Below are 72,089 nucleotides of genomic sequence, written 5' to 3'. Positions count from 1 at the left end.
TTTTGTTTGTTTAAAGATGCCCTCCAGACATTAGTATTAAGATGCATACAAATTTGCTTGGAACAATAATTTCTGCCTTGTTTTTTATTTCATTTTTTTTTAATTCAGAAAAAGTATACTTTTCACATGTAAAACCTTTTAAAGGGCAATTTACTCCTACCTCATTAGAATTTCCAAAATCTATGAATTTGCACATTTATAAAGTCTTCCTGCTGGATGCAAGATGTCCAGAGGTGCAGTAACATGCACATGTTATTGCATCTGTTACATGCATGCAGTACTGCACACCCATGTTCAGTGTATGTGCACTTTACAGCTTCAAGTTTCTACATCACATTAATATTAATTGAATACTGGATCAGACTTGAATTCCAAATTAGTTGCGATATCACAAATCATGCCAGTAGGCCTGCCCCTTTAAAACTGGATTTTCACTGAGCTTGGAGAAAATTTCCATTTTTGGCAGATGAATGTGAAAACAGACTTTTGTGTCTCAAACTCGAAGTAGAATAGATGACACTTCAGTGATCCACACAAGGGAAGTTCACATTATCGCAGCTATGTTTCGTGAGCTGTGGTAATATGTGAATGTCCCTTGTAGGGATCAATAAAGTTCATTCTATTTTACATCACAAAAACATTTTTGAGTGGAGGGGCTCTTTAGTAAAAGATGTTCAAATCTTAATTTATTTCAATAAAAAAGCGTCAATCAGGTTTGTCTCGTGAATGTTAATGGGGGATCAAATTAATTAAATTTATATATTTAATAATTTCCTTTCCAATAATTATATACATTTTGAGTTGGACAAATGTAAATCAATTTCATTTAGCTAATGTAATTATTTCATTTCAGCTGAATTTGATAAAAATTCATTAAGCTAACTCAATGACATACTGTTGTATCTATTTGATAAAAATAATGTAGGCTCACTCATTTATATTCTGTTGTATCTATTTGATCTAAATGAGTTAGGCTAACTGATTTACATTCTGTTAAATGGATCTACTTAGTTTGAGTTGGGGCTACATATATTTATTGGATGGAAATCCTGCCCACAATTTAATTGAGTTCATCCAATGAGTTATTTTTTTGAGTGTATATTGAAAAGGCAGAGCCATTTCCTGAAAATGTTTAGTAAACATACCTCAAACAGAAGAAAGTAGTGCATTTATTAGGGGTTTTCAGCAGCAGATTATTACACATTTGAACATGTCGACCCCTCTCTCTTGCTTCTATTGGAAATGTACGTAAGCGGCCAATAACAAACAGATGGAGTAAATGACCCATGCAAAGACCTTCTGCTTTAATCCCATTGGTTTGGTTTTTATACAGACAATGATATTAGCAGATGTTTTTGTCCTGTACAGTACGGGTCTATCGGCTCTATTTGTACACCTTTGTGAAGCCAGCTTATATACACATGCAAGCAAATTTTTTTACATTATGTCATTAAGTGCATCATCAAATACACATTATGTAAATTCTCCATTAATATAGGCTTTTATATGCATTCAGATGTGAATTTAATGCTTCAGAGACACAAGCCTCTCCGGCAAAAACAAACCCATGTAAAGACAGCAGGACGGAGTAAAGAGCCGCAAGTGAGTTGGCTCACTGACAACTAAATGTAGTCAATGGTATGGTTTACATTTTGAACTACCTTGTAATCTGCAAGTCCCTTTATCATTTCAAGTGTTAATCGTAACAAACATTTTGTTAGAAATGACAATTTCATTTTGAAGCAGCAGTGCGTCAGTTTGTAAGGAACTGGATTGCCACTTTGGGTAGCTCTGATACAGCATAGCACTTATTCAAGCTTGGAGGAGCATATCATATGTCCACTTGATCAGGAAGTGCCTTCACTGAAACCTTAACATTCACAGTATCCCATTCTTTCTGGTTTCTCTTCAACATGCGCCCTCCATCCCCGAGACTCTCTCACTATGTAGAGAACAATTGCCCCTTTGTGTGGAGAAGACAGGCGTTTTTTAGGTGAACACAGCCAGTCAACCTTCAGACCATTATAAAATCAGCATGCTGTCTGCTTTATGCTTTAGCAACCGGAAATCCACATAAACAATGCAAGGCCTACCTCACCCTGATGGCCCGTTATGTACAACTGACAAAATATATTACCTACAATGAATACTGATAACTTCTGCTAACGGGAGATATTCGAATATATATATATATATATATATATATATATATATATATATATATATATATATATATACGTGCCGTCAAACAATACAGGACCTTCACCCAGGAGTCCAGGGTTAGTGTCCTATTCTTGTAGCGTGTGCCACAGAAGCCTACATTTTATAACCCCACCCATAATTTTTTTTTGACCCAGAGTATCAACAGTGAAGTCAAGAGTCCCGAAGCAAAAGGAGACTTTTAGCGTGAATAACAAACGCCAAAGGACGCCAAGATACCCGAAGCTAAAGGAGACTTTCAGCGTGAATAACGAACGCTAACACACACATGACCTACCGTCCGTATTTTACGCGATGGGAGAGTGATAATGTGTTGGACTGACATACTACATAGGGCAGAGAACAATAATAGTACCAGTACTACAATACTGCAACGTAGCACTCTAAATAAAAAACCTTGATAGGGATGATGATGATGCACACAGGAGCTCGTCAGAGACTGCAGGGCCAGACCAGTAGGAAAACCTGACTCTCCAGTTCAACTTTTTAATGACAATAAATGGACAGATGGCTCGTCCAATAGGCTTCCTGGCAGCGCTGAGGTGAGAGGTCGTTTCCCTCCATGCAGTGAGGGGGATAATCAGAGCTAATGCCGAGCGGCCTCACCGCCTGCACATATATCACAGTGACACGCTAAAGCTGAGCTGCAGAGCACCGGAGGGCACGGCCCACGCTGGGAGGAGGCATCACAGCTCTGAGCGTGTCAGCACCATAACCTGGACTCTGGAGGCTGCAGATGGATCAGTATTCCCCCCCCCCCCTTCCTTTGACTCATGTGCTCCTTTTTCCCAGGCTTCTTTTTCAGAGTCGTCTTTCTCGCGCCTTCTCCGTTTCAGTCTGCATTTTCTTTTTGCTTCTCTGTGCGCCACAGAGGCCAAATGGAAGTTTAAAAAAAAGACGGATCCCAATCATTCCTCATGTTCCGCGTTTAGTTTCTCACAAATACGCCTGGACAGTATTGTATGTCAGGAAATAGACTAAATATCCAGATTATTAGCATTCCCCCGTGTCACCGTTACCCACACACATAAACAAGTGCTTTTCCGTTAAACCCTCGAACTGCAAAATGCATTTACACAGAACATAAAGAAAATACACAGCGTTCGCCGAGCCCACTGTTTGCCAAACAATCCCCTGGTAATCTCCCGGAGAAGGCAGCAAACATGTCTGTTCCTCCAGGGGTGACTTAGGACTTTCAGCCCCGGCGAAACTCTGGTGGTCTCAGGTGTCAGAGTCAGAGAGGTGATTACTGCGGGATGACCGAGAAATGGATGCTGGATGTATTTCTTTTTATTACATTTTTATGAATTTATTTGCACACTAACACTAAAAATGTCATTTCTGATTTTGGATGTCTACAAGTACTTTGGTTGTGGATTTTATATAAGCCGTTATACAGGTTTCTACCACACACTCGCATGTATTTTTGTATTTTTTCAATGTAATTAGATTTTTATGTTCTGTGAAACAATTAAACTAAACTAAACTAAAGTCGGCATGAGGCTCAAACATGTATGGCTGAATGCCTCCGCTGTTTCTAGCCATCAGCCATCAGCCTAGCACAATTAGCAGTGGTGGGTGGGGCGCGAGTCCAGATCCACAATTTCTCAATGAGGGAGAAAGAGTAGATGTGCTTCCAGCCCCTTTTCAGAATTAAAAAAAAAATATGTTTATGTGAGGAAAAACAAAATAGAAATGATAGCAGAGTATATTTACATAATCTAAAATGTGTCTGGAGGGGGCATTTAAGTTTATTTTCATGTATAGTTTGAGTTCAGTTGTTTCACTATTTGCCTGTCAATGCAAGTGCCGAATCTGTGTGTGTGTGTGTGTGTGTGTGTGTGTGTGTGTGTGTGCGTGTGTGTGTGTGTGTGTGTGTGTGTGTGTGTGTGTGGAGTCAGGACAGGCCATCTGACACCTCTCTGGGACACACACATTATCCATCAATCATATCTGGGAAATGAAATGTCTCTCTTTGCCGCTGTGGTTTAATTTGACACAGTAAGCAACACACACACACACAAACAAACACACACACACACACACTCACACACACACACACAAACACACATTTGACCTCAGTTTCATCATGCTACAATGCCATCTCCTCTCTCACCCTGCCTGCATTCTGTATCCCATGATTATTCCCTCCATTTTCTCTCTCCCTTGCGCATTATACTCACTGACATCATTCTCTCCATCCTGATCTCTCTTCATTCATCTTTTTTACTCCTCTTTCTCCCTCCCTTCCAAATCTCTCTCTCTCTCTCTCTCTCTCTCTCTCTCTCTCTGTCTTTCTCTTCTCAGGCACCAAAGTACCTTAATTTTCCTCCTTTTACCCTTCTTTCTTAACTTCCCTTTCACTCTATCTTTTTCTTTTTCTCCGGGCACTCCTCCCTCACTTCTTATTTACCTCTCATTCACTCATTCATCCCTTCTCTTCTTTCCTCTTCTCTTTTTTCTCTCCTTTCCTCATCCTTCCTCTCCTCTCTCTTCCTGTCATCTATTTTTTCTCTTCATTCCTCCTCTCCTCTCATCTGCGGTTCAGTGAAACAAGCTGTCAATGCCAAAGATGACTGACGAGTCAAGGTGGACCGGACTATTCCCCCCTCTTTGTCACTCAGACAGTGTGTTTGTGTCTCTGTTTGTGTGGGTGTGTGTGGGTGTGTGCGTATGTGCATGCGTGTGCTTGTGTGTGTGTGTGTGTGTGTGCATGTGTATGTGTGTGTGTGTGTGTGTCAGCAGGGCGATGGGTAATAACACTGACACAGCAGTCTCAGTATGAGAGGCGAGTATCGCCTCGGCGACAGCTGATGATTAGATTGCCTAGACTCAATCAAAAAGCGGATGTTGTCTTCAGCGGTCGACGAAATGATTCTGCCTCTTGTGTATCTCCAAAAGAAAACTCTTTTGGAACGAGCATATAAAAGAGCGCCAATAATTAATTGAGGAAATAGAGATAGAGTGGTAGTGGCGGGAAGGAAAGGGGGGGATTACAACCAAATGTCACTGACAATTAATTTTCCATCGCACAAAGGCAGAAAATGAAGAGAGGCGTAATCTGTTGAAGTCAATCAGATCCTAAATCCCCGTGACAAGCGCTATCTGTGATTAAGTGGCTGCTTCCATGCCAAGGTACCTTAATTAATCTATTTTACCTTGTCATCAGTTTTGCTTCCTGCGAGTCGTTAGGAAGGTACCTTTAATGGAATAACGAGCTGCCGTTTAGGAGATCCGAGCCTTCCATCACCATAAACGTCAGTCAGAGGGAAACCGAGGGGGAAACCAAGGAGAAGAAGTGGCCTCGGCCCAATCTATCTGCTGGAGCTGGAGAAACATACAGTAACTCATCTTTCACTTAACACCACATCACTTTGTCACGGTGCGTCATCTTGACTTTCTTTTAGAGATGTTCCGGGGGAAAGGCCTGCGATTCTGCCTAAAATGTTGGTATCGGTATCGGAAATGACTTATGCACTCCGATACCACCCAATTTAGCCCCGAAGAAAATCTACTTTAAAGTAGTTTATTTATGGGGGTTTTCCGTTATAAATAAAAGAAAGCGTTCATTGTGTTTGTTCATGTTTCACAAATAGTTTAACCTGAGCCAGACTGAACAACAAAGAGAGCAATCATATCACATCCATACAGGGATAGTAGTATACAGCTGTTAAAACATAAGAAAATATATGACACACTGGTACCGGATCGGTACCCGGTATGGGCCAAAGTTCAGTTATCGGAATCAGTATTGGAAAGCCAAAAATTGTATTGCACCATCTATACTTTTTTCATAAAAGATGTGTCTTTAGTCTCTCGGGAGTGTCATTTTCCTAAAAACTATCACTCACTGGTAAGTTATGCGGTACTTGTTGCAAGGTGTTTGCCCCAGATAAGTCATCACACCCATCGCTCCCCCAGAAAACTCCCAGCCAACGCGGTGATGAATCGTCCATTGTGATTGTGCGTCATCAGTCTTATACATGACATGCAAACTACAGGGGCTCACAAGCTGGGATGCATTAAAGAAGCCGATTGACCCACCACTGGTTTTACACACACACACACACACACACACACACACACACACACACACACACACACACACACACACATTCAACACGTTCTATGTCTAAACACACACTAATGGGTCTTTTTTGTCTCACAGAACATGAGAAAGGGATTCAACGGTGCTTCTTTAACTCCCATCTGGAGGCATTTAAACAATAAAACGGTTTAGCAGCAATGAGAGGAAACCTGTTCCAGTCCGAGTTCAGCTTTATTTACCCTGCTTATCTCTCCTCTAGAATCAACACAGCCAGGCCCCGAGCTGCACTGTTTATTCAAATGGAGCGAAGAATAATACAGCTCCAGCCATCAACTCCAGAAGCCTGAAGTCATTTGTGTGTGTTGGGTGTTTTCTAATGGCTTTATATTCCAAACCCTTGACTTTTGTCCAACCTCTCACCTGCCAAAGTGATATCGTACGAAAACGTATGCACGTCAATTCGTATGACATCGTAAGTTTAGCTGATTCGATAAAGTTTAGCCAACAAAAGTTGACTGTCATGCAGCTGCGACAGTTCATTTTAGACCTCAAATTGACTAGTTACCAAGACTAGAAAAAATGATTGTGGTTTGGGTTAAAACAGTGCTCCCCTTTAAGAAGTACTCCTGGGACACAAACACTAATTTCCTGAGTGAAAAAACTTCTTCCAGGAAATAAAACTCTGAAAGCCCTGTGTTTTAGGATCCAACCATCCACCCCGATTTTTGCAGTCCCATAAAGTGGCAGTTAATGTGGTTCATACAGTTTGGGTTCAACTGGGGGGGTTGAGATCTCCAACTATCTAGGGAGGCCCTGGGACATGTCTGCATATATTGAAAAAAAGCGGCAAAAAAAACATTAAATTCTTTTGAAGAAACGTCGAAAAAGGCGTCCATTCGCTCTCTCTTATACATTCCTTTTTGTGAAGTGCTAATTATCTTTCTAAATGTACAAATAAGGATGCCTTAACACAATTATATAGATATAGATCTGTTTATAGCTGACAATAATCATTTAACCCAAACATTTTCCTCTCTGCTGCTTTTGTCTATAAAAAGTATCTAATTTTAAAAGCAGTTAGAACACTGTAGCCTGTACTCCTATGTTAACATTAACATTGGTTGCTTTGATAAATTAGCTTGGTGGCTAGTTAGCTAGCTAATGATGCAAATTGCTCATTAAGTGTAATGAGTCTTGTTGTGGAGTGAAGACTAGGATCAAGGAAGGCATTTGTCACAGTGAAACAAATCACCTCAGAATAACAACCATGTGTAGCACATTTGAGATGCCTCTGAATGAACTCATTCTTGGCACTCATATGAGTATTATGTTATGTGCCAGCAGAATCATGACTAACATGAAAAATCTGCTTAGAGGATATATTTGGCTTTCAATAGGTTTTATAATTAGGGCTCATTGCTAAAATAACATCCTCCAATATTGTTGTTATAATATATTTAATTTTGAGTAAAAACAATTAAATACAAGGCATGTATGGGGTCCCAATAATCAGAAAATATTTGAGAATATTTTCAGACAGTTACCTTCCTCTTTCTTTGTGTTGGCGTTTTAAACTCTGGTGGATTTGTGAGGACTATGGTTAACTGCTCCTCAGGTTTCTGCAGGGGAAATCCAGACAGCTAGCTAGACTATCTGTCCAATCAGAGTTTTCTGTTGCACGACTAAAACTACTTTTGAACGTACATATGTTCCACCAAAACAAGTTCCTTCCTGAGGCTATTTTGCAGCGGCAGCAGGAATTCGTCTGGCGCTTAGCACTGCCCATGACAATTGTGATTGGTTTAAGGAAATGCCAATAAACCAGAGCATGTTTTTCTCCTATCCCGGAATGCTGTGTGGACTAGCCAGACCTTCCTCCACAGCGCTGTGGAGGAAGTTCTGGCAAAACGAGACTGCTTGCTTCCTAATAACCGAGACATGGCCTGGGACCTGAGTTGGGTTTGGTCCAAATCCCATTGTCTAATGGGTTGTTGCAGATCTTGGATCTGTGTGTGAATATATAATCCCCAAAGTGGATCCAAGTAGACTCTTTATCAAGAAGACTCTCTGTGGAGTGTCATATTCACTACAGGAGACAGACATGATCTGTTTTGCATGTTCTCTATTGGCTTTCTCTATTGGCTTACCTGACAAGGTTCCACCTTGGCAACCTGAGACAGGTATTTGTACTCACAAATAAAATGTAATTCTTTTTCTGACTGGGCAATCAGAAAAATAATTACATTTTATTTATAGTGTCAGATCATAACATAAGTTATCACAGGACACTTTACAGATAGAGTATGTCTAGACCACACTCACAATTTACAGATACCCAACAATTCCTACAAGCATTTGATGCGACAGCGGCGAGGAAAAACTTCTTTCAGACAGAAACCTCGGACAGACCCTGGCTCTTGGTTGGCGGCCATCTGCCTTGCCCGGTTGGGAGAGAGATACATAATAATAGTTATAATAATAAAAGTTTATGTATTTTTTCCATTCATCGAATTACCTGGATTGATACAAAAGCACCAGTAATGTATTTTTCTGTCACCCAGCCACAAAGCTTCTCAGGCTACACTAAACTACACATGTCTCATACAGACCTCCCTGGAGCTTCACATACTTTGGCGACAACTGTAGTATTTTTTTTTCAGGATCTTGGTCGTGGGTCTGCTCCAGTGTTGTGGTTCTAACTGATAAGGCTGGCTGAGGAAGTCCCATCCCAGCATCAGAGGGCCAGAGAGGAAACAGGGGGTCAGCCCGTGGAGTCAGATAAACGATGTCCATAACTCCAGCCTCAAAACTCTGCCTGCCAAAATGCAAGCACTCCCTCCTTGTCAGGTCCAATCATAACATAAAGTCAGAGAGAGGAGGGGAGGGGGGGCATTTGAGTTGCATTTGCAAAAATCTGTAGCAATATTGCTGACAGCAGTCAGACTAGAAAAACAGGACCATTATAAAAACCATTGACATCAGATGAGAGCTCTCTCTGTCTCCCACCCTAAATTAATCATTCATAGTTTCAGTCTAATATTCTCTTGCGATGTGTAGAATCTTGGAGTCTTGGGAGTGCTGGCCGATACAGTGCAATATGTTAGGAAGGAGACGCATCACTTTGATAAAACACTGAATTCACGCAGAGAGAGCAGACATCAGTTAGCCATGGCGTTCCACAAGGCTATTCTATTCACCTTATTTATGCTTCCTCTAGGCAATATTATTAGGAAACTCAATTAACTTTCACTGTTATGCGGATGACACCCAATTATACATATCAATCAAGCCAGACAAAACCAGTCAGTCAGCTAAACTTCAAGCATTCATTAAATATATAAAATCATGGATGACCTACAATTTTCTGATGTTAAACTTAGACAAAACCGAGGTTATTGTGCTGGGTCCTAAACACCTTCGAACCTCATTATCTAAAGATAAAGCTACTCTGGATGGCATTGCCCTTGCTTCCAGCACTACTGTCAGAAACCTAGGAGTTATTTTTGATCAGGATATATCCTTTAACGCCCACTTAAAACAAACCTCAAAAACAGCCTTTTTCGACCTTCGTAACAAAATTAGGCACATCCTGTCTCAAAACGATGCTAAAAAACTATAGCTGCAGACACGGCACCCCTTCTCTTCTCTGCTTCTCTTCATAGTCATCAGATTCATCTACCAACCCTTATAGAACTGGCTCAGGTTTGCTCCAGCTCTTAATTATGCTATTATAGTTTTAGACTGCCATGTCCCAGAAATGCTTGTTACTAACTTAGCACTGTGGAGCTTATTCCCCAGAGTCCTTATGTTTTTTCGCCCAGCAGTTTTCCTTGAATTAGGGTGGCACCTAAATCATGGTTGCAGCTGTCGCCGTGGTCCTGCTCCACGCCCTGCTATGCCCTGCTACACCCTGCTACACCCTGCTACGATCTGCAGTGCCCTGCTATGTGCTGCTACACCCTGCTATGTCCTGCTATGCCCTGCTTCGCCCTGCTATGCTCTGCTATGCCCTGCAGTGCCCTGCTACGTCCTGCTATGCCCTGCAGTGCCCTGCTACACCATGAACTACTATCTACTATTTCTAGTCATAGTTCCATTATCTTTATTGTGAGTATTATTGCCACTGTCCATCACACCCCCAACCGGGACCGTCAGACAAGTGCCTGGTTCTGAATCAAGCAAATCCAAACACAATATCTTGTCATTTCGATATTCCACAGTTCCTTCAGCCAGATCTGGTATTTTATTCTAAACAACTACATGCGTTGTCCATAACTTTCTTCATAACTGACCTACAGTAAAAAAAAAACAAAAAAAAACACGTTACATATGACTGTTGCAACAATGATTAATTTGTTATTTTCTGACCTTCCACAGGTATGGTTTGGCTTGGTTTAGGCACAAAAACTACTTGGATAATGTTCAGGAAACTTTGAGGTCATGAATAAAAGAATAAGTTTAACGTGCATTAATCGTGCCGAGCTGTGCCAAGCCATGAACACATGCCTGTTCTCAAAGCTGGGGATAACTGTGCCAACCTGCACTGTTAGTGTTAGACCCCCCACACACACAAACTAACCCAAAGCTGTGTCTTGTGCGATTGACTCAATAAATAGAGTGCACTGTAAATACTTTTGTATCTTCTGACTGAGTCTCCATGGTTGGGAGTTTAGCTCCTTTCATACTTCAAATATATTATGTTTTACTGACTGCTTTACAACCTAATCAGAGCTGTGTTCAACAATGTCTTATGCAAACAGATTATACTGCTGCTGCCGCTTTACATCAAAAACTATTTCACCGGCAAATCAGTGGGAGACCTTTATTGTGAGGCAGCAATGACAGATGCAATGTGTCTGTCACCGTGTTAGCGGAGCTTGGTAAGCATGGCTACTATTTAATAAAAAAAGCTCCACAACATGTCACCAAGGTAAACAACGTGTTCTTCCTTGGCACCTTCCCAGCTCAACTCAGCACATTAACTCATAGATCTGCACGGCCCGGCCCGGCTGTGGCCTTGGTTTGGATAAACGATGGAGCAATCCATGATGCCGCCACTGTACAGTATATTGCACACTCCTTCAGAGAAAGGTCTCAGCCAGGTACCTGCTGAAATGATTGGCTTTTTCGTGGAACTGATCACTCTCTGCAGGCTTATTAGTACAGTACAGAGTACTTTGCAGTGAACCACGCATCAGCAGTAAGTTTGTGCCTCTAAGGCTTATTTCTAGCCAGGCTTATCAGGTGATTATTGATGCATGTTTAAATCTCATTACTGGCTCCTGGCTGTCATCTGACTGTTTTCTAGACGTCTAATTAAATTTACCCTTTTCAAAGTCAAGGATGTACACTAAATCGTAAAACTCAACTTCACTTAAATGAACAAACAATAAAAACCAACTGAGGGACAGTGGATAACATTGTCATGTGAGTGCTGTGGTATCACATCTGAAGGGGTTTTCTATTCTGGGAATATGACATATGGTCTTTGTGTTTGTGTGTGTGTGTGTGTGTGTGTGTGTGTGTGTGTGTGTAAGAAATGCCCTTATAGCTGCTGTCACTGTATAGTAGAGTGGAGGTGAAGGGCAACCCTTCCTTGTTCCCAGCATGACTCACAGCAGCTGTGGTGATGGCACTTTTACAACAGCACAGGTGATTTGTTTCTCTGTCTGTCTTTTACTCTCTCTCTTTTTTCCCCATGCTTTATCTCTCTCTCTCTCTCTCTCTCTCTCTCTCTCTGTGTCTTTCTGTCTTTTTTAGTTTTTTTTGTCTCATTTACTTCAGAAACATCTTTAAATGAAATATGTCACAAAGAAGCCCCTGAAAAGATCACTGCAAGACAATCACATGCATCAGCTTTACAGTGATACTAGTCTGGATCAACGGAAGTACATTTCCAGGATAAAGCCTGTTTTTGTCCCTCACCTGCCACTCTCAAAATTATGCAATAGACAAGTGAAGAAAAAAAAAATTAAGATGAAAGAATTAAATCAAAATATAAACAACGATAAAATGTCATAATCTCTCGTCTTTAGTTTGCCTGATTGTGGCAGTGAAACTTTGTAAAAAGTCCTCATGCCTCCTCTCAGAAGATGTGCGTGCAGAAGGAGGATAGTGTTTTGAATTAGCAGCACATTGGGTGCAATCTTGATTTCTTTGGCCTAGATCTAAAATGCATTAAATTATAGGTAATAATATAATTCATACAAGGGCGTAACTTTTGGTTTAACATTGAGGTGTGTGGGGTGTGTGTGTGTGTTTTTTTGGGGGGGGTTGAGATCTCCAACTATCTAGGGATGTCTGCATGTATTAAGAATAGCAACAAAAAAAACAGTGGAAAGAATTGTTAAAAAAAAGTGTCAGAACCCTCGAAAAAGGCAATTAAAACTTTGAAAAAATATATTTTTTTAAAACCTTGACAAAAACAACAAAAATGTCCCAAAAAGCTACAAAAACTTTGGTAATTGGTAATCAGTGTGTTGTTCAGCATGTTGGACATATTACGTGATGAAATGCATGTTATAATGTCTGGTGTACCATAGAAATGCTGATTGAGGGAGGAAACATTATGGGCACATTTTCAGCGTGTAATGCAGTAGTGGCTGCTTGCCACTTAATAGCTCTTACTCACAAAAGAGTGCTGAGTTTTAAAAAAAACAACAACCCAATTACAGTGTGACCACTCTGCTGGGTCAGAACACATGCTGGGTTGTTCTGATCCAAGTTAGCACATTGCTGCTTTTACAGCTGTATTAATATAACCTCAGTATTAAATTGTAGCATATTGTCACTGTGACACTTTATTTTTGTATTTCAAACCCAATAACAGTAACAGTACACAACACAAGGGACCAACACACAACACAAGGGGGCACAGGAAATGGATTTATTAAACAAAACTATTTAGAGCAGGGATCTTCAACAGGGGGTCCTCAGAGTCAATGCAGGGGGGCCTCCAAATTCTTGTTAATTTTTTTTGTTTACAAAAAAAATGCAAACGCCTTAACATGAATCCAACATAATATTAGCAAATATAAATCCCCACTGCTTACTGGCCTATGGTAGTCTCTAAGGTAGCCATACACAGATACAGTTCATGCTAAGGATTCACTGTGCCACATACATTAAAACATGATTTATAAAATCATGCCAACAATTATTAGGCTATTTTAATAGCTTAGTATTCTATGCAAAAAGGTATAAAAGTGTTAGGCCACCCTACACATTATTGTAGACCCAGTTTAAAATGCAACATAATTTTATAAAATAAATGTAGTATGGGGTCCCTGCTCAATCTCTTTCAGTTAAGGGGTCCTTGGCTTAAAAAAAACCCATTGAAGACCCCTGATTTAGAGCATACAACCAAAGCCAACATCAAAGAGACACTTTCAATGGCATGCAATGGATAATTGTTGTCTTCTCTGACACAGAATGTGTTCACCTGCCTGCCTCTGTTAGTACCATGGATGCTTAACAAGAAGAGGACGCAGCGGAGCCCCGTTCATTCCTATGAGAGTTGCTCAGTGGCGCATGGAGCCATCGTGGAGCCAGAAATGGACCCGGATGATCGGCACTGCTACCTCACTATGCGGCCTGTAGAGCAGGTGCACTAGAGACCTCCGCCGGCCGAGCCAGTTACTTCCGGTTCAGTGGTTTAATCCTGTGGCTCTTCTAGACTTTCTAAATATTTAAAGGACCGAATGGATCAACTTCTGATAGTGAAACTCAAGTCAATTGGTGGGAGTTGTGGCGCTCAAACAAAATGCATTCATTTTTGAACAGGTGTTTCACCATGTAAGTCTATGGGAAAAAAAGGCTTTTTGGGTCCCGAGGATTTGGAATTCCACTGTTTGGCCGCTATGTTCAATTTGTTTTAAACCCCAGCGCACTTCTGCACACTGGTTAGTAGTGAAAAGCAGCTGCCAACAACAACAACATGTGGTGTTTAACAGAGCAGTCTATTAAAGGGAATGCATGTAGCTAAAGCCTCCATGTCCTCATTGGTTAGAGGTGATGAGCTCCATTTCTGCTTTACTCATACACGCTATGCTTCTCTGTTGAATTGTGAAACTTTTCTCTCTCCTTATCCTCATGAAATCTCACTAAACCTTTCTTAATCTTGTTCTCCGCTTTATTTTGCATAGGAATTCTTTCTGTCACTTATTAGTCTCTCTGATCACTCTCTACAGCGCCCTCTTCCTTTTCTTTTCTGTTACGAAAGATGAATACAGATGTAGATTGTACACTTCCTTTTCCATGTAGCATATCCAATTCAGAGGGCTGTATTTGATATATTAAGGCAAAAGCCAGACTGGATAAAAAAAATTGCCACACATACACATAGCCCAAAACACGCCTACTGTAACTAGGCATGGGCCGGTTACCGGTTTCAAGGCATACCGCGGTTTGAAAAAATCATGGTTTCAAAAGCACTAAAATGTTCCGTCATACCGATCTTGCGTTATGAGCTGTTTTTGGATGAGTCGTCAAGGACAGAAAGTGCAGTTTAGAAATCCCTCTCCCTGCCAGTGTGCAGTGTGTTCAAAAATAAAGTACATTGTGTTCAGTGGAAAAAAAAGTATTTTTTTTACCCAGACATTTTAAAATAATACATTTTAAAGATGTAATTGTAATACCCAAATAGGAACAAAACCATGATATTTTTGCTGAAGGTTATCACACTGTCAGAATCTCATACCGGCCCGTGTCTGACTGTAACCTGATTAGTTTGTGAGACTGATGCTACAATTGCTACTCGTTGCATGCTCAGTGCTAATTAGCAAATGTCAAACTAAGATGGTTTTGGCGACCAAGAACGTTTTGGTCATCCTGCAACATCAGGTGGGGAAATTGAATTCAGTGACTAACATCTGCACTAACTAAAATCACAACTCATACTCACTCCCATCGCGTCAGAAAGCGACGCTTGGTCAGGATCCTTTGGCGTTTGTTATTGGCTCAAAAAGTCTACTTTAGCGCCATATTTAGACACACTCGGTTGGGACTCTTGGCGTCCCTTTTTGATGCTCTGGGGACTAGGGTCTAGCCCTTTGGTGTCATATTTAGAGGCTCTGGGTCGGGATTATTGAATATAATGTCTGGCTTTGTTCAAAAAACACATTATGTTTCTCAAACTGCCTATTGCTGCAGCTCCTCTGCCTGAAACACTGTCTGAGCTCTAGAAAAGCCCAGTCTGCTCTGATTGGTCAGCTGGCGCAGTCTGTTGTGATTGGCCAGCCACATTCAGAACAAGCCACTGGGCGGGCTGTGCTTGCTCAAGCAGCACCTATGGGTAGAACCAAGGTGGTAAGTGAGCGTCTGGAATGCGTAACTCCTATGGCGCCATTTTGATGCTAATAATTGATCACCCGCTGTTAGCATTCCATTGACTGCCATTCATTTTTATGTCACTTTGACAGCGAATAACTTTACATCTGAAGCGTTTAAAGACGCTATTTGTCCATTGTTTATTTCTAAAGAAACACGACAATGTATAAAAGGCTCCATTACCTTGTACCTCACATTATGGCTCCGTAGCAGACGCTTTTGTAAAAATAGGCTAACGATTGGGTCATAACCACGTGACTTACAATATAGTACAGGAGAAGCTCACAGGCAGTTTCGACTTACGTTAGCTGTTTAGGTTTAATTACTAATGTTAACTAGCATGTTAGTGATCAGTAATTAGCCTGTGGCTATGTTATCTCCTTACTTACAGTACAGGCCAAAAGTTTGGACACACCTTCTCATTCAATGCATTTCCTTTATTTTCATGACTATTTACATTGTAGATTCTCACTGATGGCATCAAAACTATAAATGAACACATATGGAATTATGTACTTAACGAAAAAGTGTGAAATAACTGAAAACGTCTTATATTTTAGATTCCTCAAAGTAGCCACCCTTTGCTTTTTTGATAGCGCTGCAAACCCTTGGTGTTCTCTCAATGAGCTTCATGAGGTTGTCACCTGAAATGGTTTTCACTTCACAGGAGTGCCTTGTCAGGGTTAATTAGTGGAATTTTTTCCCTTATTAATGGGGTTGGGACCATCAGTTGTGTTGTGTAGAAGTCAGGTTGATACACAGCCGACAGCCCTATTGGACAACTGTTAGAATTATGATTCATATAATGGCAAGAACCAATCAGCTAAGTAAAGAGAAATGAGTGGCCATCATTACTTTAACAAATGAAGGTCAGTCAGTCTGGAGAATTGCGAAAACTTGAATGTGTCCCCAAGTGCAGTCGCAAAAACCATCAAGCGCTACAACGAAACTGGCTCACATGAGGACCGCCCCAGGAAAGGAAGACCAAGAGTCACCTCTGCTGCTGAGGATAAGTTCATTCGAGTCACCAGCCTCAGAAATCACAAGCAGCTCAGATTAGAGGCCAGATGAATGCCACACAGAGTTCTAGCAGCAGACACATCTCTAGAACAACTGTTAAGAGAATACTGCGCAAATCAGACCTTCATGGTCAAATAGCTGCTAGGAAACCACTGCTAAGGAGAGGCAACAAGCAGAAGAGATTTGTTTGGGCCAAGAAACACAAGGAGTGGAGATTAGACCAGTGGAAATCTGTGCTTTGGTCTGATGAGTCCAAATTTGAGATCTTTGGTTCCAACTGCCGTCTCTTTGTGCGACGCAGAATAGGTGATTCTACATGCCTGGTTCCCACCGTGAAGCCTGGAGGAGGAGGTGTGATGGTGTGGGGGTGCTTTGGTGGTGACACTGTTGGGGATTTATTCAAAATTGAAGGCATACTGAACCAGCATGGCTACCACAGCATCCTGCAGTGACATGCCATCCCATCCGGTTTGCGTTTAGTTGGACCGGATTTATCATTTATTTTTCCAACAGGACAATGACCCCAAACACACCTCCAGGCTGTGTAAGGGATATTTGACCAAGAAGGAGAGCGATGAGTGCTGCGCCAGATGACCTGGCCTCCACAGTCACCGGACCGGAACCCAATCGAGATGGTTTGGGGTGAGCTGGACCGCAGAGTGAAGGCAAAAGGACCAACAAGTGCTAAGCATCTCTGGGAACTCCTTCAAGACTGTTGGAAAGCCATTTCAGGTGACTACCTCTTGAAGCTCATCAAGAGAATGCCAAGAGTGTTCAAAGCAGTAATCAGAGCAAAGGGTGGCTACTTTGAGGAATCTAAAATATGAGACATGTTTTCAGTTATTTCACACTTTTTTGTGCTTCTAATAGCCTTCACTGGTCTCTGTCCAGAGCAACGGGGTCTATTGGTCCACTATATATATATATGTCAATGGGTAGCACATATGAAAAACTGGGTTGGCTTTCTCAATCATTGACATGATTGAGGAATTTCAAACAGGAATGTGGGCTAGGCGTTTTAAGGCAGCTGAGAAAAAGTGCTGTCTGTGGGAGAGAAAGCTCCAATTGGAGTGAAATGGGTTTTTCTTTTGTACTTCATACATATATTACACACACAAACAACTATATAACAAACTAAAAGATGGGAAAATAATAATAGGGGCTCTTTAAGGTTCATCAGGTAACTGAAGCTCTCTGAAAGCTGAAAAGTTCTGTGCCTACACATACACAACCTGCTAATGAATTATCTATGACAGATACAGATTCTTTAGTCCTGTCATAGACTGTACAGCTGTTCTCATTTAACCAGCAATTATCCATTTGCCATTTGATCAGCACTGCACTCCATCAGACAGGCCACCTCTCCACTGACACACAGCAGTGACCTCTGTTATAGGTGCTTGGGACTTAACTCCGGCCTACTAATGAATGCAAATGTGTCAGCCTATTAGCAAAAAGCCAGTTACAGTGCATCTGCCCTGTGCAAACACACTCACTCTCTGCATTGTTTGCTCTCGTTCTGGATACCTAATGAAGAAGAGCTCAATTATACCTCCAGCATCTTCTCTCTCTCTCTCTCTCTCTCTCTCTCTCTCTCTCGCTCTCTCCTTATATGCAAGATTGATCTCCTCTGCACCACTTTATAACCATCACGTTACCTAGCAACGGGAAATAGCTTCCTTGCCACCCTTGATGACGTTTACCTACGCTGCGCTTTGCACTCTATGCCCTGCCTAGCAGTGTGCAGAGAGCAAATTGTGTATCATGTGTAGGCGGCTTAAATTCTGTTATTTTACCAGTTTATTGTTGCACACATCATAACATTAAATGTGTGTGTGTGTATATATATATATATATATATATATATATATATATATATAAAGCATTTATAAACTTCGACTTTAGATTTATCGTTCATTAGTGCACAAATAATCAAACAGGGCAATTAATGCTTTATTAATCATTAACCAATTATTATAAACATAAGTTGCATCTTTATTATAGCCATATAAATAATGTTAATAGATGGTTTACAAAACAATTATTAACCATTGACAAAGTATTAACTATTTACAGTTCTAAACTCATTTATTGATATTACACTAAACTAATGATTAACTGACAAATTATAGCATTACTTATAATACGTAAACTTTGTTCCATTGTTTGTTACCCCTCAAATCCCTATTAACTAGAGTTGAATCAACTATAAATCTACCATTTATTATTGATGGTTATTATAAAGGGTTACCTTGTCTTCTAAGGAAGATTTATGCTTCTGCGATTAAATTGACAACGTAGGTACGTGAAGACACAGACCCTACAGCGTAGCCTGACGTGCATCTGAAAAAATGGTGTGCTTGGTAGCGTTGCATTTCCCCCGACTCATGTCCTGGTTCTCCTTCTCCATAAACAACATGAAATCAAGGAGAGGGTTAACTTTTCCTGCTCCAGATTTCCTAACGTGGTCAGAAAGAACAGGGGAGACACTTTGTTTCTCTCACTAGGACTCTAGAGTCAGCACTGGCTCCCAAGCTAATCGCCGTCACTCTCTCACTCACTCTACCACACACTCTCACTATCCTGCTCTGCCTTTGAGAAAATGAACGCTCAGATGGGCCGTTCTGGAATCTTCTCCTTATGAGGTCATAAGGAGCAAGGTTACCTCCCCTTTCTCTGCTTTGGCCGCCCAGAGAATTTGGCCCACCCATGAGAGAGAGAGAGACATCATGGCTTTCAAACGAGCAAAATGGCAGTTGGTCAAGGCAACACCCCCACCCTCCACCTTGCACCCCCCTCTCTCCTCCTCAATAGCTACAGACACAGAAATGGCACATCCTAAGGGAAGCTCATTGTGGGACTGGCTCTAGTGGCTGTAATTCTGCACCAAGGCTGAATTTTGGGAAAGCTACTTCAGATACAGTATTAGGGGACCACTAAGGTCTATATAAAAGAGACTTCAGATACAGTATTAGGGGACCACTAAGGTCTATATAAAAGAGACTTCAGATACAGTATTAGGGGACCATTAAGGCCTATATAAAAGACACTTCAAATACAGTATTAGGGGACCACTAAGGTCTATATAAAAGAGACCTCAGATACAGTATTAGGGACCACTAAGGTCTATATAAAAGAGACTTCAGATACAGTATTAGGGGACCACTAAGGCCTATCTAAAAGAGACTTCAAATACAGTATTAGGGGACCACTAAGGTATATATATATAAAAGCATCCAAAGAGCACCATGTCATGGGTCCTTTAAGTCCAGGTAAACAAACTTAAACTGCACCTCTGTCAGTGATGCCCCAACTCTATTGTGTCCTGTTTCTATACTCGTGCTCTTCACCTGCCAATGCCCGACTTCCCCTCCGCTCTCCTGACATTGCTTTTCCTCACTTCTGATGTCAATCTCATAGTCATTTTCATTTCAAAATGAACCCCCTAAAAAAGCTATCAACTCTGTGAGCGTCCGATGAGAATGACGTGTCAAAGATAGATACCCTCGTGCCCTGTAATCACTTGGTGGAGAGGGAATGAGATGGAAAATGCCTGCGCTCTCTCCGTCTTTCTCTCTCTCTCTCTCTCCTTCCTCTCCGTTGCTGTCTCTCAGATCAGGCTGAAGGAGGCAGTGATAGATTGAGGTTGTCATTCCCTAAGAGGAACCTGGCTTTGCATATTACCCCTTTTTCTCCATCACTTTAATGAAAACACCGGAGAGATACCTGGGCCGCAATGGATATCTACACCCCAGAGCGCGGTGATATCTTTATCCATCACGCAGCCTCCTTCTCGCTTGGCCATAAATGTGTCTCATGTGGCTGCACATAGCACCGCATCCCAGGCCACTCCCTGCACATATGGTAGAAATATGCTAAGTGAAACCCCATTGTCCTTCCACCTTAGACTTGGAGTGAGATCTGCAGTTAGTGATATATTGCTGGGATACCAGAGGAAGCCAGCCTGGGCTGTTTATGGTCAAGGTCATTGGTATACAATATGTGGTGGGATGACATGATCAAAAGATACCACCTGTAAATTAGCTTCAAACAGCGGCCACTTCAAGTTCAAGGTTGCCAATTGCTGTGCTTTTGGCAAAGGGCATCACTTCCTGCAGCACTTGCACAAACTTTAAAGTGATTGTGGACAAAAATAAGATTTTAAATTTGATCGCTAATGAGGAAATTAGCCGCCGGGTAAATATTAATTTGTTGTTGGTCAACTGTTAATGAACATTAGGCTGCAGGGAATTCTGTTTTCCATGGCAAATGACATTGGTATAGCAGAACAGAAGTGTAAGGCGGCTACCTCTGGATAGCAATTAGTGTCTAATTCAGCCTGAAAGGTCCCAACTGTTGTGTGTCCAATCCCAGATTGTGACAGTCACTTAAACCCTGTCTTTTTAGGCCTGAGGGAAAGTCGAGTGTGTCGCTTCCCTCTCCTACCATCTCGTTGTCTCTTTGTTTTTCCATCCTCTAAATGAAACTCCAGAGCTTTATAGAGCCAAGGCTGGGACAATGGATGTGTGGCTTTTTACTGTCCTGCTCCCTTATTCTCCAGTGACATACTTCAGACTTGAAACCCATTCTTCACGCTTGTGCGGCCACCATACTCTGCTCATACACTCTGAAAGTCTTTTATTGCATATTCGCCAAGGTCAGCCGTTTGTATAATCTGTAAAGCAGCTTTGTGGTTTTAGATCGAGTTTCATATTTCACTACGAATACCTTATTTCCAAGTGTCATACACTTGTATGTGTGTGGTTAAAAAAAGGGTGAAACTATGGTTTGTATTAACATGGAAGCTGAAGTGTATGTTTTTGTGAGGTTTTTATATCATTCTGTGGCTTAATAGTGCTCCTTATGTATTCGCATCCAACAATTTACATTTTGGCCAAAGTGCAAAGGAGTCTGGTGGCTTTGAAGAGAGCGACGTATGCCTGTGGACGGGGTTGGTAGGTTGATGCTATCTTCAAATATGAAATGTTTCACGGCTTTACTTTGCCGTCAGATGGCCCTTTCAGACAGCGAAGTCAAGCACTTCATTTACATTCAAATTACAAGTTGATTACTCCGGATTAATTATGAGTTGGTGTTAAAAAATACTAGTAGTTGTTAGTATTTAGTATTAGCATTAAAAACACTGCTATCATTAAACATGTATTGACTAGAATTGGCTAATGGTCTGACTGTCATTTCTCTATTCCTCCTGCTGTTACTGTCAGCGCTGCACACACACACACACACACACACACACACACACACACACACACACACACACACACACAACACACACACACATTTCCCCTATGGGATAAATAAAGGCATGAGAAAAAAAGAAGAAAAAAACACAGACAAACACACACACAGTTAGTTTAGAGACCTGCAATTATTTTTACAGGCTGTTCTGTTACTGAGGCTATCGCCTATCACTATATTAGGGATGGGCGATAATTCAACATGATCATTTATCGACTTTCAATATTGTCATATCGTGATGAAATCATATATCGAAATATTGTGATATATCATTTCATTGTCTAAATTTGTGTGTGTGTCACATACAACTTGAAGGTCCTGCAACCATTAGTATTAACCATTGTAAAAAGCCTGGGATCTTACATGTTTACTCAGGTATGGACCATAAACTAGAGCTTTACCTTTCAACAGATGCTAGTTGACTCTCGGTGCATGTCATGTCGCTTAAATTGCAGCTCTATGGGCGGAGTTAGCAACTCCTTCAGCTGCACGGCTTCCAGGAAGGCTGCTCTCGTGTATCCTCGCCTATAGCTCCTCGATGATCCCTCCTCGATGCTCGCTCCTCGGGGCAGAAATAAGAGCTTAGAGAGGGGCTTCACCGAGGAGGGACAGAACAACTTCCGGTTCAGCCGAGGACCGAGGAGTCGAGGAGCTATCAGATAAGGGACATGAGAAACACCTCTTGTCACCACTCCAAGGTGAACTCCAGCACTGCTTAAGTTTTGAGAAAAACCTTCTTGTTTATACCGATGTGTTCTAGTCTACAGCCTTCAGGGGCAGTCATCAAAGAAACACTTTGAAAGTCCATTTCAAAAAAAGAAAGCGTTTGAGATGATGACCCTGATAAAGGTCACTGGCCAGAAATGTGTCGGTTTTAACAATTATGTGATGTTCTTAGTACTTTTAAGTGTTGCTGCAGTTTTCACCTTCAAGATTGCTTGTAAATCAATTTCACCTGAACAAGTCTGTGGACGAACTGTTATAGTGCCACAACCCACCTTTGGATCCAAAAGCAGACTGTATGGTGTGGATATAGAGCTGTGTTTATTTGCTTTATGATGATATATTGTTGTGGTTATTCTGTAGAGCAGCGCTGCATTATTCACACCCTCGGCAGATGCCCTTGTCCTGGATCGACCTCTGCCTGCCTTTTCGGTCCCAGAGGCTGCAACGGAGAACATAAAAATCTGCTTACAGTGTAGATTACAGAATACAAACTATGTCAGACACATAGAACACAAGGAGGAACTATATCTGGTAAATATCACTGAGCATGAGGGTCACACATATAGCTTGCATAGAAAAATGAACAAATACAAAGATTTAAATGAGTAAACAGATACAGATACAGACACTCACACACACATTCAGACTGTAAATATATTCATGCTCAGACCGGCATATCAACAATGACTTGTGGGGTCAAAAGGAGAGTGGATAAAATGAATTAAATTAAGATAAATGTAATTTGATATATCCCATGGGAACACCCTTGGGATCCACCAGGAGGAGCTGGGAAATGCTGCTGGGGGAGAAGGATGTCTGGGTTACTTAGCTTAGCCAGCTGCCACCACAACCCAGGCCCAGATAAGCGCCAACAATGAATGGATGGATGGATGGATGGATAGAAGGATGGATGGATGGTATCAGTCAATAATGGTATAATATTGTGCACTTTCTATCCCCTGCATTTTTCATTTCCATACCGCCCACCACCATCAGCATCACAGGGCAAAGGTACACAAACAGAGAGGAACAGAAGCAGGTCTGAATCGGCGCTGGCAGTCAAAACAAATGAGCGGGATAAATGGAGCAGCTGTTTTCTATTTCGCTAAATACCCCTTTTCATATAAGCGGTAAAAAAATAATAAAGCGACGCAATTAGTGAAGCACTCACTTTAAAAAAAACAACTCTTTCTATCTTTCTCTCTACGTCTCACTGGGCTAATTATAAGCGATCTGTAAAGAGAGACAGAGAGAAAAACACCGAGTGAGAACCTGTAAAGGGAGGTCAGGCGAGGTCGCTCCATCTGCAAGTGAAAGTAGTTGTTGTGAGGGAAGAGGCTGAGCAGCCACCCGGAGAGATGACCAACGGCTGCTGAACAAGGGAGGAATATGAAAAAAAAAAAAAAAAAAAAAGTAATAACAAAACCAGAGGTAATTTGGATTCAGATAATCATTCTAACTGTCAATGGCTAATTTTGCACTAACCCTTGAAGCCCTTTCTACGCGCTACATTAACGGGCGGTATTGTGAAGCAACCTGCTTTTAATGTGTTTAACAATGCATTAAATGACGTTATTAAGTGGCTGAATTAGACAGGGAAGCTTTTCCACCACCGTGTCAAACACAAAGCCAGGCCCGACAGGTAGGAAAAGGTGTACATAAAGAGGAGCAAACTAAAATGTATCACACAGTGATGGATCCAAACCTACTGTAGCCTACTGAACCCCTGCCTTATTCATAGGGCAGGTTTACAACAACCGTGGAAGGTTTGTTATATATATTATGACAAGCTGTTTAGGAAATTATTATATATGTAGTATTTTAAGTTTGGTTGAAAACGTAGATTTAGTCATATTTTCAAATCTCCAGTTAGATTTTAGCACTGACTTAATGTACGGCCCTATGGAGTCTATCTTAGAGCTTTTTTAAATTCTCAATTTTGCGATTCCATCCATGATTGTGTTGTCACAGAAACTATTGGGCTCTAGATCAATGCTGCCATCAGTCTGGGACTCTGGGCCCTCGTTGAAATAAAGACACTTGCCACCAGCCTTTCTTCTGGGGGAAACCCTGGGCCATGTATAAAAATATAGTTTTATTACCTTTTCATTATCGGTTATGCTTAGAATGTACTACTGGCAGGAAGGGTGGGGTGATTTTAGCTCATTTTAGCCCCTGGACACCGGAGCAGGGTTGATCCGGCCATGCCAGTGGTGACAAATTGAATTTTGACTATGTTGTGTGAATCAGCGGTGGAAGAAGTATTCAGATCCTTTAGTTAAGGTAAAGCACTAATACCACACTGTAAAAATATTACTTAAGTAAAAGTATGTGATTATCATCAGGAAAATGTACTTAAAGTATTACAAGTAAAACTACTCAATGCAGAACTCTCCTCCCATTGTAGAAAGTGTAAAGTATCCAACCAGTTGTGTGTTTAATGGTGAAATAATTTCAGCTGGACTTGTAGGCTGTTATATTGTTGGCTAGTTTACTTTATAATAAAAAATCAGATTTTATAAACTACATGGGTTTCGTGTGCAGAAATCTTAATGTGTAAAGTAACTAGTAACTAAAGCTGTAACAGATGAATGTAGTGGAGTAAAAAGTACTATTTCTCTCTGAAATGTAGCGGAGTAGAAATAGAAAGTGGCCGGAAAAGAAAAGACTCAAGTAAAGTACAAGTACCTCAACATTTAGACTGAAGTAAAGTACTGGAGTAAATGTACTTAGTAATAATGTACCGCTTGTGTATATCATATTGCTTTTTAACTTCAGTGGTGCCACTTTCACTTCATATCTCAGTCTCTTTGAACATTGTACATGAGTTGCTTGAAAAAAAATGCATTTCATTTCCTCTCAGTTCATAATGAACACATGTTGAGGACAAATGAATACAGAGTTTTTAAACTGGGTTCATGTGTTTCACACCATTTCATAAAACATAGTATATTACATTGCAGGCTGTCTGTAAACTCTAGATGTAGGGAAATAAATGAGAAGGTGGTAAACTGCACTTGAAACATAGTTTAGTGTAAGAGTTGTCTGTATGCAATTTAAAGGAGTAATGGAGGTGAATGAGGCAAATCCACAGAGCTGTGGCTGTGGCCACCAAACAGTGTTGATGTGGGTGCTACATCATTACAGTATATGATTACAGCGAGGCTAAGGGAGGTGTTTTGGCTAACGTAGCTGCCAATGTGACTTATTGCTGGTAAAACTTTTCTGCCTGAATGAAGTTTCTAAATCCTACCAATTTGGGGTGCCATCACTTCGATGCAGTATCGTTTCTGGAGCATATGAGAGCTGCCATGTTAAACTTGCACTTTGCCAGCGTCGCCTGAGCCATTGCTGACTAGCCAACCCTTGCTGGAACAGATCATGCACACAGGCCTCAGAGCAGGAAGCGGCTCCACGTCAAGACCCTCAAACTCTGTGCAAGGCTCGGAGCTGGCAGTGTCTGTTTGAAAAACAAACCCAACCCTGTTTGACCCTCCAACTCCCTGGCGTGCAACTTCTTACCTCATTTCTGACACCTCAGTGGGTCCGCCCTCCTCAGACATAGAGAAGAATGCTCACATAACGGATAACACTCTCTCAAGGGTCATCCAACCTTTTTTTAAGTCTACCCTCTGATAGTGAGCTGTAGTGAAATGACTTCCCCTTGTTTGTTATCTTACAGAAAGGATGAAAAAAGATATTTGGCACACACAGGGATGTGTATGTGAGCTCTGCTCTGAATAGTGTCTCTTTTTTTCTCTCTCTACAGTCCGGGCTGCGTGGCAGACGTAGCTCACGCCCAGCTGGAATAATAAGAGCCTGGATGGCACTTCCTCCATAAACAGCAGTGGGGAGAGGTTAGGACAGGGGGTCAGCAAGCCTCACTAGTAGGCCTGCCTGGGACATGAGATGAGCTTCACTCGCAAACAAAAGGTGGAAGGAGGGACAAGGACAGGAGGTCTGTTGGCACCACTTGAAACACACTCCTCACTCAGTGTGTCAGTCACCGTCAAAAAAACAGCTCTCTCTTCTGCCGAGCTCGGGAGGCCAACCTGTGTATCTGTGTGTGTGTGTGTGTGTGTGTGTGTGTGTGTGTGTGTGTGTGTGTGTGTGTGTGTGTGTGTGTGTGTGTGTGTGTATGTGTGTGTGTGTCAAGATGTGTCAGTGTACTTATAGAGCACCTTAACAAGTAATGACCCATCAGGAAGGAACTTGTTTTGGTGGAACGTGTGTACGATCAAAAGTAGTTTTAGTCGTGCAACAGAAAACTCCGATTGGACAGATAGTCTAGCTAGCTGTCTGGATTTACCCTGCAGAGATCTGAGGAGCAGTTAACCATAGTCCTCACAAATCCACCGGAGGTTAGAACGCCAACACAAAGAAAGAGGAAGGTGGTGGACATCCGGCTGAAAGAGTGACATCAGTTAAATTAGCAAATAACTTACAGATGTAATCAATAGGTAAATTAATAAGGGCCACAGGTAAACAGACGGGTGTTAAGATGGTAAAACTGGACATAGAGGGGATGGGTTGTTCCACTGTCTGGAAGCAGCAATGGAAAACGTTTAGTCACGGGGCACCCTGGTGGCTCACAATAAAATAATAAGTAAAAGCTTGGTCACCTTTGGACTAGAGCATTAAAAATGTATTGTTTCGATCATTTAGTAACAATAATCAACCACTGAAGCCATTTTATTTACCAAGCTTTTCTGTGCTTGATATCATTATGTTTTAAACACTTGGACAAAACAAGGTATTTTAAGAATACATCTTGATTTGCCAAGAAAATAATCGACAGACTAGTTGATAATGAAAATAATCATTAATCAGTTTCAGCCCTACATTGGAATTGGAATGTAGAAAGGTAAAGAGTAAGTCATTTAGTAACCAGTAAAGAGAGAGATCCTTCTCTCTCCCTGGTACGAGTGAGGAATCTTGCTTCTGCATTCTGAAGTAGGTGCAGGTGAGCTAGAGATGATTGACTGACTTCCACATGAAGAGAGTATCAGTATTCATGATGTGAAAGTTTTGCTATCAACCTAATGTGGAAAAAGCTACTACCGGGGACTGGCGAGTTAATTAGCCTGTCAAAAATGACACCCAGTCTTCTTGCATATGTACGGACAATTTGAAGGCAGATGCCTTGGAATATTGGCTACACCACTAATGGAATTTGGGGGACTGATAAGGACTGCTGTCTTGGTCTCAATTAGCTGGGGAACAGTTTTGGCCATTCAGCATATGACACCTTCAAGACAACTTAGAAGAGACTGAAAATGATCCGCTTCACCCGGTTTTAAGGAGAAATATAGCTGAATGTCATCAGCGTAGCAATGGCAAAGATGTTGTATTTTCCAAAAACAGAGCCCAGTGGAAGCACATATAATGCTAATATAAAAGGACCTAAGACGGAAACTTGGGTCACACCACAAGAGATTACCTTACTTTGAACACCGATCACACATTTTACATGATCCAACAGTATGCAAAGGTCGACCATATCGCATCATCAACTTTAAGGTGTGTTTGGACAGAAAGCCAAGATAATTTGTGCCTTGCATCATTTGCAAAAAAATGTTGGGGTTATTTTCCTCAAACAGCCAATATACTGTGCTAGCAGTACAGACGTTAGCTGCAAACTAGCTAGCAACAGAAGCAACGATCATGTGTGTGTGTGTGTGTATGTTTGTTTATCTTCTCCTTTGTCTTCTCACATCTGTATCAGTTTCTAAAGAAACTTTCCACTTGCACAGATGAGTCTTTGCGTCACTTCACGGCGCACTAGGCATACTTGCGTCTCCTTGTGTCTTTCCATTGACTTTGAATGCAATCCTACCACCTCTTAAATTCACTTTGCGTTCTGTTTGAACACAGTTAGCAGGACTGGCTCAGTAACGTGGTGCATCCTGAACCCTGGCTGCAATTTATCCACAATGGTGTTGGCGAAGGCAGTTTTTTTGAGATTGACAGAAAGTTATTGAATGCAGTTTTTGTCAGAAGACAGAGATGTGCACAGGATTCATGAATGGACAAAGTCTTTTTGCATGCCTGTCTAAGAGAGACAGTAAGAACATGGTGTAAAAGAAATAGGAAATGACAGATAGCACATATGCTAATTGATTTCAGGAGCAGCTTGCAACAGCAGTCAAGACCACCCACGCCTTACTTTAGCATACAAACCAAATTAAAACACTTCCCAGAGGCCGCTGCATTCTCATAAAACCCAAACCACAAATTTCCCAACTGTCTCCATCTTTATCACCTACTGTAGACACAGACATCTCCCGTGTTGCTGGTTTTCATTAACTCAATATCCCGCCAAGCCCCTGTTTGACCCCCTGGGAAACCCCCTATGGTACTGTATGATGTCAGGCTCAGCTGGATGGGATCACCTGTGGCAAACAGTCAAATGCCAGCCACTGTAATACGAAATCTGATGAATGTCTATTTTTTTCCAATCAATTTGGGTTATCAGTGTTCAAAAGAGGAGGGTTTGCACTTGTCGACCCAAAGAAACCCAACAGTTTTATTTGACATTTTGAGTGGAAACATATATATTCCTGTGAAACACTACACATAGATTTTCAGCTTATTACGACTCTGTTGATAAGAAATAGAATTGCACCAGTTGATATACAACGAGTTGAGCCTGTAATACTTTATCACCAACCGAGGATGCAAAAGAATCTTAATTGTGCTTTTCGTTTGGACAAATTTGTCTTTGGCTCCTGCCTTTTTCGAGAAGCAAAAGTAATTATCTCTCACACTCAGGCTTAATTTCACTTTGGAAAATTAGGCAGCTCTGTGATGAAGTTGCACCATTAAATATTTTTGCAGGAGTGGTGGCTGCACAAAGTAAGGCACATTGATATGCAAACTGATATGCTCTCTATTGAATTTAACTGGGTATAGTCCTACTTCTGCTCTGCATGCATTAGGCTTTTTGATGTTGTCGGTTGGATTCGATGAATGGATTTGCAAAATTCTGCATGCAGAGTCACACCTTAGTGTTTGGACCCCTACACCTCTAAACCATAAAGGGAAATAGGTTCTGTAACAGAGTCCAATATTTGAATGCAATTATGCAATATTTGAGTCCAACTTGATGTTCCATTTTATAAAAGCGTAAAACGCACTATTTGTCTTGTCTCTGAGGTCACTCACAACTTTGTTGAAGTTACCTGTGTCTTGAGATAACTTCTGTAATGAATTGACACTATAAATCAAATTGAAATCAAATTGAATTGAATTCAACAATTCTAGTTAACCAACCGCTCTCCCTGTTATCTGGAGAGACTGGAGATTATGACAAACACACAGTCCCTATGTTTTTATACTGATATTATCTGAGAAAATGGTCATAAACTCAATTTTGAACAGATATACAGTTAATGAATGCACAGTATGTTACAATATGATAAAAAAGTACAATACAGATGACAGAGAAATGTACGTTTTAAGAAAAGCACCATAAAGAAAGTTAAGCTCCCTTTGAAGTCAATAATTCCCAGCAGATAGGTTGGAAGTCTTTGTAGGGATGTTATGGGAATAATATACAGGGTTTGAAGTGTTAAGTGAGCCTGAGCTCCAAAATCTATTTTACTGATTCATTACTTGTAATGTTTTCCTGCTGAATAACACGTCTCCTGCTGCTTTTATGACACAGACTAAGCTTGTTGTTGTGTTTTATGCAGAAATGGAACCAGTTAAACGTGCCACTTAAGACATTTTTAAGAAGATGATGACAAGATGATTTGCAAGTTTATCCTCCTATTTGGGTTCAGGAACTTGGCTGGATGGAGCTCAATAGCAAACTGAAATCTTGAATGAATAATGTGAAAGGTCACACTCAGAGTGATGTGCCCACAAAGAAAAATCACCCATCCCAATAGTTCCTCTCAGCTCTATGGAGTTTGTCAGTGTTTTTTTCAGTTCATTGACTTGCTTATACGGGGACTTGTTTACATCAGTATGCTGTTCAGGGGCGATTCCAGGATTTTTTAAGTGGGGTGGCACAGTGGGGGGACCAATCATTTTCTATTTTTATCAGAATAGAAAATATGAAATCTAGGAAAATATGAAATCTAGGAAATATTGGAGAGGATAGAACAACACAATGTAATAAAACGGGGGGGGGGGGAGGGGGGGGAGCAGTGTCACGCCGTGCCCCCCTTCGAGCCACGCCCCTGATGCTGTGTTCATCAAAAAATGGCAGACTTTCTTTACTAGCTAGTTGCTATGTGTACAGACAGACCCATTTAACTAACTAGTGAAGAAAATCATTTAGCAGCTAAAGGGGAGTTTTCTGGGGGACAAAAACAGAGCTACTGTGAAAGGAGAGAGAATATTAGAGTCTCTGGAGGTGTCCCTCTGGATGTAGGAGTGGAGTTCTTTTTCAGAGGGGCAAAGATACAGCAAGGAAATATGGCAGCTGTAGAAAAAGAGTTATGTAAAAATGTGATAATGAAACTGTGAGCATCAGTAGCCAAAGTAGGGGGTAGAGGAATATTATTCCGCTCATTATTTTCATTACCCCCCCTCCTCTGCTCCCTTTTCGTCTCCTGACGGCCGACTCTTTTCACCAGCACATACTGTCGTTACATGTCGATTATGAATTTAGAGGGGAATTTCATGTTGGGGTTCATTTAAATGATTACATTGTGAGTTTCTTTTATGTTCTGTTTCCTGTTTTTATTTTGAAATCTGTTTTCTTTCTTGTCTTGTCTTATTTTACTTCCTGTGTTTTCCCTCCCTTGAGATTGCCCTGATGTGTTTCACCTGTTGTGTCACCTGTCCCTCGTTAGTCCTCGTTACCTGGTGTATTTAGTCTCTGTGTGGTCTTTGTCTGGGGTGGGATCATTGTTGTGTGTTGCTTCAGGTCAAGTTGTTTGTTGGTGTTGGGGCTAGTCTTGCCAACCTCTGGACACTCTTTGTAAGTTTTTGTCAATAAATTCCTTCTTAAATGCATTTGGGTCCAAGCTGTGTCAATCCCTCAGCAATCCGTGACAGCTTATTCCCCAGAGTCCTTATGTTTTTTTTGCCCAGCATGTTTCCTTGGATTAGGGTGGTACCTAAATCATGGTTGCAGCTGCCCCGGTGGTCCTGCTCCGCTCCCTGTTATACTCTGTTACACCCTGCTATGCTCTGCAGTGCCCTGCTACGTCCTTCTACACCCTGCTATGCTCTGCTGTGCACTGCTACGTCCTGTAACACCCTGCAGTGCCCTGCTATGACATGAACTACTGCAACTACTATTTCTAGTCACTGTTCCATTATCATTATTGTGATTATTATTATTGACTATTATTTGTAAATTACAGTGTGGTCTAGACCTACTCTATCTGTAAAGTGTCCTGATAACTCTTTATGATTTTATACTATAAATAAAATTGAATTTAAATAATTTTAAACAGTTCTTATTTTCCTACGTCCATGCAACGCTACTGTGCTGTTAGATCGCAAACGGAGACTTTTGTTTTGAGAAAAAGAGACTTTTATTTTGAAAAAGGAAGTTGAGACTTTCCAGTCCTCATGCCAGAAATCAGGAAGTGCAAAGTTATTTTCAAGCACATGCAGTGAGAGGCTGTGAAGCATATGTTGTGAGCTGCTGTTGAAAATAGATGGAGTGGGGAAGGACTTTACTTGCTGGGCATTTCCAGGGATGCTACTGGTGAGATAGCCTAATGGTTTGATGTTGATATTTGTCAAAAGTTTAATGTTAAATGCAAATGTTGATGGTGAAATTGAAAGTTGAAAGTTAATGTAGTCAATTTCCAAATGCCTTGCACTCATGTTAGTTCATGTAACAGTGTGATAGTGGTAGCATGGGAGTAATGCCATGGTAATGACTTGATAATGTTTTTTGAAGTAATGTTGCTTATTGAAGTTAATGTAAGGTTAAGGAGAACTTTATATTTGTTTGTATATTTGATAGGCAGTTTTAAGTAATTGCTGTATTTTGTGTTTTGTTTTCTCTTTTCTTGTAAAGGTTTTCAACCTAACCAAATGAAACTTCTGATTATTTGCCTAATTGAACATGGAAAACTGTCTAAATAAAGCAAAGAAGGAAGATTAAAGAAGAAATCATTTGAGTTGATTCCATTTAACCCTGGTGATGGCCAAGGCCTTTTTCAAGTTTGGGCAGAAGAAAAGTAAAACCCCCTGTGAACTTGACAGCTACCTCTAATGCTCTTATTTTATATTCCGTGGTGTTGTAGATCTCTTTCACTAGTCCAAATATAATTTTGCTGTATTTCGATTACAAATGAGACCAACTTACATTGCAGCCAATCAGCTTTTGGGATATTGGCGCAAGTCTTTTTGGGATTGTACCACAGACATAAACCTGATTTGATTCTTCAGCTATGGGGAAGTGCAAGTGTAGCGATACAAAAGCTTGAATTTAGGGCTCAGTTGGTCTTACATATTATTTATAATGGTCTTAAAAGGTCTTAAATTTGACTTGGTGAAGCCTGCAGAAACTCAGTTACAGTGGAGCAGCTCGGTTGGAAACGTAGATTTAGTCACATTTTCAAAATCTCCAGTTAGATTTTAGCACTGACTTAATGTACGGCCGTATGGAATAATTCTTAGAGCTTTTTTAAATTCTCAATTTTGCGATGCCATCCATGAATCTGTTGTCACAGAAACTATTGGGCTCTAGATCAATGCTGCCATCAGTCTGGGACTCTGGGCCCTCGTTGTAAAAAAAAAAAAAAAAATGACACTTGCCATCGGGCTAAACAACTTTTCTGTGGGAAACCCTGCACCCTCTCTCCAATATCATATTATCTGGGTAAGACTTACAACAGGCTTGACATCCCTTGAACTCATGAAAATGATTCATGACTCTGAAACCAGCCTGCTCTCCTTAAAACTTGGCAAATAAAGAAGAGAATTTTGGCCTGACAGTGCGGTTTTATGACTGCAACTACATCCTCTCTTCCTTATCTTTATATTCTGCATTTATTGACATTTTATTAAATTTTTTTTTTTGGCTCTACCATAATTACTTATATTACATTAATTAGTTATTAAACAACCATGACCGATGAAGTACTGGAGCTTTATTAACAACTTTATCTTAATACGGATCCATACTCATATTCCCATTACCATTTCAGAGTATTGAGTGTGTTTAATTTGACATGTTCATGAAACAGAACATTGCTTCTTAATACATTGTTTGTATTCTATACATCTTTTTCCTCATGGAATCCTATTAGATGGTATTTATCTCCAGTTTATGGGCAATGTGAGGATCTGCAACTTAGAAACATCTATTTAAATCCAGTTGAGCGTGTGGTTTTGGTCCAGTAGCCCCTGCAGCCATCCGGTGGCGAGCATGACCCCTGGCACCTGGTTTACCTGCCGGTTGCCTGACGCCCCTTTCACCTGTGACCTTTGACCCCGACCCGGAGGCTTGGCAGACATCAGCTGTCACACAGCCAGCCCGAATGAGAGATAGCTCGAGCCAATGTGCAGTCCCGCGTAGCATTCGTGCGTTTTTTCAGTGCAGATGTTTGTCATAAATATTCATAAAGCTGCCTAATGGCAATCATTACTCCAGTTCAGTTTCTTTGCCTTGGCAGCCCCGGTAAAGCCCGCTGCCAAAACTGGCTCTTGAACTCTGCACTCTAGTGGCCGGCTTTGATTGATTGGGACTGTCATCGCAGGAATCCTCCGGTCGCGCTCGCCCGCACAGCCGGCCAGACAAACGCACGACAAGCGCAAACACAGAGGTATTACACCGCCGCACGGAGTCATGAATAGTCATTCAATTCACTAATGTGATCAGCCATCAATCTCACAGTCCCCGCTCGCTCTGTGTGTGTGTGGGTGTGGGTGTGTGCGTCTGTGAAAGCATTTCCTCCGAGGTGTTCCGACACGTTTTGCATGCTTGTATACAGACAGGGGAACAGTCTTGTTTGCATCCTGTTGAAAGCACTTCATTTATATTTGACGGGCGCCCACTTTTCTTCCCCGTAATCCTGTGTGAAAAGTTTTAAACCAAACAGGATTTAATCCCAGGTCAGCATGGGAAGGAAAAAAAGTTGTGTATGCGGGAGCCAGAAGGAAGAACATGGAAAAAGACAGGGATTTTAGAAAGCATTTAAAAGAAAGCGGGATGTTGACTGAGCGCTTTACGGTATTCTGAAAGTGGATAAGGGTGAGTGGAGCTCAAGGGCCTCCCCTACCAGTCTAACTGTAAGTGCTTTAATGGTAGCCAATAAAAGCATAAGGGGTGAGTGGCAGGGGGCTGGCTGCAGAGCTGCCTTCTCCACTTCTTTCTCCCTCTTTTTCCTCTCATGTTCTGTGGCCCCGGGGCTGCTGCCTGCGCTCAGAGTGAGGCCTCCATAAATCTAGTGGGATTAAAGAAACCCCAGCTATGGGTCGCCTCCAAATTAAACCAGGGCAGAAAGCCACTTAATAATCCAACGGAGAGAGAGAAAGGGGGAACGAGGCAAAAATAGGGGGTAAAAAAAAATAATAACATTGACTTTGGCACACTTAGGCAGTTAACAGAAATAAACGCATCTTCATAAACTAACACTCATATACATCTTTCTGATTAAAAGTACAGATTGACATTCACATAAATATCAACTATTTAAGATGAGATCTCCATTTTGCTTTCCGAGTTTACCGAGATGTGTCATTTTTCCTATAACTCCTCCACAAAAAAAATATCAGGCTTTTGTTAGCTTTCATCTTAAAAAATAAAAAAATGTGGAGCTGGGTTTTTCGTGGCACTGCGAGACACATGTCATGTTTGTGTATGTTTATTTTCAGGGAACTTCATTTCCCCTCATCTTTTTTTATACCTGGCTTTTTTTTCCACCAGGCTTTCTCCTGGGACACAACAGTCAACAGAAAATGTCGTCTGTCTTCATAGGCCTCGGCATGTTCGTGTTTTCATTCTTGAATAAGTGTAAATTACATCCTTTAAAGATTAGGATTTACATGGCGTCGCCGGTGATGGTTGATGGAACGCATCTGGAGCGGCTGCCACTCCTCCGTCAACTCTCACTCCTAAAAAACCTTCCCTGCTTGATTAAGTTTATAGTGAATGATGAATAATAACATGTACATTTCAGTACAAGCAAGAAAACCAACAAAACAAAACACTCAAACATCTTTCACAATGATGGTAAAATGATTCAAAGAAGGCCTTCCATGTTCAAAAAGGAGCTCAAAAATTGCTCTGTCCCTACCCCCTTTTTCTAGCCTGGTTAACACCAGACCTTCTCAGTTGTAACTGAGAGCGGGTCTGGGAAAGGCTCATTGACAGTTAATTTCCAAAGGGGCGTCACCAACGAAGGGCGCTCAAATGCCTCTGGGCGCAAGTGGATAGTCCTTCAACCAATCAGACCAACGATCCGGGTGACGTAGCAGCGACAGAGGCATCAACGGATTGCTGCGCTTTGGTGGCCGTCATGTTGAATGTAAACAAGAAGCTGCTCGCCGTAGCTGCTCTATCGTCATCAAGTAAAGCCCGCCTCAGCGGTTGTGATTTGTGCCTCGATTTTGGGGACATTGGAAATGGGTTTAAATGGGCTCTTGGACAGACTGACCTGCAGAGCAAATCTCAAATTTGCCAGAAGTTCATCAGGGTTTACCCAGGCTACCCTTTTTCTACTTTTCTACTTTATTTATATACAAACAATTTAATTCTTCAATTATTTATACATTTATACTTCAACGCATTCTCATGAACGGGTCCGTATGATATTGTATGAAAATGTATGGACACCAAAACGTATGATATCCTACGAAATTAGGAGACCGCCTGCTGGTTACGTGACGCCAGCTGGTTACGAGCTCCATGACGCCGAGCGGCAGCTGCTAGTTGTTTAAGCCGCTACAGAGCTTTGTGACGCCGGCTACAGACCTCCGTTGTACCAGCGGTAGTTGGTGGTTCAGTTACCTGAGAATAGGTGACTTTGAAAGCACCGCGAGCTGCCGGTCGTTTCGGAGGACATTAGAGTTAAATTTAGACCACAAAATATGAGCGTTTTGACGCAACGAAAGTTAAGATTATATACCAAAATGACCAGTTAAGATTAAGACGGTGGTTTGGACTAAAACACTCCTAAGAAACACACATTTCCTGGATGAAAGTGTTTAGTTTCCCCGAAGAAGCTAACTCCGCTCTCTGGCTGAAAGTCCTTTATGTTATCGCTAACCCATCCCCCCGATCTCGGTGCTTGAAGATGTCGTAGTATTAAGAGAGACTACGGTAGCGAGTAGTATGAAATGCCTGAAATTCCGCGTAGGGAGGTTGGTTGGGGGGGGGTGGATAGGTCAAACAGCACAGGACCTTCAGTCAGGAGACCAGGGTCCGTGTCCCGCGTGTCACTTTTCCCAAACCCAAGTGCGAATGTGTTGTTTGAAACAACCCTTGGATACCGTCAGATAGCTGTTGATTATTCACTTCATACATGATTTGTGCAGTTTTAAAGTCAACAAGATCTTTCAATTTTTATGCTTTTAGTTTGATGAAGAGTGGCTTAGTCGGTGCTCTATAAGTGGTTTTATTTACAATTCACAGGTAAAGTAAAAAGAAATCTCTATTTCTACACCACTAACAAGGCTCAAAATAGCACCACACTTCCACAGTAGCATAATGAGGGTCCCTACATGTAAACTGAAGCATTGAGAACTTTGTAAGTGTACAGACAGTTTATTAAAAAGATATAATATATATGTTTATAGAGACTGTATCGTTCACGTATACAGACGGGTGCCATCTTGGGAAAACAGTCATGACCAGTCGAACGACGAACGCTGTGCAACCAGTATCCAGTAACATAGCTCAAGCACGGCGTTCGTCGTTCAACTGGTCATGACTGTTTTCCCAAGCTGGCGCCCGCATGTATACCGAGTGCTACGGTCTTTCTAAACTATCTTTTTAATAAACTGTCTGTAAGCTTACAAAGTTCTCAATGCTTGGGTTTACATGTAGGGACCCTCATTATGCTACCGTAGAAGTGTAGTGCTATTTTGAGCCTTGTTAGTGGTGTAGAAATAGCGATTTCTCTTTACTTTATCCGTGCCCTGACGACTAGCGTTACAAGCTAATTAGCGGTTTGTGATGAAACTGGTCACATTCGATTAGCATGAAAACACATCCTAGAGAACGGTAGACTCGGTACCCATGTTATTAACCCCTAGGTTCATAAATTGCGCTGGATTTGTCCTTTAAATGTTTCCCAGTATGGCAGTATGAAGGAACAGTACAAAGTGTATAATGAATTCAATAGGTATTTGGTTTTATACAGTATTGCAATTGATAGTTTGGGCTTAACATAATTCCGACATACTATTTCTACAGAATGAGGGTAGTGGGAGGGGAGAGTGGAAGAGGAGGAACAGCAGCGGTCAGTCCAGACCTTGGTATTCCTGCTCTTTTACTTCTCCTCAGCTCCTTAGGGAACCTTTGTTGGCACACAAACCGCTGTTTGTTTGAGCTGCTTCACAATACTCCCACTCAGTGGGAGAGAACTCCTAAGGGGTGTTGGATTGCACCTTGTGGCTTTCCTTTCCTTTCCCCTCTCCCTCTCTCTCTCTCTGTAGTGTTGTGAGTGGAGCAGAGCGGAGCGGGGTAGGGCAGGGCAGGGCAGTAGGCTGGGGATAGGGTACACATTATTGAGATCCTGGTGGCTAGACTAGGCCGAGCGTTGCACATGAAAGCACTGGGAAAATGGACACTGGATCTCTGGTTCCTGGATAAGGTCTGATGACTTAATCTGTCCATCTGAGGATAAAGAGAGTTTAGCGAGGAGGGGGGAGCCAAGGGTTGGGCTCAGTTGCAACGTTATATACATTTAAGCTTTGTGTGTATCTGAGGGGCATGATACCACACCTGGGTCAAAGTGTATTTAAACCTGCACGTTCTCACTCCCAACTCAGTGACACAGTGGCTCTCAGCGTCAGATACCGATGTAAAAATCCCCCTTCAGCGTCTGTATGGAACGCACCGGGCAGAGCAGCAGCTCGACCGCGGCGCTGTAAGATGATGTAGTATGAAGAGCGACAACGGTAGGGAGTAGTATGAAAGAAATCTGAATCAAAATCCACGAAATGAGGTGGGTTGGGGATGTTGATGGGACTTGACAGGACTTTCCCCCAGGAGACCGGGGTCCATGTCCTGATCTTGTCCCGCGTGTCACTGAAACGTACATTTTATAACCCCACCCGCCATCTTTTCCTAAACCTAACTGTCCCGTTCTTGTGCTACATGTCAGAAAAACGTACGTCCCAACCCAGAACCTCAAAAGTGACGCCAAGGTTCCCGACCAAGTGCGTTTATATATGACGCTCAAGGAGACTTTTTGCGTCAGTAACCAACGCCAAAGGCATCTGACCAAGCGTGAGGGAGTGAGAATGTTTTGATTTAAACCTATACATTTTGTTGGTGTTTTACTGCAGAACAAAAATCATGAATTCAGCTACTTCCAGGGTAGATATTGTTGTTCATGGAGGTGTACAGGTTTAGGACTGCACGATATGAGGAAAATATTTAATTGCGATTATTTTGACTGATATTGCGATTGCAATATGGTTCACGATATTGGAGGGAATGATCATGTTTGTATCATTATTCTCATTTTCATTAACTAATATTAAATCTTAAAAAATGTAAATGATTGTAGTGTGATTTTTGCGAGGATCTGTACCAAACAAAGATTTTCTCTTTCTTTCTCTTGTAGGCTGGGACGTCTCAATACTTTTGACACATATTTTGCCATTAACAAATATTGCGCCCCTCTGCGATTTGGATATTGCACTAGTCCATATTGCGATTTCAATAAAATTGCGATTAATTGTGCAGCCCTAACAGGTTACTTATTAAAGTTTCCACAAATAAATTGCACATGCTGTCAAACTTAAGCTGTGGCTACATACAGTACATTATAAGTGATGTCAGCAAGAATAATAATCGTTCCTCCCACGTTAGAAGCCCCCTATTGACTGCCCTCTTGGCCTGGGGTCTCCACCCACTTTATTTCACCCGTCAAGAATCTCACTGGGAGGGTGTCACACACAGGAGGTTACCCCAACACCTAAGGGTGGGCAATATGACAATATACAGTATACCGTGGACTAAAACCAACCACTAATTGGAGGGCTGGCAGATCCCTGGCTCTTGTAGGAAGCTTCAGTGAACCCAAACTGCTGCCATGGTAGGGTTGCATTTGCATGACGTCGGTGTGTGAATGAGTAAAGGAGAGGGAAATGGTAAAGCATACAATCAAGCTTTTTTTTAGGCCTTTATTTATAGGACAGGCTTAGACATAAAAGGAGAGAGAGAGGGGGGATGACATGCAGCAAAGGTCCGCAGGTCGGAACCTAACCCACGGCCACTGCATCAAGGACTGAGCCTCTTATGTATGGGTGCACGCTCTGCCAGGTGAGCCAACCAGGCGCCCAAAGCGTATAATTCAAAGGTCAAGGTAAACTTTATTATCCCAAAATAGGGAAATTCAGTTGGTCAAGGTGCAGATACACATAACAGTCATAAAAACAGATACAAATATAAATATTGAGATAAATAAATATAAATATTCCATATGCCATTCCCCCCCTTTCTACACACACACACACACACACACACACACACACACTTACACAGGGAGAGCATTTTAAAACACCCTCACTCTGACGTACACTCCCACAGACACATACTGTATGTGTGCACACACTCAGAGCACTTCCAGGTACCCTCAGCATGCCGTGTTATTGAAGTGTCCCAATAAGCCGTGACAGTGAGCCAGCATGCCCAATACCAGGATTCTAAAACTGAAGCAGCGAAATGGAATTCAGCCATTGTTCATTTTAGGATTGAAACAATGTTTTTCTCACTGTGACACAAATAAAAAAAAAAAAAGCCTATTGTTCCAACCAACTGTAAATACCAGATGGTAGAGATATAGGGCAATGCTGATGGTGCATCATGAGTCGGCAGTCACATTAAAGTGTCACGTCAGCTTTCAAATCCTCAACACTGTCTGGCATTTATAATAATGGCACATATGGCAAATCCAAAATGGGGAAAACAAACACTGGAGACTTGTTTGCAAACAGTATTTTCTTTGAGCTCACAGACAGACAGACAGACACACACACACACACACACACACACACACACACACACACACACACACACACACACACACAGAGTGAGCTGAAAGAATTTACACATAATTGTTTCAGCGTGTTCAAGCTGCATCTGTTTATTGGCAATAAACACAAATATTGGGTGGAAAAGACTCATAAAATCCAATATTGTAGTTGCTTGCCATAATTCCATCTGCTCAAAGTTTCCTCTGGATCCTTGATCAACTGTCACCACTTTAACAAATGGCATCTTTATGTAAGAACAAGATGCAGTTACCACACCAAACGATTGGTTGATTTCACCTGTTGTTCCCATTCTCAAACACCCACAGCTTTAAGCCAGAACAAACACTATATTTATGCAGACAATCTGTCCTTTGGTACGATGTTTTACTCTGAAATAGCATTTATTTGATTTTTTTTATATAACTATTGGAAGTTTTCGCAAGAGACTGTTGTGACTGGAGACAGAGTCATTGCTGGGGCTGTTTTTTAGATACTTTTGGGAAGCTTAAAGGGCTTTTCACACTGGAAGCGATTGTCGCGCCTGGTAATCCATTTTCAGTGAGGCGAGCGGGCAGGTTGGGGGGGGAGGTGCTGGCAGTTTGACAGGTGACGAGACGAGCGGGCGCAATCCCGTTTTTTTCTGCACTTTTTTCACTATTAAATTATACCTAATTTTATGAGTTAAAAAAAGCTGACATTATGAATTATTTCGACAAATAGTTGCGATTAAGTGGATATTCACAGACTGTCAAACTTTAGTCGGGATACTGTTTAGAAACCAATTCATTCTTTATTCAAATGTTATACAAATTTAATAAAACACCCCAAAATTCTATGAAAGTAGAGACCTGGTCCTTCATTTTACTTAGAAATGGCCAAAACTGAATAGCGCCTCTTTTCATTTCTAACCAGTGACGGTTGATTCTGTCGGCTAAAATAAGCTACAGTGGCTTCTGGTTACCTTATAATCTACACTGTAAAACCCTTTACCATACATTTACAGTAAACATACTGTATTTTAAAACAAGGGTATTTAACTGTAAACAGGTGCACAGTTACTGTATTATATGAATTTACAGTAATATACTAGCAGCCGCTTGGCCAGTAAACTAACAAGAGAGCAGACAAACAAGTGATTAATCCTTTCCTTACTCTTTTCCTCAGGGGGTTTAGCAAATGATCAGTTGCAGCTATGTGGGGTTAGTGCATGGCCAGTTTAAAGCTGGATTCTTTTTTTAAATGCCCGGCTTCATGTAGTTCTACTGGAACATAGGGTCAGTTTCAGCAGATATGACAGAAAGTTAGTTTTATAAGACTTACCTACTGCACCTTTAATGTACCGTATTTTCCGCACTATAAGGCGCACCGGATTATAAGGCACACCTTCAATGAATGGCCTATTTTAGAACTTTTTTCATATATAGGGCGCACCGGATTATAAGGCGCATAGAATAGAAGATACTGCAGTCAAACGTTTGACTGGGGTTGCGTTATGCATCCACTAGATGGAGCTGTGCTAAAGGGAATGTCAACAAAACCGTCAGATAAAGTCAAACTTTATGAAGCGTTCTGACAACTCCGATCACTCCCTCCTTATAGCATTTAAATCTAAGTGGTCCGATTAAATAGCGATCGTCTCAACGTGGTCCCTGACATGTTGTCATCGGCTTGTCCGCTTCCATTGGCCATATCAGAGGCAAACCTGAACGGATTGGCTCATATGAGCTACCAATCGAAAGCTTAGAAGCTAGGGAATACGATGACGCCCACATCGATCATGTAGCAAGCTGGGCAGAGAAGCTAGCGGCGATGACAAGTGCGGAAATGGAAAACGCGTTTTTCCGTTGTGATTTGGCCAGAAACTTCAACATTGTGAGGCGAACAGATCGTTTTGGAATATAAAGCTTGGATATTACATTTCCTTGGACTTTTGTGGATTTATGAAAATCAAGTTTTGGCCAAAATACCACTTTGTTGCTGAAAGGACAACGAAATCAGGTATGGATGCACTCTCGACATCTGCGCAGATTATGGCTAAATTGTTTTATTGTAAATTGTTTACTTTGTAACAGTTGTGTAACTGCTATAAATCATCGTATGCTTTGTATGTGGGCTTAAATTAATCATTAGAGGCTAAGCTTTCAATTGGTGTGTCGCATGGCTGTATATTTTGAATATTTAATGCTTTAAAGTTATAAAAACGCGAATGAGTGGAAGTTTTATCGAGGTTACAGCGACGCGGTGTCCCGTCAACAGGGCAGTGATCCGAGAGGTTGATCCATATATAAGGCGCTCCGGATTATAAGGCGCACTGTCGTTTTTTGAGAAAATTAAAGGCTTTTAAGTGCGCCTTATAGTGCGGAAAATACGGTAATGTTTTTTAAAACAAATTAATTTTAGTTATTTATTAGTTTTTTGAGAATTGTATGTATCTTTTTGTTACATCAGTGTGCATTAAGTTCTTCTTGTTTTTAACTTTTCCCAGCGACGGCCAGAGGTGTCAAGTAACAAAGTACAAATACTTCGTTACCTTACTTAAGTAGAAATGTTGGGTATCTATACTTTACTGGAGTAATTATTTTACAGCAGACTTTTTACTTCTACTCCTTAATTTTCACGCAATTATCTGTACTTTCTACTCCTTACATTTTAAAAATAGCCTCGTTACTCCTAAATCAGTTCGGCTTGTTTTCATTCCGGCTTGTCATCGTTCAAAAACACACACACAAAAAAAAAAACTATCCAGATAAGTCGCCCCATCCGGAGTGAATTAGATTGTGGTTGGGGTTGGATGAGAAGTATAAACATATACCATTCCGACACCCTATTGGTTTGTACGCGATCCATCGCACCTGCACATGACACAAATCACGTCACACTCCAGCAAGGAAATAGACGTATGCAGCCTAGTACCAAGATGTCCGTGGCAGAGACTCAAGAGAACTCGAGTGAAATGTCCCAACCAAGCACCAGCGAGGAGGTTGATAGCTAGGAGACCAGCCAACCCTTCTACATCCCTGGCCGTACCTGGAAGAATTTTTCAAAATGGTTGGATGCAAAAACAACTCCTTTTGAATGCGCTGCAAGTGCCGTGCACCCAAGTACCACGAGCTAATTACAATACTTATAGGCAACTAGTCATCATATCTTCTGCTCCATGAAACATGTTAATGCTCAGTAGTACACATATATGATTCTTTAAAGGTCCCATGACATGGTGCTCTTTGGATGCTTTTATATAGACCTTAGTGGTCCCCTAATACTGTATCTGAAGTCTCTTTTATATAGACCTTAGTGGTCCCCTAATACTGTATCTGAAGTCTCTTTTATATAGACCTTAGTGGTCCCCTAATACTGTATCTGAAGTCTCTTTTATATAGAATTTAGTGGTCCCCTAATACTGTATCTGAAGTCTCTTTTATATAGACCTTAGTGGTCCCCTAATACTGTATCTGAAGTCTCTTTCCCGAAATTCAGCTTTGGTGCAGAACTACAGCCACTAGAGCCAGTCCCACAATGAGCTTTCCTTAGGATGTGCCATTTCTGTGTCTGTAGCTATTGAGGAGGAGAGAGGGGGGGCAAGATGGAGGGTGGGGGTGTGGCCTTGACCAACTGCCACTTTTCTCGTTTGAATGCCATGATGTCTCTCTCTCTCTCATGGGTGGGCCAAATTCTCTGGGCGGGCAAAGCAGAGAAAAGGGGAGGTAACCTTGCTCCTTATGACCTCATAAGGAGAAGATTCCAGATCGGCCCATCTGAGCTTTCATTTTCTCAAAGGCAGAGCAGGATACCCAGGGCTCGGTTTACACCTATCACCATTTCTAGCCACTGGGGAACCATAGACAGGCTGGGGGAACGCATATTAATGTTAAAAAACCTCATAAAGTGGAATTTTCATGCCATGGGACCTTTAATGTATTTGCATTTTACTAAAATGCGTTCATTTTCAATGGGCATAAATGCGGCTGAAACAGGGGCATCCCAAATTTTTCAACATTATCATTTTAATATAACATTATAGTCATTTTTTGTGGAGGTGGGGTAGTGCACTATAGGCCCCTGTGGGGCGGGCTAAGCTTTTGTCCTTAATGGCATTTTTTTCCCGTTACATTACTTTTACTTTTATATTTTAAGTAGTTTTGAAACCAGTGCCTTTACACTTTTACTTGAGTAAAAAGCTTGAGTTGATACTTCAACTTCTGCAGAAGTCTTTTCAAACCCTAGTATCTGTACTTCTACCTGAGTAATGAACGGGAATACTTTTGACACCTCTGGCGACGGCACAGAAAGCATTCCTGCTTTGTTTCTCTACCACTGCAGCAAAGTCCTGCAGTCTCGGGAAGCAAGGGCGTAGCTTTTGTTTCAACATTTTCGGGGACACATTATAACCAAGGGGGCTCAGGGGGTCGTCAGCATCAAACCTTTCATTTCCTACACTCTAAGAAACAACAAAACTGTAAAATAACAGAAACAGTTCTGGCAGCTCATTACTCGGACTTTGTCCCGTAATTGAGAAATGGAAAAAAGTATGTGTGTAGCTACAGTGAAAATATGGAACATTTTCTGTTAGGTCTTTTAAAAAATTCTCTCTTACAAAGCTGCTCAGTCAGTAAACTTCTGAAAAAGTAGAAAAAAAGCTTCAGAAAGGTTGAAAAAAAAAAGCGCAAAACGTAAACAATGAAATTGACAATGTGGACATAATCTGCAATCCAAAGCCAATCATATTTCTTCAGGCGGACAAATCTAAATATGGGAAATCTATGTCCCGAAATCTACTCCTACGTCAGGAAGTGTTGTCCTTGACCGCTACACAACGCAGAGTTAAACACTCAAATCTTCATAATGAGTCCATGGCTGCCAGCTCTCTATGGTATGTTCATTTGATTGGCAGTCGGCTCAATATTGGAGCGTACGCAGCGTTCACACTATTGAGCCATTAGCCCCGAGTGGCGGATCAGACCTCTCTTTAAAGGCCCTTTGCATCTGGTTTCCGTTTAAATGTCATAAATGTGAAGTATATATATACTCCAAGGTCATGACAGACAGATGGTGGCGTAATGATTTTTCAGAACTGGGGCCAGGCAGCGGTGCAGGAAGTGCAATGGGCCTGCTTAGGCTCTGCTCACAGAGCCCTTACTGTAGCTAACACAGGCCGTGTTCTCTCTGAAAGCCCCAAAAATTCTCATTTTAACCTTCAAAGGACAAATTGTCAGCTTTTTTTTCTCTCTTTAGGTTAGGGAGGGGCTGGGTAAATTATGCCTCAATTGCAGCATATTCCGCCAATATTATTTACATGGCTGTCACTTTGACTTGCTGTGGGGCCACTCACAGCCCTTTTTATTTCCATTTTTGCTGACAGCTCTGGGCTCATCCCTGAACTGTCATAATATGCCGTTCTGCTTCTCTCTGTGCTGCGGCATGCTTGCATCGACACTTCATTTCTCCCAACCGTTGTTTTTCTATCGCTTCTTCACAGTCCCTACCTCTACCAATCCTTTATTCCCACTCTTACTCTCTGCGTGTCTCTGTTGCCTCTGTGGATGTCTGCGTGGGAGTTGACCCACAGCAGGCAGCAGGCTCAGAGTCAGCCGGTTCAAACGCATGAAAAAAGACCCCAGATATAACAAGATATGGCTATACAAACATGCCGCGATCAAGCCCTTTTTCGATGAACCTATGTAAAAAACATTAGACGATCAGGGATCACACAGTGAACTTAGCATCCCATCAGGGCCAAATCTTTACAGCACAGACAGTGACTTTCATCATCCAGTTTAGGAGCTGAAGACCTCAAACTCCCCTAGAAACTGCTGTTCCTCACAGGCCTCTTACGCACCTACTTCACAGTCGACATTTCTTTTTATTGTCCTTTTCATCAGCCTCTCCTTGAACTGCCTACCCAGAGACAGCAGTGGAAGAAGTATTCAGATCCTTTACTTAAGTAAAAGTGTTTAATGGTCTAATCATCTCAGCTGGACTGTTGGCTAGTTTACTTTAGAATCAAACATCAGATTTTATAAACTGCATGTGTTTTGTGTGCAGGAATCTTAATGTGTAAAATAACTAGTAACTAAAGCTGTAACAGATGAATGTAGTGGAGTAAAAAGTACAATATTTCTCTCTGAAATGTAGCGGAGTAGAAGTAGAAAGTGGCATGAAAAGAAAAAGACTCAAGTAAAGTACAAGTACCTCAACATTTGGACTTAAGTACAGTACTGGAGTAGATGTACTTAGTTACATTCCACCACTGTTCCACGTCCATTGAGCCACTTGGATTCACAGGGTCGCCTTGTTCTTTACCCCTCTCCATGAGGAAGAAAAATGAAAACAATAACAGAAAAAAAAGAAGGGGGGAAGAAATGGAGAAGTGACTGGCGAAGGAAGCAGACGAGCGCACGCAGCAGGACGGCGCTCTGATGCGCACACGGCGTCTTTCCGTCGGCACCATCGCCTGTGGAAATCAAAACATTCCTGGTCAGGGTTGCTGAGGATGAAGTGAAAACCCCAGAGTGAGGCCCGCTGTGTTCCTCTCCTGCTCTCTCTTTACCCTCCAGGCGACTGAGGTGCTACAAAGTCTTTCATACCCCCCCACACATACACCCTGTCGTCCATGTCCGGGGATTTGACTGACATTGACTGACAGCTGATAGGCTTTTGGTTCTTGTGTGCTTTTTATTTTATTTTCATTTTTTCCCTGTCTTCGGTTGGCTGAGTGTGTGTGTGTGTGTATATGTGTGTGAGTTTATTCCCTTTTTTCACATTATGCTTCAGTGATGTTTCCTGCTCACACATCCTGTTATAACGGTTGTAGCTCGAGGCATAACCTGCGAATGAGGCATGCCGGTCTTTTTTCATTTTTTCTTTTCCAACTCTGCTGGAATTTGAGGTAGCATGCTAGCATTGCATTTATGCATAGGAAAGCTCTCTTTATTCCTATCTTTATCTCAATTGAAATGTCATTAAAATACATTTTCTTTTTACATCCTCTTACTCTTAGAATCACAGTTTCAATAGCTAACCCTGATATCACCAACACCCATGCATTATTTATTGTTTTGGGCATTTTTAGGCCTTTATTGACAGGGCAGCTTAAGACAGGAAAGGGGAGAGAGAGGGGGAATGACATGCAGCGAAGGGCCGCAAGTCAGAATCCAAAGGACTAAGCCTTTGTACACTCTACCAGGTGAGCTACCCAGGCACCCCACACCCATGCATTATTTAAGGAAGGCACTGAGTTACCAAACTCTCAGCCAGCATTGGCCTACTGTATCATGTAATTTCACAGAAGTCTTACAATATCAATAAGTCATTGAGGCAGAGAGAGACAATATCAGGCCTGCATACTTATAATATAATACTTTACTTTCCTTTACAGTCATTTCTTCAGAAGCAAATGCAGTAGTTTACCACACTAAATGTACTTGACAGCTTCTCACAGTTAATTTTTTTGGGTTAAAATTCTACATAACAAAGAAAAACATATGCTGTATATTGTTGTTAATGTTCTTTTTAGAATAAGTTGGGCCACCTATGGCATGTGCGTGGTAGTATACATGTTCTAGGACAGATTTAAAAAGTTTAAAGTTTGACACAATGTGAAATTTAATGGAAAGAGAAAGTCACAGAGTTAGGTCTCTGAGAATAAGGGAGCAATTTCTCCTGCAAATAGCTTCAAGCAGGTTCTAAGGGCACATTTTCTGACAATAATTATTAAGCTAAGGTCAATGGACATTTCGCCCCATAATTGATGCTATAGAGTGGAGATGCAGGGAAGGACACGCAGCAAAGGTCCCCTGGAGGACTTCACCTGGGACGTTGCTTCCACCACTGTGGCGAACCAAGGACTTCTCACACCACTGCGCGTGAGTGCGTTAGCGGTGGACACTTTACATTAAAGCACAGGAGCTGATGCTGGCGTAGCAATGCTGCTGGGACACTAGCAAGAGAGCCACTCTAAAAACAGGGACGTTCAGAAAAGCATCCATCCTCCAGAATCCACTTTTTGTCTCCCTGTTAGCTTTGTACGCCCACAGTGCACCTCTGACATTGGTGTAGGGTGACATTGTGAGCTGAGCCTTGGCGTTCCGGTTTAAATTCAGAGTTGAAGGATAAAAGTTAACGACCTTAGCATCTCATTCTCTGGGGCGCCCGTCTTTGGCACGTCTCCTTTGAGAAGCACTGTGCAGCTCAATGGGACAGAACAGACGAGAGGAGCCACTCTGCCATGCAATGTATAATGACATCTTCTGTTATAGCCCCGAATGGTTATAGGCCATAAAAGTGCAAGAGCTAATCTAGGAGATCCATGGTCAAAAAAGAGATGAGTGTGTGTGGTCAGGAGTAGGACAGCTTTCTCTCTCCCTGTCTGTATGTCTGCCTTTGTTGCATTAAACCAATGTGCACCTTGAGACTCATATTGAATGCATTTGCAACATTAATAGAGAAGAATTCTCTCTAAAAAATAATCAGCCAAAATGTTCTCTCCTTTGGAGCAAAACATTTGCAGTTCAAAAGCATAAGCGTTGCGCTTCACTTCAACTCCTGGGACTCCATTTTCAACACATCTGCTTCAGCTCTGTTTCATGACTCACTTGTATTTGCAGTACAGTATGAATCCTAATTTTAACGGTCCCTGCTCTTATAGCTTAATGCGGTCCGGCCAAAATGTATTATCTCAAAGCATCGTGGCTTGTAAATCAGAGTTCCAGAGGCACTCAAAGGAGGCTGAAATGAAATCAGCGTTTCCTCCCATCAGCATGAAAAGTGAAACTCAACACCGGGAAGCTGGGGAAACACACGCATACACAATGGCAGCTCTGCGCTCACACATCCAGAGCTGTTAGCTCCAGCTACCTTAAACCCTGACTGTTTAGTTGGGTGCGAGCCAACGCTTTTAGTCATAGACCCAAATTTTCACCTCGCTCCCTCTTTTGCTGTTCTGAGATATAGCCTTGGCCGAGCTCCCAAACTTAAATGGCTGATTTGCTGTGGGTTAACTGGAGAATGGGATGGTGAAGTCATATATATTGTGTGTGTGGGGAGGGAGAGCTGAGTGGTAGATCAATTTGGGAGAATAAAGAAGGAACCAGATGGCCATTGGATCTCAGTCCAAGGCAGATGGGGTAAAATAGCAATAGATGAACAGCTCAGGTATTTATTAGCCATAACGTTTGAAATGTGAAATGTGTATGACTGCACTTTAGCTCGACGCGATAAAAACACCAGACTGTTGCCGCTGCAGGAGCCACCTTTGCTCTCGTGTCTGTGCTGAAAAATCGATGCACATCCCTTAACATGGCATGTTGTGATAGTAAATGAAGAGTGCACGCAGACATCTAATCTGTTAGATACAAACTTGATGTACGATGTAGGGAAAAAAAACTATCCTGCCCCATTACACTAATCACACATCAGCTCTCGTTGAAAAGGTGAAATCTCAGGACCTCTAATTCTGTTCAATTAAACTGCAGCGGCTTGTAAACCTGAGCAATCAAACGGCGGATCGATGGCGGCCCAGACGTCGGGCTCGCGGGCTATCAGGCCTGTAAATCACCGTGCGTGTGCATCTGTTTGGGGAGGGACAGAGGTAAAGAGCGAGGGGGCCGATGCCACGGGCCTGTGTCAGTCTCGAGGCACGAGCCCATTCTCGGAGAGAGGGAGAGACTCAGGCTGAAAAGAAGAGCTACAGCTCTAGGGATGAAGGACGGGCCGACCCTCAGCTGCGCACACACACACACACACACACACACAGAGTCATTTCCACATTAACATTAACCCCAGCACCATTACCGCTGTGAAGTGCCATTAAGAGCCAGACGTGAGGCCAAGGGGAGCAGATATTACTAAACTGTCTCCTCCTCTCAGTCTGCAGCTCATGTCATGATTCTCTGGCTGACAGCGGAGGAACAACAGGAAGAGTGGAGAAGAGCAATAATGCAGGGGCATTTGATAGGGTTGATTTTATTTATTCATTATTTTAGAGCAGTTCAATTATAACTAGAAGGGCACGCAGTTATGACAGGGTCCAAGCCTTCCCGGCCCGAGCCGCCTCGGAGTGTCATGGCAAACAAGTCTCCCAAGCTTTGTGTTGATAGCATTTACTTTGGCCGAGATATGCTAAAGTTCGTGTTTGGTCGCTAGCTACGAAAATGTGTTTGTTTGGAATTTACCAAGCAAAATTCTTGTGATAACTTCAATTATAATTAATAATTTGTTTCTTGAATACACCTCTGAGAAATACATTTTGTTTGAATGTCACCCAACGTGTCAGATCCCAGATGTCATTGACCCTAGCCATTACCATTGACCCTTACCATCACTGCCACAGTGTTGCCCTGCACCCAAGAGGACTGATTGAGTTTCAAGAACACATGATTAATGGTTTCAATCTTGGCTACTTGGGTCATGAATCAAAGTCCCCTAAAGCAGAGATCTTCAACAGGGGGGTCGGCAACCCTTAAGGGGTCCTCAGCAAATTTTTTTTATTAAAGTGTCTGAAAATATACATTAAAATGAAACACTGTGCCTTTCCCATGTATGTTTAACATTAAAATATGATGTATGAATAATGTGTGACTATCCATCCATCCGCCCACCCACCCAGTATAGTAGGGGGTCCCAGCTCTGTCTCTCTTTTAGTTAAGGGGTCCTTGGCCTAAAAAATTGTTGAAGACCGCTGCCCTAAAGCACCACTACCAACCCCCATAGTCTCACTGTATAGATTTCTCACAGTTTCGATGTTTCATTTTTGGGTTACATTTTACTTGAAGGTATCTACATATGAGTGACATGACACTGTCATGAACGTGTCATAAGCATTATAAACAAGTCATAAACGTTTATTACATAACGTTATTCTCCAAGCTGACAATTCCAGCAGGGAAATAGCATTTCTTTTTTGTTGGCCTAAAAGTTAATCAAAATATATCTTTCTTAAAATATTGGAATTAGCCTATGAAATATTCACCATGTGCACCATGTTTAGTAGTAGAACGTTTATAATCCCTGGGTTGCTAAAACCCAGTCTCAGAAAAGATAAGGACTAAGGACAATGGGGACGCTGAAATGAGATGGTATGCACCTTAAAAATGCCCACCTATGAACTTAAATTAAAAGCGTAACTGTCTATTACAGTATGAGTCATTTTGTGACATCTCTTCCACTTTGCTTTTTAAAATGTTAAACAGAGTTGGAAGCACAGTCAGCAAGTGTGTAAAAAAGCTTCATGGTGTTTCCCGCATATCAATTCCTGATTTGATGAAAATCACAAATGTTACTGTATTATATTAGTGGAAAAAGATGTTCACTCTTATGGACAAAAACGTATTTTTGGAAACTATACCAAATTACCCCTCAACTGCTGTCTCCCTTGACATCTTTGTATTCTTTTCTCATCATCGTTTAGGTATGAGGTTCACTATTTGATCATTCCCAGAGACAAAATGGGACTTAAGATGTTACTAATTATGTTACGAAAGTACAGGCTGTGTAACAACTGTCAGTTTATTAGAGGTGTCCAATCTACTATGAAGCCAATCAGATGCCAACAGTTTGAATAATATTAATACCTGGACTTTTATTTCTTGTTTTAATTTATTTCATTTGTGCTCAGGGGCCTTTTATTTATTTTTTCATCTACATTTTTAGCACTTTCTACTTGGTTTGCATTTCCCATGGTTTGCATTTTGAATATTGTAATAAAACATGTTTTTTATCCATACAAGGCTCTGTGTCCTTTGATCGTTAATGTTGATCTTCCCTGATATAAAGAATCTGTGTTTTTTTAAAAGAAAAAGAATCTTGGAGATTCTACAATCCTGCTAAGCAAGGTGGTTGTATCTGATTTTTTTATTTATTTATTTTTATTTAGTCAGTATTAGTAGTATAGTAGCTACTGCGCATGTGCGACTCCCAACAAAGATAGAACAGAAGTGAGATGCCTCACTCAAAATGAGCATAATATGGGCGCTTTAAAAGTCTTACAATGAGGTGAAACAGCTCTCATAAAACAGATTCAATGTACGACAGGTTTTCCAGCAAACTTAAAAAACAAAGAAAGACCACAGTTTCCCTTGTGGTGTTACCCCCTCTTTGTTTGGTTATGCAACACAGACACAACACTCCAGCACGGATCATATGGTTTTCCTAACTGCTTTCTTGCCACTGGCAAATTGTGGCTTGATGCCTGTTTGACGAACACATTTGTCTGTACAGAGTTCGGGAGACCACACACATCTGTCTCAAACTGGAAGAGGCAAACAGAAAGACGGCAAAATGTGCAACAACACGGAGAGAAGACATACGCCTGTCTGTGATCAGAAATTAGTCTGATTATTTTTTTGTGCAATCATTCAAGCAGTCAATTAAAACATTTGAAAACTTGTTATGAAGGTATGCACACAAATAATTACAATTCACTCTTCTGGCTTCAGTTGCCCGTCGCTTTCACTATGTATTTATCCAAATATGTGTTTCATGTTCTGTTATGTCTAGTGTTAAGAAAGCAAGAGAAGGAAGGTTCTTAGGAACAAGAGACATCAAAAACAATTACGCTCATTGAAGTGTAATATTTCCCCAAGAAGCTGGGAATGCATCTCGTTTCAGGCGGCGCTACCCGACAGGGCGACGGGGGCCCTGCTCAGCTACTTCTTTTTTTATTTTTTTTATTTGGTCTCAAAACACAATTGTCAATCAATCAAAGTCGCAATGCAAGGACGGGGCCGTCAGGAGACACTAGTCTAGCCTTCTTTCCTGTGAGTAACCAACGCAAACAAAGAGTTTCAGCTTACAAAGATGACAGCGGTGTTTCTGAACGCACCTCAGAAGGCCCTCTACAGGGAGATGGGGGATGCAACACCACATTCCTCCATGTCTTCCTCTCTCTCATTAAATAAATGAACCAGTGTATGATACTTCTATTCGAGTATACAGTTGTTTGAGCAGTTTGCACTGCTGTATATACTTTTCACGTCAATAAAACTGCATTGTAATTCGCACGTGTGTTATTACACGCGCCTCGTGCTGTTTTAGCTGGAAATGCTCTAGTCTTAGTGACGGCACATGGGTGTTTCATGCCTCTTTCATTCTGTTCATGCTGTCAACATCAAAGCAGTAATTATGCAATAAACTGTTAAAGGCTTTAGCGTCTCCAGCCTGATGCTGTCAGGTGTGGGATGGTTTTGCCTAAAGGTTTGTCTTGTTATTTTGTCTTTGATTGTTGGTGCTGCTGTCCTCACACCCGTCGGTGGAAATGAAGGGCTGTGTTGGTACGGTGGTTCCACTGACTGTGTGTGGCATCCAACAAGGGGATTGTTGGGAGTTATTGGAAAGACTGAACGGGCAGGTTGCTGTTGTAATTGGCATGTCAACATGTTTGCTTTGGTTTTTCAGTCTGGAAAAGCAAAGAGATGAACATGTAGACACACACAGCACCATGCAGTCCATCAGTATTTGGACAGTGACACATTGTTCTGTCCACAACTCCAGCACAGTGAATGCAAATGAAACAATGATAATGAGGTAATTACATTCAGGTTCATTCTGAGCGTGTTTTGCATCCACAATAAATCGTAGATTGCCTTTTTTCTTTTCTTTTTAATACGTAGCCCCTCAACATTCAATCAGTCAATCAACATGTATTTATATAGCAACAAGCAGGTAGCCAAAGGGCTTTACATGAAGTAACAGTAAAACCTAACATACATTGAATGAATGAATGAATGAATGCTTTATTTCATGTAAAAAAAAAATTAAATTAAAATTAATAAAAACTAAAAGAACAAAACAATGAAACAAAATTGAATAGGAAGAAGCAAAAGCTTATTTAATCATACCCCCTTTTCCACTACTATATAATAATCATCATAAATATATTATGTATATTTACACAAAGAAAATAAATTGTACCTATGTATACATTAAAATCAGAAGGAATAAAATAGACACAACAGAAAATGTCACAAGGCTACTCACCGTAAACCCAGATTTAGTTATAATTAAACGTTTTCGTGGTCACTACTTATTCTTTCATGTTTTGTTAAAAACCATCTTCATTACTAAATCACATTAGTTGTTTGTAATAATCATCTTAAGTATGCAGTGCACAGATCATATTAAGTAGAGATAACTAAGGATGTCAAGTTTCTGTATGGGAGGGGCGGGGTCATTTGACTGTGCCGCACTAAAAGCGGTGCAATGGCTCATGGGAAAAAAATATACATCTTCTGAACGGTTTCTGTCCTAGTTAAAGTGTGTTTTAAAGTGCTCATATTATGCTCATTTCAGGTTCATAATTGTATTTTGAGGTTGTACCACAATAGGTTTACATGGTTTCATTTTCAAAAAACACCATATTTTTGTTGTACTGCACATTGCTGCAGCTCCTCTTTTCAACCTGTGTGTTGAGCTCTCTGTTTTAGCTACAGAGTGAGGCATCCCACTTCTATCCCATCTTTGTTGGGAGGAGCACATGCTCAGTAGCTAGGTCAGGACTACATGAGCTAGCTAGCTGTTTCTCCAACTTCAGTCAGTACAAAACAGGATTAGCCGGGAGACTTTTCCTAAACGAGGGCGCATTTCACACTTTGCGTGGTATACCTGCAGAACAGGGACATGGAAGTAGTTCTTTTGTAGATTATGGTGAACTAGTGTGTGCTCTAAAAGTGTTTTGCCATTGAGAATGAGATAGCATGCTAGCGCTAGTTTTGTGTGTGTTTGGCTTGGAAACATAATATTTATCAGGCAACACTGCTTGTAATTCAAATCCTACATTTCCTGTAAACACTATGTTGTGCCATGAATGCGGTAAGGTCTCCTAATAGGGTATGTAACATTGGTTGGGCTGAAAATGTCTCTTTTGCTGTTTTATTTCGGCACTGTTCGCTGAGGATCCATGTTGGAAAAAAAAGTTAACGTACTGTGAACCGCTGCCACATGTCCTGCTTAATTGTCTGACATATACTCCCTTTCTCTGGGCCAGTATTCTGTATTAAGGCATGGATACCCGACCCGAGGCCGACGGGTCCCGACGGTACCCGACGGACCGGGTTTGGACAAATATTTAGAAATTATGGTCGGGGTCGGGTCGGGCTCGGTCACATCAGCGCGATAAGGCATTTGTTGTAAAATGGTGCTGCGGCTCCTTTTAAGAGAGCTCAGTGCGTGTGCGTGTGCGTGTGCGTGTGCGTGTGCGTGTGTGTGTGTGTATGTGTGGTATGTGTGTGTGTGTGTGTGTGTGTGGTAAGTGGGCAGAAGAGAGATAGAGAAAGAGGAAGCAGACGTGTTGTAGATGCAACCGGAGCAGAGTTAGTGGATATTCATGTTATAACGTGGGTCCTGGAAGTAACGAGTCTCTCCTGGTTTTCTGATCACGGTGGAAACGAAGCGATCAGGAGAGGTTAACCCGTTGAACATTTTAACAGCTTATTAACGTGCGCTTGTTGCCCCGTGTGCGCTGATGCGCTCATCTGTTGACATTTCCGAATGCCTTCCTACAGTTGCTTAACAAAAACGGGCTTTCCACACAAACAAACGTACATGTGTCATTAGTATGAGGAAAAAAAATTTGATTTTAACTGTGTCGGGCTCGGGTCGGGCTCGGACACAAATTTCTTAATACCTGTCGGGCTCGGGCCAGGGTCAATTTTTGTAAAAAGGCCCATATTTGAGCTTTATATAGTTGATTTCTCGCATAAAAAAGTCTCAAAAGTGAATTTTGTAATGGAATAGCAGAGATCTGCACAACCTAGTAAATGTAAATTTTGTGGCGTTACAAAGATAGAAGGTAGAGCCAAATGAGGAGGAGTTGAGAAGTTGACGTCAACTTTTAGCTTTGTTCAGATTTGCCCATTTTCAGTTTCAAAATTGTTTCAAATTGTGAGATTTGCAGAGGAAAGAGGTGTCAATGGGATTTAGAGGTTCTATGTATGTCCTAGTTACCCTCCAAACTGTCGTTATTCAACTAAGACAGGGTAAAATTGGTTTTGCATTCTATCACCCCTTTAGGGTATGGGTGCAAATCCTTTGCAGTGACTGTCCAAAATATATCTTCCATAGATGACATAGATCAGAGGACATTTTCCTAGTAACACTTCTCTTTTCTCTCTGTCTGGTGAGACGTGTGAAACACAAACTCTACTTGACTATGGTATGTCATGTATTTGCGAGCCGTGTTTGGAGATTTACGCCTTCAGTAGGAACCAATGAGCTTGGCGCTGAGTGCCAAAGACAGGGTAAAGGGGATTTGTTGACATTAAGAAAATTTGGGAATAACATCTTTAACCCTGAAGTGAAATGGTGACCCTAAACAGCTCTTTGAAGAAAATCAGAGCCGTCCAACATCTCCTCACTTGCAAGGTCTCACGGAGATACGCACACTGTATCCCACTTAGCCAGATGTGATGATATCAGGTTTCACAGCACACCTGAGTACAAAGAACAATAACAGCATGATTCACAATCAGTGGGTCACTCATAGACTGATCCTTTACAGCTCCATATGGAAGTCTGCTGTCTTTCTTTAGACTTGGCAAGACATGAGAATTTCTCCTTTTTTTTCCATTTGAAAGTGCAGTTTTTCACATCCAACGTTCCAACACTTTTACGACACTCTTCCTGCTATTTTGATGTGGACTGAGAGAGTGTGTTTATTTAGCGCAGAGGACGGGAGTAATGTGTGCGTCGGGGAGGTGGAGGGAGGATCTTGTGACCTGCCAATCACAGCTGTGGACATATTTACTGCAGGAAGTGGGACGAGGAGCCCGTGTCTGCGGATAGGTAGCTCACCTTCGAATTTGCAGTAGTTAATGGTGAAAATAAATGACACATAAAGTGTCTGTGGCAGCGGCGGTTTTAAGGGGCAGGCGCAAGGGTGGCCAGTGCCCCCGTGATATTAAGCTTCGACCCCCCTCTGGACCTCACCTAAATGCCCAAAGAGATAGTATTAATGTGTAGTGATAAATAACATGTAGGTAAACACTAAATAAGTGAATGTGTTAATTGTTATATATATTTATTACACGGCTTGGTTGAATCCGATGGCATTCTGGGGTCTGCTAATTCTTTATAACAGACCGTTGCCAGGCATAGCAACATGGACGCAGTTCTGATCACTCTGAAGGACAGCCATTCATCCGCTGAAAGAAGTCTGGGCAATTTATCAGCTGTGGCAAAAAGTGGAGCACAGGAAATGTCCTCCAGGCACGGCAGCAGATCTGGTGCTAGATTTTATATACCGTCTACGATCACTACGCAGTAACTTCAACCGCATGGACAATAACTTTAATTTGTTCCATTCAACATTGTGTTTACAGGTGTGTCAATTGCAGCGCCCGTGCAAGAAGGACACGAGATGAATGAGGACAGAAATATCAACATTACTACTCCCAAAGTCCCATTCACCTTGTCTCACTTCACCGTCAACGGAAATGTTCAGTTTAATGTGAATTACAACGACCATGAACTAGTTCAAAGTTCAGTTCACAAATTTTAAAATGAACTAGTTCCATTCATAGTTCATACTTCAAAATTCTGAACTAAGTTCACAGTTCCAAAAATCAACTAGTTCATAGTTCTTTTTTTCCATATGTTGCTGCGAGCTATTATTTTTCAAAATGATGGCCACAGCCCATATAGAACCACAGACAGCAATTATTTGATCAGTTTTAACACTGAAACTATGCGTCAGATTTTATCTTCATATCAAATCCAATGTCCAACGTGCCGTTTCAGGTTTGCTGTGGATGTGACTGAAGTGCAGATTTTCTTTTTGAAAGCTGGCGGGCAAAGTTTGCACAGAAATGTAAGATTTTTCCATCCTCACCGACCTTGTCATAAAACTGGTTTAAATAATCATACGACGCCTCCTTGCTGCTCCGTCGCCTCCATGCTGCTTTTTGTTTTGATGAGTCATGCGGAGGTGAAACACAGGTGGCTGGTGTTGCCAGATTGGGTGTTCGGCTACATGAAGGCCTGGTTACGGTGTGTTTTATCCGGGTTTTGGCCTGGAAGGCTCTATAGAAATCTGGCACCCTATTGGACGAAGTTAAACTGAGAGAGCATGGCGTTCACAGACACCAGAATGAACGAGTTCACAGTAACGTTCATCAGGCAGTAATACAGTACGTTCAGTTCACGTTCACCCAAAATATGAACGAGTTCATGAACTATCGTTCAATGAACGAGTTCAGTACTGCCCGTAACAGGGGATAAGTCTTTGCGTCGGGGTCCTGCATCACCCTGTCGGGGTTGTATTGACTATAATGACCCCCTCGCTCTACATTATCCCTTACATATGGGCTCAGTGGGTAGCACTTCTGCCTCACAGCAAGTTGGCACTGCAGAGTTTGATCCCACGGTCCAGGTCAGGGCCTTTCTGTGTGGTGTTTGCATGTTCTCTCGTGGGTTTCCTCCCACCACAAAGACACGCATGCTAGTTAACTAGGACTACAGTTGAACATTTGCCATTTGGCTAACACTGGCGCATTTACAGGAATGTTGATTAATGTGCATTGTGCTAATAAAATTAAAAAAATCGTATATGTCTACCGTTAGTCTTTGTAGATCCAAACCTATGGTGGGTTGGTGGTATGTCACACCTGTGCTTAATATATTTGGTACCCCTAAAATCACATGTTGCCCCAGCATGGCCCCTTCATTTGAAATGGTCTAGGACAAACCACTAGTGTGTGGGAGAGGAGGGGTGTTATTACAGAGAGGGAGACACGGGAACAAGAGGAAGGCTAGCACAATGGAGCAGGGTCGCTGTGGTGATTGTCATTTCTGGGCACCACACCACGCCTCGATATTCACAACAGACTGCATCCGCTCCGTAGGCAACTACTCCGTATAACCAGGAAACTGATCTCCGCACTCAGAATAAAAAAGCCTGGCTGAATGCAGAAGTAGTAGTGGCGACTGCGACTGCACCATCCAAATTTTTCCATTTATATGCAGCCGGACGGCTGTGAGAAAATGTGTGAGTGGAGGAGCAGAAGTAATGTAGTGCTACCAGTCAAGCCTAGGTCTGCTGGAAGACTCAACCTGCATAAGCACATTTCATTTTCCATGCATACAATATTGCAGAGCTGTGTTTGTGTAACGCAGGCCGTACCGCTTCCCTTCCTCACTCTATTACTCGTGGTCATCCACAAAATCAAAAATGATCACTGGATTTCAGCTTTAGTCCCATGTTCCATTACTTATGAATGCATAGCCTTACTGCGGCACGCACATCTGAGCTGGTAAAACTAGGTTACCTGTCAGTAAAAACTTCTTCGTAAGAGTTCATATTTTACATATATACTGCATCTACTTCTACTTTTATTATTTCCTGTCTTGATGTCATACTTATATGTTGTATCCAAGTGTCAATTTTAGTCCCTGCAAAAGCAGCTCTGACTGGTTTTACTTAAAGGGCAACTTGAACCCTATTTTCGCACGTTTTATGTCTACGTAACTGATGGGAACAACAATTTTTGAAATTGGTCCAGTAGTAAGCAAGACCGCTGCAGTCAGCAGAGACGAAACAAGCTGCAATGCAGCATTAACAGGCAATTGCACACACAATTTACGTCTACTAAACATTCTGTTTTTGCCACTGACAGGCTTAGATTATTATTCTAAGTGTCTGACAACATTATGAAAATGATCCCTACAGAGATAGACCTTTTGTTAAAGAGTAAGATCCTTTTAAAAAAAAACAAAATCGCCATCACCAAACCCACCAAACTCCATTTAAACAAACTGTATTTTTATCATCATAAAACACATTTCATTCAAAGTGGACAGAAACTAAATAAAACTATCAAAATCGGTCTTAATTCATCTTTCCACTGTTCCAACAATCACCACTCTGGTTTGGTTGAAATAAACCCTTAATTCACTCATTCACATGTGGAGATATGCTGGCTCTATACACGCTAAAAGTCCTGATTATTTACATGGAGTCTGGTGGAGATATGCTGGCTCTATACACGCTGAAAGTCCTGATTATTTACATGGAGTCTGGTGGAGATATGCTGGCTCTATACACGCTGAAAGTCCTGATTATTTACATGGAGTCTGGTGGAGATATGCTGGCTCTATACACGCTAAAAGTCCTGATTATTTACATGGAGTCTGGTGGAGATATGCTGGCTCTATACACGCTAAAAGTCCTGATTATTTACATGGAGTCTGGTGGAGATATGCTGGCGCTATACACGCTGAAAGTCCTGATTATTTACATGGAGTCTGGTGGAGATATGCTGGCTCTATACACGCTAAAAGTCCTGATTATTTACATGGAGTCTGGTGGAGATATGCTGGCTCTATACACGCTAAAAGTCCTGATTATTTACATGGAGTCTGGTGGAGATATGCTGGCTTTATACACGCTAAAAGTCCTGATTATTTACATGGAGTCTGGTGGAGATATGCTGGCTCTATACACGCTAAAAGTCCTGATTATTTACATGGAGTCTGGTGGAGATATGCTGGCTCTATACACGGTGAAAGTCCTGATTATTTACATGGAGTCTGGTGGAGATATGCTGGCTCTATACACGCTAAAAGTCCTGATTATTTACATGGAGTCTGGTGGAGATATGCTGGCTCTATACACGCTAAAAGTCCTGATTATTTACATGGAGTCTGGTGGAGATATGCTGGCTCTATACACGCTAAAAGTCCTGATTATTTACATGGAGTCTGGTGGAGATATGCTGGCTCTATACACGCTAAAAGTCCTGATTATTTACATGGAGTCTGGTGGAGATATGCTGGCTCTATACACGCTAAAAGTCCTGATTATTTACATGGAGTCTGGTGGGTTTGGCAATGGTGATTTTGGAGCTGTTTCTGGTTGTTGCTGTTTCCTATCACGTGGTTGCCACAATCACCTCAAAAACCTGAACTCGCTGCTTTTCCCCCATATGTAACAGAGATACATGCACTCTGTTTTTATGCCACTTTTAATATAGTTAAAGGTTATTTTATCCACAATTACTCCCTCATCAATTTGCACAGTTTATGAGTTCTACTGTAATATTGGATTAAAATAAACATAGAAAAAGGTGCTATTTTTGTATGCATACTTCACACCCTGTGATACCAACACACTAATTAAAAGAGAGTGCATGCGTTCTGATAGGGCTGGGCGATATGGAGAAAATCAGATATCATGATATTGTTGACGAAATACCTCCATATTGATATTGCGGCGATATTCTAGGGTTGACAATTGGTGCTTTAACAAAATATCTTCACACTTAGATTTTAGATAAATAATCATCAGTAATGTGGACATAATGTCTAAGTGGGGAAAAGGCAAATAACATAACCGCTAGAACAGTCTGGTAAGTTCAAAAAAGTACATCACTTTACTGTAATGCAGCCTTTAAAACCAGGAAAAGACAACACTTGTGTCATATCACGATATTACGATATCCAAACTCTAAGACGATATCTAGTCTCATATCACGATATCGATATAATATCGATATAGTGCCCAGCCCTACGTTCTGAGCTGTTAGCACACTGTAGTTAAAACCTTGTGCTTTCCACGCTCCAAGAAAATAATGCAAGAAAAGAAAGAATGCTTACCTTCTATACCCTAACACCCTTAATCTTTGCATATGAATGCATGCACAGCCAGGTGATAATGAAACACTTATACATGGGGGATGAGTTCTATTCAGTGAAGGTTTGCTTCCAAAAATACTTACACCGCCTAGACTGTATTTCTACTGACAAACTTTCTTTTTCTCTGCGATGTGTGAATGAATAGTTGCTTCAGCAATCAATATTAATCACACTCTAATAATAATAAATAATAATCTTTATTTTTCCTATACAGTATTTATTTTAAATGCACTTGATCTTTCTCTCTCTCTCTCTCTCTCTCTCTCTATCTTTGTGAATGGTGTGCTTGCAGGGCTGTAGTACTTGAGTCTCAGAGTCCGGACTCAAGACGCTTTTCTGTTGTCTTGGACTCGGCCATTGGACTCACCAAATATTCTAGTTGTTCTCAACCGAGTCCAGCACTATATGATTTATGATTTTGATATGATGGGGGGGAATGACATGTAGCAAAGGGAGTTGAACCTGGGCCCCCTACGTCGGGGAGTAAACCTCTATATATGGGCGCCCGCTCTACCAACTGAGCTATCCAGGCAGGGGTGTCGGTCTGGGGGGAAAAAGGCGACTGAGTACCCAGGGCGTTCATGTGAGGAGGGCCCAAAAAAATGCTAGAATGTATAGCTGTGGATGCGGGGAGGGGCCCATAGAAAATGCCTTTCTACAGGGCCCAGAATTTTGTGCTACGCCCCTGTATCCAAGCACCCTTTTAATAACATTTTCAATGCTGGACTTTTACTTAAGTAAAGGATCTGAATACTTCTTCTTGATGATGCATTTGTTTACCTTCCTACATGTGTCCATATCACGTTGTATATGTAGTGTAGAAGTACAAACATTCCTCTGTATGAGGAAAAATCTACTTTTAAACATTAACATGCTAAACTGTAAAACCCAGTGTGTAAGCAAAATGCATTTTCTATCGGAAGGAGTTTGCTGAAAATAATTTGAAAATGACTGACGTATGAAATGCTTTGGTCACAGGGATTGGAAAATTGTGTTTGTGTTTTTTGATTTGCAGAGCTAGGACATTTCTCGCCCTTCCAGAAACTGCTGACGCAGAACTCCAGAAAGGCTGATGTCTACTTAGGGAATAGCTGGCTGATTAGTAGGTCAGCACAGCAGCCCCTGGGCCAGCCGGCAGTCACTCGGGGGACTGGGCCCTGGTCTGGAGACCTGACTTGGAAATGACTTTGAAAATGCTGCTGTTGGCCTTCAGTCTACAACTGGCTGATGTGTCAGAGTAAATTAAAGGTGAGATGTAACAGTTAGGTCCAGACATGTCAAGAAAACTGGCTCTGCATATCTTTTGCATGATATTACCACAGAACCTTGACCATAAGGACGAGGAAGGGAGCCAGCAGAGTCACGAAAAACAAATGTACAGGTGCTAGTGCTAGTGTTCTGGTATGTTTTGCTTTTTAATGGTATAGAGTCTATACTATAGACTATAATTTACTATATACTAGGGCTGGGACAATATGTCTTTGTCCCGATTTGATTCTTTCCCGATTTGATTATTTCACGATACATGGGTATCGTTATTGTATTGCGATTTTAAATTATTGCGATTCTAGGAGTATTGCGATTTACGGAAGAGGATTAGGGCCACATGTGAAAAAAAATGAATTGAGTTCGGAGTTTAAAATCAGAATTATGAAAATGAAGTCAGAATTCTAAGAAAAATTTCAGAATTATGACTTTATTCTCTGAATTTTAACCTTATTTTTACTTTTGAAAAAATTTATTTAGTTCTGAGTATAAAGTCAGAATTATTGAAAATAAAGTCAGAATTCAGAGAATAAAGTCTTACTTAAAAAAATAAAGTCACAATATCCTCTAAATTCTGACTTTAAACTCAGAACTCAAATACAATTTTTTCACATGTGGCCCTAATCCTCTTCCGTAGCGATTCGATAGTATTTAGTATTTCAATGATCTTTTCCTTCTATAACAAAAACATTCGGTGAATAAAACACTTCTAGAGACAATATATCATGAGACATTTCTAAAGAAAAATATTTTCTAAGAATAATGCACATCACATCACATCAGACATTTATTTCACTTGTAAAGAAGAACATACAGTAACATGGATTTTCTGTATTTTCCACTTTCGCTCTATTTGGATTGACAGCAGTACTGTATAAACACAAAATATTTAGGTCAACCATTGGTAAAAAAAAAAAAAATCCATTCTAGGAAAAAGCATCGATTTTAAAAATCGTCGCAAAAAACATCACCATACATATTATTTTTAATTTTTTTCCCAGCCCTAATATAGACTATAATTTTTTTTTAAATGTATGGTCACTGGAAAAACGAAAGGCTTCCTTTTGGCTTAATGCTACCCATGTGTCTATTCTTCCTTTAGAAAGAATAGTTTGATCGGAGCACATTCCATATGACATGTGACCATGAAATGTGACCATGTGTAATCTTAAATGGACAATAGTTCAAGCCTTGCTCCATTTGCTTTTGTATTGCCCCGCTCGGCTCAAGGTTCTGAGCACAGCTGCTTTTGGCCAGCCAGGAAATTGCACCTGAAATTGGCCCTGTGGTCTGAGTGGCTTATAAGCCACCTCGCAAGTATGAAAGTAAATGAGAGAAGCAAAGAAAGAACGGCCTCTCCACTTCTCTATATCCACCCCAGGCACGTTTCTCAATCACCTACAAGAATCTCTTGTCCGCCTGCAGCCAATGGTTACCAGAAAAGGTCAGCGAGTCATGTAGTATGTAGTCTGGACTGAAAGAATCCAAAATGGAAGCGGGTGTCCATTTTCTTTGGCCACTGGTGCATGTACAAATAAATCCCAGATCCTGTGTTTTTTTGTTTTTTTTTATTCCTTGTCTGTAATACACCCTCTTGTTTTTATTCTCTTTGCTATTGCTGTAAATTGGCTTGGGTTTTTGGTATGTGCTGCCTATTCACAGGGAATGAATGGAGGAGCTTGAATTTCACTGATCTGGGCAAAAAAAAAATGCAATTGAATAGAAATTGTGAGCTGGCTTTCATTATGAATTGAAATAGATCATTTCTCTATTCACTGTCTCCTGGGTTTTCAGACGGCGAATGAGCAGAGATATGTCTTGCTTAGCCGGACCTAAGCCTGGGTTTTAGAGAAGCAGTACCTTCAGGCTGGAAACCTGCTCATGCATCAATGCCAAATGCTAGAGGAAACATACCTTTAGTGGTTAGTCTTTTGGAAAAGGGCCAGCGCTGTTGGCCATGTTGGCTACTCTATCATTCCAGTTTCAGGCCTAGAGCATGTTCGGGCCTGCAGATGATTTTTTCTTCTCATCAATCCATACCTCAACACTTCAGCATGCATGATTACAAGAGATTAAACATGCAGTCCAGGCCCCTTGCTTATAAAATCGAATTAATGTTTTGCATGAAAGCCTGTTTTTGTGCCAAACAGTTAGAATCAGAGCTTTGCAAAGCACAATGCTTGGGGGCATAATTCACAAAAAAATAGAGGAAGGTTAACATTTGGATACAATTCAACAGAACATATTTGCTTTTAGTTAAGGTCTTAATTTTCTTCACCATGTGCGGGTACTGATTGAATTACCCTAGCATACTCATGGATGGATTACTGGACGGGCCTACTGGGTACAGGCCTGGGGCCCCAAGGATCAGGGGTCTTCTGTTTGAAGTAACTGTTTATAGTCGTCGGAGGAAAGTCAATCAAAGAACTACAAAGATATACAAAATGGCCACTACAATACAAAACAACCACAAAAAGCAACAAAGCGACCACAAAGAGACCAGTGGCGGAAGGGGTGGAAGGTCAAACCTTACAGCCCAACCCGCCCACTCCGCTCTGCATCGGAAAACCTGCTTGCTGCCCCCTCACAGGGAGGGACAACCAATCACTCAACGAAATCCTGACTGGTTGCTGTCCTGGCTCCTAAATGGTGGAACGAGCTCCCTATTGACATCAGGACGGCTGAAAGCCTACACATCTTCCACCGCACGCTAAAAAACACATCTCTTCCATCAGCTAAATGACATATAATGTAATGTAAAAAATGGAATGTAATTAAGTACATTTACTCAAGTACTGTACTTAAGTCCAAATGTTGAGGTACTTGTACTTGAGTCTTTTCTCTTCCATGCCACTTTCTACGTCTACTTCTATTTCAGAGAGAAATATTGTAATTTTTACTCCACTACATTAATCTGTTTATAGCTTTAGTTACTAGTTACTTTACACATTAAGATTTCTGCACACAAAACACATGTAGTTTATAAAATCTGATGTTTTATTCTAAAGTAAACTAGCCAACAATATAACGGCCTACAAGTCCAGCTGAGATGATGAGACCATTAAACACACAGCTGTTTGGGTCCTTTCTAAAATGGGAGGATTTTTCTGCATTGAGTACTACTTTTACTTTTTAAGTAACATTTTCAATACAGGACTTTTACTTGTAACAGAGTATTTTTTACTTTTGCTGCAGTAAAGGATCTGAATACTTCTTCCCCCAGTGAAAGACACAAAACACCATGGTACATATGTGGCCATGCTACTGCAACAACATCATTTGGAGTCTTTTTTTTTCCTTCTCTTTGTAGACACACAGAGTGAGTGGGTTTGCTTTCTAACCTCCACCAGTTTGTGTCTAATCACTTCTGGACTCCTCAACCTCAGCAGAGCTCTCACTTTCCAGCCAGAGAGCCTGGAGGTAACATTTGGCGAGAGACAGAGATGAAAGCTGCTACTCGAAATAGACGTACAAGACGAGGAAGAACACTCCAAGTAGGCCAGTGGCTCTCCATCCAGTAAAATGGAACAATGGAAATATCATAAATACACAGTAACAGTGACATTGACAACATAAGGGAGTGAATGAAGGGAGCTTGTGCTGGTTCTGTTGCAACTAGATGTCTTCTTTCTACAGGGCCCGTTTATCAAGCATCACAATGTTGGAACAAACTGGACAAAAATCCTTACTTTCAGAATTAGAAATAAAATAATGTTATCATCCTTCTTAACATAGGAAAGTCCTCCTATGTCGGCTGGTACCCTAGTCAGGCATTGCCAGACCATCCTCCACAGCGCTGAGGAGGAAGGTCTGGCTACTCCACACAGCATTCCTGGATGGGAGAAAATTGTGCTCTGGTTTATTGGCATTTCTTTAAACCAATCGTCGGACGGAAGGAACTTGTTTTGGTGAAATGTGTACGTTCATGCACCCTAGTAGCTCACCTGGTTGGGGTTAACCCCATGTACAAAGACTCAGTCCTTAGCGCAGCGACCCAGGTTCGATTCCGACCCTAGGCCCTTTGCTGCATGTCTTTCCCCATCCCTCTCCTCTTTCCTGTCTTCAGCTGTCCTGTCCATTAAAGGCTAAAATGCCCCAAAAATATTTTTGGAAAAAAATAAAAATGAAAGTCGTGCAAACTCAGATTGGACAGATAGTCTAGCTAGCTGTCTGGATTTACCCTGCAGAGATCTGAGCAGCAGTTAACCACAGTAGAGTTTAGAACGCCAGCACAAAGAAAGAGGAAGGTGACGAACATCCTGCCTAAAAAGAGGGACATCCGGCGGAATTTCCAGCGGCACCGGTAACAATCGGTTAGGGAACACTTTATGACAATTAGCTTTGTGAAAGATGCCTTTTGGACAAAAACAAAGTCATGTTTGTGACTGACTGTGTGTGGGATGCAGGAATAAATCAAAATTTGGTCTAAATAAAGTGCATGACTCATCGTTCCTCAGCAACAGCGAACCCGAACAATAATCATGTTCTTCCTGGATGTCTGATGACCCCTTTTATCAGGCCAAATGCTCAACTTACATTTTCTTATTTATTATTTTTGGTGGCTATATTATAAAAGAGATATTTTAGTTATGTATTCATACATTTTACTGTGCTATTTTGTGCATATCAGATGTTACCCATCGATTTTTCTGTGCAATCTTGGGAGCAGCGGAATGAACCATAAACACAGCATTGACCTTATAATGTAGCTTATAAAACAGCAAACAGATGCATAACTACACATCAGCATCCACATGGAGTTGTGTTTCTATCCAATTGATGTAACTAATATAAGTCTAATATCTGCTCTCCTTTTAGCTCTATTTTGGTCTGCGCCAATTCTTTGAAAATTCTCTTTTGCTGCATTTGACCCACTGCTCATATAGATATGTACAACTGTCAGAAAAAAAGACTAATATGATTAAATAGTTTCTACTTTGTGGCTGAGATGTTGCACTCTCCCACGATTCATCTTATTGCTGAGTGTCATACATATCTCTGAGGCAGCAGCGTTGGTCAACTCTCGACCCAAAAGAGCTTTAGATCCTGGATGAATACAGGCCCAAAGATTGGGAAGCAAAGAGGAAGATAGAGTCATTATACAGCATAACATGATGGAGTCATGATCCAAATGTCTCTACAACATCAATATCCTGTTGGACTAAACCTCCCTAGTTTAAACACATTCAGCTGAAATACTGAGCTTATTTGACTAAATATCTCAGGTGGAAAGTGTTTCCCTTTTTCTATTGTTAAAAAGGCTGAGTATTTAAAATCCAGTGGGAGGCTATGAAAGCACAAGAAGTGCCACATCCAGCCAAGCTGCTGTAGTCTGCTAGCTAACAAAGGCCTGATGTGAGCTGCAGTCATGTCCTTGAGAAGTGCTCTAAAAAAAATAGTGGCCATCAAATATGCAGCTGTGTAATTGGAATATTAGATAAACTCAAAGAATTGTGAGTTATGACAGCCGCCTTAAACAAGAGGCAGTAACCCCCTCCGCACAGTGGGAGAGTGCAGTATAAAGGGAGATGGAGGGAAGGCAGGAGAGGAATGGAGGAGGAGGAGATGAGTGATATATCTCCTGCCCTTCCCAGCCCTGATTTTCCACAGTGATTGGAGGCCCTCCGCAAATGATGAGGGAGGCAGCTGTGAGAGGAGCTCGGAGGCTCCGCAGGTTCACGGCAAAGTCAACACCATCCAGTCCCTCTAAAGTCTCACGCTGCTCGAAAAGGATTCGCCATTTCCTGAAACAGCTGGATACTGTAGTTTTTAGCAAAGATGACTCAAACAGAGGGACTATTGCAGGGGTCTTCAATGTTTTTAAAGTCATGGACCCCTCAACTGAGGGAGAGAAAGAGCATGGACCCCCTACTACATCTATTTTATAAAATGAAGTTGCATATTCAACTGGGCATACAATAACATGTGGGTGGCCTAAGCCTTTATACATACCTTTTTAGTGCATAAGCTGTTAAAATAATTATTGTTGGCATGATTTTCTTAATCATGTTTTAATGTTAAAGCTATAGTGCATAACTTTTTGATATTAATGAACGTCCGTTACATTCCAGCCGTTGCCAAATGAGTTGCTCCAAAGCTGATTAAGACTATCAGCTCCACACAACTCTCTCTGGTTTCTCAGTAGGACTATGTTCACAAGATAATGGCGTCCGGCGACTTTCCCACGCAGAAACTCAAGTGAAGAGTCCATCATGTTTTTTTAATCCTCCGTGTCCTCCTTGGCTACTAGCAACTGCGCGGTCACAGAAGGCTTGCATCATGTGGACGCGCCAACAGTGTTGTTGTCATTACTTAGAATTCTTCACGGGGCGACAGAAACCACGCACTGTAGCCGTAAACATGCATGTGGCACAGTGAATCCTCAGGATTTGTGGATCTTAGTGACTACCTTACCTATGGGCCAGTAAGCCTATCATCATTGGTTGTTTTTTTTCATAAATTGTGAAGCTGATTTATACTTGCTAATAATATTGCAAATAATATGTTGGGTTCATATGAGGATAGTTCAATTTTCTGAGTAACTCTGAGTAACCTGTTGAAGATCTCAGGACTAGTGCATTTGTTGGGGACTATTTTCAGCAGCGGATTAATCTACATTTGGTGCTTCAGTGAGTGTTTACAGCAGCAGGATGCTGTGTGTGGGATTGTGTCAAAATAAACTACAGTGTGTGTGTGTGTGTGTGTGTGTGTGTGTGTGTGTGTGTGCATGCATGGTAATGAAGGAACATGCCACCCAGTGTTTTTAGTTTTCTTCAGGCTTTGATAAACACACTTCTTATTTTTATTTTTTTTACAGTTTTCAGCGGTGATCCAGAAGGAAAATCAGCAGAATGTAAGTGGACTGTTTTCTGCTTGAGGTGGAGATGTATTACATTGTGTTTTCTGTTTTATTTTTTAATTTTTGTTCAAAATGTGCGCGGAAACGTGCGAAAAATTCGGCAGAATTCTGCGCCTGCAGATTCCGTGTGGCCCTGCTTATAAACAAATTAATTGATTGATGGTTTTGGTCTTTTAATGGGATTTTTCAAAAATATTTTGGACTCTGTTTCGAACGAAGTAAAGAGCGCTTTCTTTGTCCGGAGGAATATGTAGTTTGTGTATCAGCTGAAAACTACCAATATAAAATGTGACTAATTGTGGCTTTATTTCTGCCCTGTGACACTCTCCAGCATACTGTAACAAGAGTGTGTGTACCTACGTGTACAAAATGAAATCCTGCATGTGTACTCATCTCTCCACCCTCAATCCTTTACGCTCCACTGCCAAGTCAGAGGTCTAATTATGCATTTGAGCGTGAGAGTTTAATTTGCACTTTACATTTGGAGTGATTGGCACTTGCATAACTTATGCTGAATGCTGTTTAACTACAGGGGAGGCAGGCGGTGTGCACTCGGCTCCATCACCCTGCCACTCCACTCACACCAGTTATTCATGTTGCAGATAAATGTATATTCATGTCTTTGCAAACCTGTGTGTGTCTGTGTGTGTGTGTGTGTGTGTGTCCTTTTACCTCTGTGCTGGTTTGAATCAAATCATACGATCAGCGATCGTGTGTGTGTGCACGCCTGGTAGCTTGAATATTTGATCCGAGCGCTGGGAGATTCAGATCCATTTCCCAGCATTCCTGTTGTGAGGGTGAGGTGTTAGGGCGAGGCCTCTCCCTTGGGTGCCAGCCAGGCCCGTATTCCAGGATTTAAGCAATACAGAGGTCCTTTTTTTTTTTTCTGATGTAAATATGTGCATTTTTAAGACGTTTAGAGAGCAACTATTGTAGCTTCAAATTCGACACTATAAGCCAAAAACCACCGCGTTGACCAAAGATTGTATAGTTACGACAAGATAATCCACTTCACAGTCTACTCAGTCACCCACCACCAACAAGCATTGGCGGGTGATGATGGTCAGATCAATCACTTTTCTTATTATTTTGGGGGGAAATAATACCGAGGGCTGGACCTCTGTGTCCTCATTGGATACGGTCATGATGCCAGTTGTGAGAGCTTAGGAAACACACACGCAAAAAGGACGACAAACAGTGTTATTAAAATGCATGAAAACACAATATCACTCTAACGTACTATCAGCATGCTCACTCAAGCACCCAAACTGTAAAGCACGCATCTACACACACACACACACACACACACACACACTCTCTCTGCTGCCTCACCCCACCTGCACTTTCTATTCCACTGCGAGAGCCAACCAAACGGCCTGCATCTTCTCTACTTCTTCTTTTCTCTTCTTCTGCCTTACTTCTGTTTTAGATTTTTTTTTTTTACTTTTTGTCACACTCCCAAAACAATAACTCATTTTCTCTTTCAACACCCCTCCCTGCCTCCCTCCCTCCCTCCGCCTCTAAAAAAATGCAACACCAACAATTTTCCTTTCTTTCCTCCAAAGCAGATCCCCATGTGGTCAAGCACATCACAGCAGTGCACTGCCCACCGCTGGCCCC

The sequence above is a fragment of the Perca fluviatilis genome, chromosome 12 (assembly GCF_010015445.1).
Source record: "Perca fluviatilis chromosome 12, GENO_Pfluv_1.0, whole genome shotgun sequence".
Taxonomy (NCBI): domain Eukaryota; kingdom Metazoa; phylum Chordata; class Actinopteri; order Perciformes; family Percidae; genus Perca; species Perca fluviatilis.
The sequence above is the reverse complement of the archived record's forward strand: the minus strand, read 5'-3'. Positions refer to the sequence as shown.